This window comes from Dipodomys merriami, unplaced genomic scaffold, assembly GCF_024711535.1.
Source record: "Dipodomys merriami isolate MVZ:Mamm:240054 unplaced genomic scaffold, mDipMer1.0.p SCAF_2, whole genome shotgun sequence".
In the NCBI taxonomy this organism is placed as follows: domain Eukaryota; kingdom Metazoa; phylum Chordata; class Mammalia; order Rodentia; family Heteromyidae; genus Dipodomys; species Dipodomys merriami.
In genome coordinates this window covers 67,405,529-67,466,476 of record NW_027203381.1, presented here as the reverse complement: position 1 = coordinate 67,466,476, position 60,948 = coordinate 67,405,529, and the positions used below count along the sequence as shown (strand labels likewise).

The 60,948-nt window shown below is 47.4% G+C and overlaps 1 protein-coding gene across 5 annotated transcripts; it reads left to right on the top strand.

Moving 5' to 3' along the window:
* The first annotated feature begins 757 nt into the window (after window positions 1–757).
* Tmem44 (transmembrane protein 44) lies at window positions 758–43,591 on the top strand. Of its 5 annotated transcripts, none has more exons than XM_070029869.1 (11): window positions 758–1,067; window positions 3,934–4,060; window positions 4,845–4,932; window positions 6,233–6,396; window positions 6,521–6,607; window positions 9,558–9,728; window positions 12,416–12,562; window positions 13,362–13,466; window positions 29,018–29,176; window positions 36,300–36,332; window positions 42,586–43,591. In XM_070029869.1, the coding sequence occupies exons 1-11, from the start codon at window positions 925–927 to the stop codon at window positions 42,730–42,732; spliced, it is 1,371 nt and encodes a 456-aa protein (XP_069885970.1). In that variant the 5' UTR covers window positions 758–924; the 3' UTR covers window positions 42,733–43,591. The 5 variants fall into 5 exon arrangements, with proteins under 5 accessions (XP_069885970.1, XP_069885968.1, XP_069885971.1 ...); XM_070029867.1 differs by having other exon boundaries at window positions 13,326–13,466; XM_070029870.1 differs by lacking the exon at window positions 36,300–36,332.
* The last annotated feature ends 17,357 nt before the right edge of the window (window positions 43,592–60,948 follow it).

Here is a 60,948-nt window from a genome sequence, read left to right as displayed (position 1 = left end):
TTTTTAATGTTTATTTATTAATTTGTGATGCTGAGGGTCGAGTCCTGGGCCTCCTGCTTACTGGCCAAGTGCTCTACCCAACAGCTATTTCCTCAGACCATGAAGCTGATAGACAGCCAGCCAGCCAGCCAGACAGACAGACAGACAGACAGACAGACAGATAATAGATTTGTTAAAGCAAAATGATATCCATGCCCTATTTTAAGCACACTTAATTCAATACGGAAAAATTTAAATATATGGTAACAGTTTTTGAGAACACCGGCTTTGTGTGCTGAATTGGTGGCAATGTGGCTGGCTGGGAGTGGGTGCGTTCCAAAACCCGCTCCTGGGCGGGGATGACGTCCCTCCGGGTAGCAGCTTCAGAACAGAGCGAGAAGGACGACCCGCTCCCCGGCCCCTCCGCGCCCTTTCCTGGTCTCTCATTCTCGTTGTGCACCGCGCACCCCTGGGCGCCCAACGCCCCAGCCCTCGGCCGCGCCGGTGTGCGCGCTGTCTGGCTCTGGAAGTGTGGTGACTTTGGTGCCGGGACACCGTGCCTTCCTTACAGGGACCGGCGAGGCGCGTGTCCTCGGGGGAGCCCGGCGGCTGCCCGCTCCCAGGGACCGCCAAGGGTCTCGCGGACTCCCCCGCGCCGCATCGGCCCCGCGGGCCGCGGGGCGGGGGCGCAGCCTTTGTGCGCCGGCGGCTCCGGGCTCCGCCGCTGGGGGGCGGCCTGCGCCCCACCGACCCCCGACAATAGCGTGAGGGTGGGGAGCCGTGCGGTCCCGGAAACTTTTCCCGAGGATCGCCGCCGCCCCCAGAGCCTGGGAAGCGGAGGGGGCGCGCCACCCCTGCGGTGGAGACCCGGGGCGCTGTGCCCGGACCAGGGGCGCCGTGCGGGAGGCCCCGGCTCGCGCCGGGCTGGGCGCGCCGAGCGGTGCCATGGAGGAGGCGCCCAGCCCCGCGCCTGGCCCCGCGCTCGGGGACTGGGACTACCTGGATCGCTGCTTCGCCCGCCACCGGGTCTGCATCTCCTTCGGCCTGTGGATCTGCGCCTCCTGCTGCTGGATCGCCGCCCATGCGCTGTAATGGACCCGGGGCGCGGGGCGCGGGGCGCGGGGCGGGGGGCGAGGGGCGCGGGGCGGGGGGCGCGGGGCGGGAGGGACGGGGGACAGGTCGGGCAGGGGCTGGCCCAGGAGGAAACGAGAGGAGGACATAGAGGAGCCCTGCGGTGCGCAAGCCTCGCGTTAAATCTAGCGTTTCTCTGTAGACCGAAGTCGGATCCGTCTTTCCGGATTCCACGCACGGGAGAGCCGGGCCCGGAGCCAGCAGCGCCAGGCTGGGTGGTGCAGTGAATGAGGCCGGGACTGGGCTCTGTTGTCAGCCCTGCTCTATTGGCTGGTGGCGTGAGCTGGGCAAGTGATTAGCCTTTGCTCCTCGCTTGAATGAGGATAATATTTCGTAAGAGGGAGGGGAGTGTTACAGGAGGCATATTGCCAAAGTAAGTGCCCATTGAACATAACCATGGCTCTAGCTCTGCCCCCTACCCTTGAAGACGTCAAGTCTTTCCATTCTTCTGGCCTCGATTTACCCAAAGACCTCCTAGCTGGGACTCTGGTGGCCAAAACCCTGGTCTCTGTAACCTGGGTTCCAAGAGTGAAGCCTCCAGGTTTTGGGCAATCCTTTCCCAGGAACAGAAATTCAGCGGCAATGCCCAAGATGGTGCCACCAAGGTATTCCCAGGCAGGGGAGACAGTACGATTCCCCTCTTCTTACACATTGACTATTCCCCTCAGATTTGACATAGTGCAGTCTGCAGCACTAATACCCAGGAACTGGAATACATTAAAATGATACTTCGGACAAGTAGTGTATTTATTCACTTACCCAGATCCCTGCCACAGGCCTGTGAGGTCTTCACATGTATAGGGAAGGAGCCTCCAGTTATTGAGAGGTTAAATAAACTCCCGAAGTGACATGGCCAGAAGGAAACTCTAGGCCCTGTTATGCAGGGGCAGAACTTCAGGGCTGAAAGCTCTCCAGGTCAGAAGTTGGAAACTAAAAGAGCACTGTGCACATTTGTTTTTTTGTTTTTGTGGTCGTGGGACCTGAACTCTGGGCCTGGGCGCTGTCCCTCAGCTCTTCAGCTCAAGACTAGTGCTCTACCACTTGAGCCACAGTGCCACTTCTGGCTTTTTCTGCTTATGTGGTGCTGAGAAATCGAACCCAGGGCCTCATGCATGCAAGGCAAGCGCTCTATCACTGAGCCACCTTCCCAGCCCCCACTGTGCACATTATCACCTCTGTTTTTCAACCACAGTCTGATAGGTATGTCAGCCACCTGGAAACCAAAACATGGAGAGGTCAGGGGACTCCTAAGGGTGCCAGGCTGGCTGGTCTAAGAGCAGAGCCTCTGCTGGACTGCCTGAATATCCATCTATCACTCTTCCAAGCGGTGGCTACCTGGGTGGGCTAAGGTAAGCCAGGATCTCTGTCCTCTGAGATCTGGGAAGTTTATTGAGAGCACGAAGGCCCAGAACAAAGCCTTCAGTGTGAAGCCAGAAGACCTGCTTTCAACTCACCTTACCAGTCTAAGACTCAGTTTTCTCCTTGCCCATATGGGAGGGCTGACATAAAGTATTGCTTATTTGGGTCTAAGTCTGATGGTCTCTAAGTTAAAGTTGTCATTCTTTTGGTTTTGGATTGGTTTTAGGAGCCCAGAACTTTGATTAATGGTTAATGATCCCACTGTGAGCTTTGAAGGCCTAGACTGAGCAGGTCAGAAAATGCTTAGGAACCCAACAGCCTTCTATTACCAAACCTTTTCCCAAGGGGTGACATTGAGAATCTAATGATATGGAGTGAGTACCACCTTCTGGTTAATGGAAATGAAACCGCAACTGCTGTCCTGCCTCAGTGTTTCTGAAGAAACACAGCAAGGAGCTGTGAGAAACTCAGCAAGGCGCTGTGTATAAGAGTATAAGGTCAGGAGTGTAAGATCAGAGGACCATGGTTTGAAGCCAGCCTAGGCAGAAAGGTCTGTGAGTCTTCATCTCCAATTAACCAGCAAAAATCTGAGCTGCAAGTGTGGTTTACGTGGTAGAATGCTATCAGAGCAAGCAAGCTGAGTGCAGGGACCTGTGTTCAAATGCTGGTACTGAGTGGGTAGTTACAATCATTACATTCAATGAACATATGTGAAAATGGAGCCACTTGAGGGTACAAGTGGGCTTAGGAGAGATGGGGAAGAATGATGGAAGGGGTGACATTGATCAAGATGCATTGTACTCCAAAACTGACATGATGAGTTGAAACTCCTTTGTACAACTACTTAAAGATAATTTTAAAAAATTATAAGGAAATGGTACTGACAGTTTTGCCTGGGGTTGACACTGAGATCCTTCTACCTACATCCTCCCATGTAGCTGAGATGACAGATGCATGCCACGTGTTATTGTTGAGATGGGGGCCTAGACTGGCCCCCAGTCTCAATCTTACCAATCTCCTCCTCCCAAGAAATAACATTACAGGTATGAGCCTGGCACAATTGACCTTTTTAACGTTGGCTGCTGGCTCTGCCATTGGCTGAAGTGCTACTGTTGGAACCCTCATGATTGTCTTTTAGACAACCAAGCCTGATGACTAGTGAGTCAAATAGAGAGGTCAGTCATTGCACTGATTGATTTGGGGAGAGTCAGTCATCAGTAGAGGATGCTGCTGCTTCCACATGCATGATTCTGGCCTCTGCCAGGGGCTTCTAGGCCAGTGGCTTGGGATTCTTCTGATCATTTCTTCTCTATCTATAAAATAAGCTGGGAGACACCTGCTCCAGGCTTGGGGAAGAAAGTGCTTCCTTGGAACACAAAGCCACAGTGCCTTTTTAAAGGTATCTGTTTTGGTGTGTCCCCAGATTCACAGCTTCTGTGTTATATCCATGCCTCTATCACCCAGGCTTCTTTACCTGAGATGTGCAAAGAAATCTGGACAAAGCCAGTCAGCACTGTGTTCTGCATGCTGTCTCCTGAGTAGTCTGTGTGATACCATCGGGGCGATTCTGGCCAGACAGCTCACGATCCAGGTTTGTGTGACCCTTGGGCCCAGTCCAACATGGGTGTGACTGTCCTTTCTCTGCTGCAGCTACAGTGGCTTCTCTTGTTTCATCATTATGTAAGGCATAGTTTACCCTCAGAGTGTCTGTTCTGTCATTTCTGTTCCCCTCTCCCCAATATTCTTGCTCCCTATACCACACGACTCATTGTTCACTTTCTGTAAAGCGTATTCAAAGTCACCTTCAATAATAAGACCTCTCAGGAGGCTGAGGTCTGAAGATCTCTGCTTAAAGCCAGCCCAGGCTACATAGCAAAACTCTGCCTCAAAACACCCAAACAGGAGGAGGGCATCCCATTTCTTGGTACCTGATGAGATAGAACGAGAATACACTCAAGTCCAAAAGTAATAGGTAGTGTTTATTGAATACCTGCCTACATCCTTGACACTAAAGACCCATTGTAGACCTGTTTTACAGATGAGGAAACTGAGGCCCAGATTCAGTGGCTGAGCCATATTTACACAGCGAAGACTACCCATGCAGTAGAAAGAATGTGAAATAAGAAGCAAAGGGCTGGATTCCTGCCTCCATCTATTCTGACAGGCATCTTTGCAAATGGGATGAGCCATTTGGGCATTCCATCCCCTCTTCAAAGAGACCTTTCTCAGGGCAGGGGGCAGGTGGGAGGTGTGGCTTACAGATGGCAGTACTAAACCAGTGTTGCTCATGTGGCAGAGGGGATCCTGAAGGTGAGGTGCTGAGGTTCTAGAAAACGATGCTTGAATGTCAAAACTCTATTTCTATTTGTTCCCAGGTTTTCACTGGTGCCTACCTGGCAGCTGTTGACTTGGTGAGCTTTCTGTTCATTCTCTTCCCAGTCTGCAGATCCAAATCTAACTCGGGTGAGTATGTGGCCATCCATTCCTGTTCTCATTTATCCATGCATTCGTCGGGGTGCTAAGTGTCAGCTCTTGTCACACCCTGAGCTGGGTCCCTTCCAGGCACAGGCAAACTGATAAAAGACCCCAACTCCAGCCACATGAGAAAGTCAAGACCCTAAATAGTTACTAGAGCTTTGGGCATGCGTGGTCTGAAGCCATGGACTTCAGATATCAGGAAAGTACTGGGTCTGGGTGCAGAGCAGGCATTCCAGATGAGCAGAATAGCACAGGCTCATGCCAGAGGAGCAATGGTACATGATCTGGAGATGAGTGGAGAGATCTCAGCATGCAAATCTGAGTGGCCAAGCAAGGATGCCATCCACAGGTGTGGACCATCCATAACAGAACAGGAGCAGGAAGTGACAGGAGGGGTGAGGAGCTCTGAGTATGTGGGACTGGAGGCCCCTGAAAACAAGTGTGCTTGGACCCTTGTCCAAAAGGGGGAATGCTTGTGTCAATGGTACTGTAACATGTTGTCAGTGGGCGCTCCTAGAAAATGGTCCTAGATCTGCACAAAAAAAAAAAGTGTGTGTGTGTGTGTGTGTGTGTGTGTGTGTGTGTGTGTGTGTGTGTGTGTTTTACTGGAGCTTGAACTCATGGCCTCATGCTCTTGCTTAGTTTTTTCAGTCAAGGCTGATACTCTACCACTTAAGCCACACGTCTACTTTCAGCTTTTTACTGTTTATTGGAGGTAAGAGTCCCTTGGACTTTTCTGCCCCAGCTGGGGGTGGAGAGGGGTAGGGGGGTGGTAAGGGGGGCTTCAAACTGGGATCCTCAGATCTCAGCCTACTGAATAGCTAGGATTATAGGCATGAGCCACTAGCACCCAAGGCAACATGAAAAACTACTGCTCACTGCTGTTTGTCCTGCTCACAGGAGAGGTGGTGTGACACAGACATATCACTGGCCCATGTGGCTCCTGAGGCCTAGAACTGGAAAGACACCTGTCTGCAAAGAGCTGGTGCTAACCCTACCCCTGGGCCCAGATGGTTGTGCTGTAGCTTCCCTGCCCTCTGCAAGCCCTTGAGTTATTCTCTTCTTCCAGAGGCTTTGCCTCCCCATCTACCCACAGTTGGCTCTGTTTGTCTTCCTGGGCTGAGAGGACTTTATCTGCTATCAAAAGCCTGTGTGCTGACACTAGAGCTTCTCCTAGATTAGGACTCTCAAGGACAGGCCCCATTCCCTGGCCACACAGAGCAGAACCATGACAAGCTAGGTGAACACATGGGCCAGTGATATGTCTGTTTGGTGTCTCTTGCAGGGCAGGACACCCGGGAGAGAAAGAGGAGGCGGCTCAGGGCCACTGTGTTTGTCCTGACTCTGCCGCTGAGCCTGGGCTCAAGCTGGGCTCTCTGGGCTTCTGTGCCCAAGATTTCAACCCCTGTTCGAGGCTCACAACGGAGGCTGTTGGGGAAATTGCTGCAGGTGAGGCTGAGCCATCCCAGGGAGGGTGTGGGTTGGTCCTGGGCAGTGACCTGGGTGGACTGGGGGAGGGGGACAGGGATTTCTGGCCCTCAGAATGCTGACAGTGTGTCATCTATTCTTGCAGGACAACACTGAAGTCTTTGGTTACCTGCTGGGTGGAATCGCTGCCCTCGGTTCCTGGGCATCCCGCATCCCCCCACTCTCCAGAATTGTGAGGCTGGGGGAGGGGGTGCGGGGTGGAGCAAAGGGAGCTGGGACGGTGGCAGGTCTTAGGGCACCAGGAATATTCTAGAGGCTCTGTATACTATGTATACATGCATATGTGGACTTCGATTTTTCTGAGGAGCCACAGTGACCAGGGCAGGGGGTGCATGTGGAGAGCCCGTGGCTCAGCCAGTGGGACCTGAGGCCTGTGCATTCTTCCCTATTTCCTACCAGGAAAAGCACTGGGAGTGGGGGTGGGGAAGAAGGGGACAAACAAGGGTGCCACTAGAGATCGAGAAGGGTGTAGAGACCAGACACAGTCAGCTACTGGGCTCTGATTGGCATGTCTGGATGAGGAAAGCCCTGTTGGCCAATCCTGTTGGGCTAGAGAGGTGAGTTGCCCCTTGGGGGAGCTCACAGCATCATGGATTATGCAGATGTGTCATCAAGATGTCAATGATGTAAGAAAGGGAGAAGTAGGTGTTTGAGATTTCAGAAGAGGGAGAGAAGGGATTTGAGCTCCATATGCTATTCAAGGGATAGAGAGGAGAAATCACACTGCTAGACTGCAGGTGGTGGCAGCTGTCCTGGAGGCTCAAAAGGGAAGGTGGGGCAGGTGAGGGAAGGGCAGTCTGGGCTCTTAAGGGGGCACAGGACAGTGCCTGAACAACAGCAACCATAGTGGCTGTGCTGCCAGGTAATCTCTGTAGATGACTCCACCACCTTAGCCCTGTCTCACTGACAGGAGCAGCACCAGCCCTGACAGCAAGAGATGAAATGGCCCACTGTTTAGCATAAAAAGAACCCCTGGACTAGGAACATCATGGCTGAGTACGAGGCCCAGGGAAGGCAAGTGGCTAGTGATGACTTGTGTGAACACAGAAAGGGCCCAAACCTGGGCCTTAGCCATAGGAGTCCTGTCTCCAGACTAAGCAAGGGATCAGAGAACCCTGAACCTGTGTGTCCAAGGAGGGATTTGGGTAGGGAAGCCTTTGAGGGAGCCAGAACAGTGCCTGGCCACCAATGTTAGTTCCCTAAGGCTGGTTGTAGTCAGTCAAGCTGGAGTTCTGGATCTCTGGCCAAACTGAGCTGTGTCCTGTGCTGGGTAGAAAGGGCCCAGGGGAGAGAGGTTCATCTCTACTCTCAGCCTCTGGGACGGGGCCCAGGGCCCAGGGCCCACCTCTGGTGGCTGAGCCATGGGCTCTCCACATGTACCTGGCTCTGCACATAAACCCAGACTGTGATTGTCTCTGTTCACTGACTTTAAGCAGATAGTGGCCACCTGCCATCTGCTTGGGAATAAAAGTAGCCATATCTGAGATGTCAAAACCAAGGTTCAAAGCCAATCCAGGTAGGCAAATCCTGAAGCTTGTTATGTACAGTTAACCAACAAAAAGACAGTGTGGCTATACAGTGGTAGAGCACCAGCCATGAGAGAAAAAGCTGAGCACAAGCATGAAAACCTGAGTTTAAGTCCCAATGCTGGCGCGCGCGCGCACACACACACACACACACACACACACACACACACACACACACACATGCACACGCATATACACACACGCGCGCACACACACACGCACATGCACACGCATATACGCACACGCACACACACACACATGCACACACGCGCACACACACGCACATGCGCGCGCACACGCATATGCACGCACACGCACACACGCGCGCGCACACACATGCACACGCATATACACACACGCACACGCACACACATGCACACACACACGCACACGCGCACACACACGCACACATGCACACACACACACACACACACACAGAAGTTCAGATGCAGAACATAATGTTACATTCCTGAGGATTCTTTGAGCTAAAAAAAAAAATAGGAGAAAATCACACATCACTTGCCTTTTTTTTTGTTTTTTTCTCCATTCCTTAGCCAAGGTCTGACTATTTTTAAATATAATTAGCTAAGGAACAATCTAAAATATACATATTTTATATTTGTATATATAAATTATGTGACTTCATGTAATTAATGTATAGTTTTGTGTAGACACATATAAATGCATATATAATGACTTTGTACCTCTAAAAGCTACTTATAGATAAGTATTGCATGTGTTTCTATTTTTAAACCCATTCCTTGTTCTCCAGAAGTGTCACCTTGGCTTCACAATTGCCAGAATATTCTGTCATTTTCCTGATCTTTCCTTTTTGACCTGGTGTAGAATTATTGGTCCCAGCAAGAGAAGGGCTGGGCATAATTCAGATCCCCTCACTACTTTTCCCAGCTAGTGTCTTAGAGACCCTGCCTTGTATCAGAAGTTGGGCACTGAGATGCCAGGGTCTGCCTGTTCTCAGGAGCTCTCTGAATATGTAGAGAGCAAGGGGTGTTTTTTTTTGTTGTTGTCCTTTGTTCTGTTTTCTTGGTGTAGTTATTGGAGTATGAACTCAGAGTCTCTGCTTGGCTTTTTCACTCAAGGTTGTCCTCTGTCACTTGAGCCACACTTCCACTTCCAGCTTTTTTTGGAGGTGGTTAATTGGAGTTAAGAGTCTCCCTGATTTGTCTTCCAGCAGTCTGGCTTTGAAGTGAGATCCACAGATCTCAGCCTCCTAAGTAGCTTACGATTTATAGGTCTGAGGGCCCAGCAAAAGCAGAGTCCAGCTGAGCAAAAGGTAATGTGTTGGAGAGATGTATTAGGTATGATTGAGCCCAGATGAGAGTTAGTTGCTCTCCATCGTGGGCAAATGATAAGAATAGGCTTCTGGATCCAAGGTTTAAGGTAGATTTTTGAAAGATGAATAGGAGTTTGCCAGGCAAAGGTGCAACTTGACCAAAAGTGAGATGTGTAACAAAAGCAACACCCTTGAGGAGTGGCCCTGTATACGGGGCTTGCTACCACACATATTGTGCCACTGAGGAGCCTGGGCCCCCAAACCCACTTTCCTCCTGCCAAGCCCCTTCTCTTTCTGCCTAGTGCCAGGGGAAGTCACTCCCCTTCATCCACCTGTGGACGCGGTTCCTGTCGGCTCTGGCTGGCCTCCTCTATGCCTCAGCCATTGTAGCCCATGACCGGGAGCCCGAGTACCTGCTACGGGCCACGCCCTGGTTCCTGACTTCCCTTGGAAGGGCTTCGCTGGACCTCACTGTATCCACCCCAGGCTGGAGGCTGGGGGAGGCCGGACTGCCTGGGTCCCAGCCCCACCCTGCCATGTCCTTTGTCGCTCTGTATAGGCAGCATCTGGCCCAGCACTTAGGGATGGTGTGAAGCCTGTGGCAGGCAGCTACCAATACCATTCTTTACAATGATTATTCTTTAGGCTGGAGCTCTCTGAAACAACAAAGAAGAGTGGGAAGGTTCCAGGCCTTGGAGTCAGAGACCTGGGTCAGTTCTCTCCCTGTCTCTCTGCCTTAGCTTTCTCTCAGGGCTGGAAGAGGTATCTGCATGCTGACCTGCCATGCAGGGTTGTTCCTGCCTTCCTCCTCTGCTTTCTGGCACTGGATCCTGTGGTGGAGAAACAGAGGTGAAAGCTGACCAGTGCTGCTGATGGTCAGTGGCTGCCTCATGGCTCCTTGCTGCTTCCTGAGGTGCCACACGGATGACCTTGGCAAGGGCAACCAAGCCTTGGCAGTGGACTGCAGGTGGTTATTAGAGGTGCTGGCAGTGGGAAGGGCTCTATGGTGGGTGGGTATGAATAGCCTGGAGATCTGAGATCAAGGCAGGGCACACACTAGGCTTTTGGGAAGAGTCTGTCCTCACCTTCTTCTGGCTACTGGTGGCTCCAAGTATTCCTTAACTTGTGGCCTCATAATTTGAGCTTCTGTTTCTATCTTCTGTCTTTATATGGCCTTTTTGTATATCTCTATATGGCAGTTCCTCTTTCTCTTGCTTCTACTCTTGGTGATGGTACTGGCATGGCATGAACTCAGGACCTCACACTTACTAGGTAGGTATTCATCACTTGAGCCAACACCTCCAAGCGTTTTTGTTGTTGTTAGTGGTAGAGCTTGAACTCAGGGCCAAGGTTCTGTCCCTGAGCTTTTCTGCTCAAGGCTAACATTCTTTGAACCACAGCTCCACTTCCAGTTTTCTGGTGGTTAATTGGAGATAAGAGTCTCATGGACTTTCCTATCTGGTGTGACCTACCTGGCCTGGCCTTGATCCGTGATCCTCAGATATCATCCTCCTGAGTAGCTAGGATTACAGGTGTGAGCCACCAGCACCCAGCCCAAGCTTTGTGTGTGTGTGTGTGTGTGTGTGTGTGTGTGTGTGTGTGTGTGTGTGTGTGTGATGGGGCTTGAACTTGGAGTCTGGGTGCTGTCCCTAAGCTTTTTTTTTTTTTTTAATCAGTCATGGGGGCTGAACTCTGGGCCTGGGCGCTGTCCCTTGGCTCTTTAGCTCAAGGCTAGTGCTCTACCACTTGAGCCACAGCACCACTTCTGGCTTTTTTCTGCTTATGTGGTGCTGAGGAATCGAACCCAGAGCCTCATGCATGCAAGGCAAGCGCTCTACCACTGAGCCACCTTCCCAGCCCTATCCCTAAGCTTTTTTTTTTTTACTAAAGGCTACTGCTCTACCACTTGAGCCCCAGCTCTACTTCCCCTAAGCTTTTTCTTTTTTTTTTTTTTGGTCCACTCATGGGCCTGAACTCTGGGCCTGGCCGCTGTCCCTCAGCTCTTCAACTCAAGGCTAGCACTCTACCACTTGAGCCACAGTGCCACTTCTGGCTTTTTTTCTTTTTGCTTATGTGGTGCTGAGGAATTGAACCCAGGGCCTCATGCATGCAAGGCAAGCGCTCTACCACTGAGCCACCTTCCCAGCCCCCGCTAAGCTTTTTGCTTGAGCTGTTTTTCATCATCTCAGACCTTGATCTTCCTACCTCCACCACCAAGTTATATGAAATTACAAGTATATACCTATACATCTGACCCTGGCTGCTGCTACTACTGCTGCTGCTCCTCTTTCTCCTCCCCATCTCCCCTCCCTTCCTCCTCCTTTCCACCTCCCCCCCCTTATCCTCCTCCTCTTCCTCCTCCTCCTCCTCCCCCCCCCTTATCCTCCTCCTCCTCCTCCTCCTCCTCCTCCTCCTCCTCTTCCTCCTCCTCCTCCTCCTCCTCCTCCTCCTCCTCCTCCTCCTCCTCCTCCTCCTCCTCCTCCTCCTCCTCCTCCTCCTCCTCCTCCTCTCCTCTTCCTTCTCCTCCTTCTCCTTCTTTTTCTTGTGCTAGTACTGGGTCTTAAACTCAGGCCTGGGAGCTGTCTCTTAGTTTTTTCAACTCTACCATTGAGCCAGCTCCACTACCAGCTTTTTAGTGGTTAACTGGAGATGGAAGATTCACATAGAATACTGCCCAAAGTGTCTTTGAACCTCATCCCTCAGATCTCAGACTCCTGAGTAGCTAGGATTAGTAGCTAACTTGAGCCATGGGACCAAGTCTGGATCCTCTTATAAGTACTGGAATCATTAGATACAGGGCTTATTCTGTTCCTCAATGGCTACTTACATCAACAAAGACTCTACTTCCAAATAAGGTCACATTCTGAGGTTCCAGGTAGGTATGAATTTGGGAGGACACTATCCCACAAGTGCTGTAAGCCACATCCTTCAGTAGGATGTTTACAACAAGTATTTCCAAGAGACAGGAATGCAGTCAGGCCTGGCCTTGTCCTCAGATAAGCTGAGTCTATCTGGGGTAGACCAAGGCAGGATAAGCCCGTGGAGGTGTGAGAGCCTAGATGGTCAGGACACCAGGGGTTCTAGGGAGGGGAGAGTGGGAAGGGTAGCAGCAGGCCACTGGCAGGTCTCTACTTTCTATACCTTAACTTCCATGTCTCAGATTATTTTCCTTTCATGTGTGATGAAGAGCAAGATGAGAAGGGCCTTTGGATTTACCACAGAAACCAGAGAGGACCCCGACACCCAAGCCCTCCTGACCTGTGCAGAGAAAGAGGACGACCACCAAGAGGCCAGCAGTGAGGACAAGGTCTTTCCAGTGTTTCCTGGGTGGGGTGGACAGAGGCAGGGGCCCTGCACCAAGTCTGGGACTTGAGAACCTTGAAAGTCCTTCCATGCTGTGTGTGTGTGTGTGTGTGTGTGTGTGTGTGTGTGTGTGTGTGTGTGTGTGTGTGTGTGTGTGTGTGTGTGTGTGTGTGTGTGCAGTACTAGTGCTTGAACTCAGGGTCTGGGCTCTTCCAGTTGAGTCACAGCTTCACTTCCTGCTCTTTGCTGGCTAATTAGAGATAAAAGTCTCATCCCAAGCTATCTGGGAAGCCAAGATTGGGAGGATTGTGGTTCCAGGCCAGCTCAGGCAGAAAGATCCATGAGACTCCAGCTCAGTGGAAAAAAAGCTGTTCATAGTGGTGAATGCCTGTCATCTCAGCTATCATAGGAAGCCTAAAGGAGGCTTAGCAGGAAGCAAGTCTTTACCTTAAAAATAACCAGTGCAAAAAAGGCTGGGGGCATAGCTCAGCAGTAAAGTACCTACTTAGCCCTCATGAGGCATGAGACTCGGAATTCAAACCCCAGTACCACCAAACTTAAAAAAAAAAAGTTCCCAGCTGGTTCTCTTGGGCTGCAGAGTTTGGGGACCATTGGCTTTAAAAGGAGAGCGCTAAGACACTCCTTATAAGAAGCAGAATGTGAGGTATGCCTTAAAAATAGCAAGAAAAAAAAAAAACTAAAATGCCCTAAGGGTTCTTTCGAATAAAATGGGAGCTTGTTTTTAGAACATGTCTCTTGACTTTCAGATGTCTCCTTTCTGTCTTCCTGTCTCCTCTCAAAAGAATTCAGATTGGGTGCCACTCACCACCCTGTCCCACTGCAAGTCTCTGAGGACAATGACAGCAATCAGCCGTTACATGGAGCTCACCATCGAACCCGTACAGCAGGTGAGGGTCCATGGGCCACAATTAGGTGTCCAGAAGGGTGGGCCACAGTCCTGGAAGGCTTCCTGAAGGAGGTGATACTATTGTGATGTGAGGGATCGTGTAAAGAGCTGTGTGGGCCTGTCATGGAGGGCACGTAGGAGAGGAAAATGGTTTCCCTTCACCCTCTTTGCTACAGCGGTTGAGGATCGTGAATCAACTTGATAAGAATTACAAGAATAAACAACAACTTAGTTGCTTATGCATGAAAGTTCACAAAGAAAACAGTAGCCACAGGGCTGGGAAGGTGGCTCAGTGGTAGAGCGCTTGCCTTGCATGCATGAGGCCCTGGGTTCGATTCCTTAGCACCACATAAGCAAAAAGAAAAAAGCCGGAAGTGGCTCTGTGACTCAAGTGGTAGAGCGCTAGCCTTGAGCTGAAGAGCTGAGGGACAGCGCCCAGGTCCAGAGTTCAGGCCCCACGACCAGACCAAAAAATAAAAAAAATAAAAATATAACAGTAGCCAGATGAGGGAGGTCTCTCTGTCCTAGGCTAAACACAAGAGAAAGGATTAGAACTTGTGGGGACAGGCATCTTACAGAAGAGGAGCAGAGGGAAAGTAGGGGTGCACATGTTGTCACTGGAAGTAGCTCTCTTCCTGCTGGACACTAGAAATTTCCTGCATAAAATTGAGTTTTCCTTACACGAGAGAAAATTTATGTAACTTGGCCCTAAAATTCATGGACTCTGCAGAAGTTTGCTTATGTACTGAAAATATCCAGAATTTTTGTCGTTATCCTTTAAAAATACATAATATATAATTAGAACAATTTACACAGTGTGTATTCTGAATTAGGCATTATAAAAATCTAGCATTGATTCAAAGCATAGCTATATGCAAATTCTATACCTTTTTTTCTTGTGCCAATATGGAGGTTTGAACTCAGGGCCTAGGAACTGTCCCTGAGCTTGTTTGCTCAAGTGGAACCACAGCTCCACTTCTGACTTTTGGATGGTTAACTGGAGATCAGAGTCTCACAAACTTCCTTCCCTAGACTGACTTTGAACTACTATGCTCAGTCCCAGCCTCCTGAGTAGCTAGGATTACAGGTATGAGCCATCAGCACCTGGGCCTACACCATTTTATACAAGGGGCTTGAGCTTCTGAGGATTTGGGTGACTATGAGGCTCTGAAAGCCAAAGGATGATTTTGCTCTATGTTTAGGCAGTTGAGGTAGGAACAGCTTCTCCTGCTTCTGCTGCATTTCACTTGCCTGTAGTCGAAATGACCCATATGCCTAAGAGACATTCTTGAGGCTGCGCATCCTGGTTCTCTCCCAGAGTGTGGGAGGAGAGAGGGTGCAGTCAGATTACTTAGATGGGCCAAAGGACCTAGCATTCCCCAAGGGCAGTGGATCCTGGAGGCTTCAGTGCTAGACTCAAGACCAGGTGTGAATTCCATCATCGGTGCATCATTGGTGCACAGGAGAGGAGAGTGGACTAGGGTCAGTGAGGAGTAGCGGTCTGTCTGTGTGCCGATAGGGCCTAAAGCCCGGAAGTGGAGGGGCCGGGCCCACAGGACTCCTGGGGCTTGGCCCACTCTGGCTCTTCAGGAAGGAAAGGACAGGGAAATGGGCACAACAAGTTCACGCCTCAGCCCACTTCCCCAGAGATTATTCTCTTCTTTTTCTTTCTTTCCTTTTTTTGTTTTGTTGTGTTGTATTATTTTTATTTTTATTTTTTTGCCAATCCTGGGGCTTGAACTCAGGCCTGGACACTGTCCCTGAGCTTCTTTTGCTTAGGGCTAGCACTCTACCACTTGGGTCACATTCCCAGCCAGAGATTGTTCTTGTCAGATTGCTGTACCCACAGTCATTTCTGCTCTGATTGAGGCTTGCTCATTTGGCCATTGACTTCTAACCTCTGTCCCCAAGCTCCTGGTGCTTCTGCCATCCTCAGAAGTGTCCAGGAGTATCCCCTTCTCTTGTGTGTTCTTGGGGACCCCCAGTCCCATGGCTCTACGTGCTGGTGCATGAAGGTCCCCAGTGTATAGCTGCACCAGTTCCAGTCTCAGCTCTCTGGCTGCCTATTCCATGGTATCTTATGGTACCTCATACTTACCACATCCAACACAGACCTCTGAGTTTCCCTGCCCAGTCCCACTTCTCACCCATCTTCCTTGCTATGGTTCACAATGCCCTGTCCACACATCAATTCAACCCAGATTTCTCCTTCCTGTCTCCTCTCCTGCTGCATTCCCATGCCATCCAGCCCACATGTGGGTCCTATAAATGCTCCCCTAAAATATGTGTCAAGATGTATTGTTATCCTTATAAATTGTTGCACTTATAAATTGATATACACCCCTTTGTGTAACTAAATGAATTTTTAAAAAAAACATATGAAGGCCAGTAGCCATGTGGCTTATCTTCTCTGCCACCCTTGTCCCACCTCTCCACCTGCACTAACAGCTAGAAGGTGTTTTGACAAATGAAAATAATATCTGGGCTGGGAAGGTGGCTCAGTGATAGAGTGCTTGCCTTGCATGCCTGAGGCCCTGGGTTCGATTCCTCAGCACCATATAAGCAGAAAAAGCCAGAAGTGGCGCTGTAGCTCAAGTGGTAGAGCACTAGCCTTGAGCTGAAGAGCTGAGGGACAGCGCCCAGGCCCAGAGTTCAGGCCCCACGACTGGACCCCCCCCCAAAAAAAAACCTCTAAAAGACAATGTCCAGGATCTGAGTTCAAGTCCCAGTACCAGTATCAATAAATAAATAAATAGACTTCTGGCTAATCTTACAGAGACTCCAACACCCTTAGTCCCAGCCCCAATCCCTTCCTGCTGTGCCCACATTGTGTGCTGTGTACCGACCCCCCCCCCATTCTCTGCCCTTCCTGCTGCACAGGGGTTCTCTACCCCTCTGCCTACGGATCGGAGCTCTCAAACTGCAACAGGTGTTACCCACCCCAAAGGCCCCCAGGGAGAAATAGCTTCCTTGCTGGGCTCCCACCCCCTCCCTCATTGCTGAGGAACAATGTCTTAAAGCACTTAGTACAGTCATATTTCTGTGTGCTGTCCATCTTGTGTGTGTGTGTGTACATGTGTGCATACACACATATATGCACATGCCAGCACTGGGGCTTGAACTCAGGGCCTCATGCTCTTAGGTTTTTCTTTTCTTTTCTGTTCTTTCTTTTCTTTTCTCCCAAGGCTAGTGCTCTACCATGTGAGCTGCAGCTTCCACTTCTGTCTTTTTGGTGGTCAACTGGGGATGAGAGTCTTACAGACTTTCCTGCCTGGGCTGGCTTTGAGCCACTATCCACAGATCTGAGTAGCTAGGATTACAGGTGTGAACCCCGTGCTGTCCATCTTGGAGCCTTGTGCCCTTTGTCTCCTGTCTGAATTCTTCTGGGAGTCACAGGCCCTCTGTAGAGGTACAATCTGAGCATGTTGCTCACTGAGGTGGTCCCTGTCCAGCTGCCCAGGGGACGCTCAGAGGAGCTGGGGCCTTCCTCTTTGCTGTTGATGTTTCCTTGGATGTTGGGCATGACTTCTCTGGGAAGTTCCCAGAGAGGGCATGCCTTTACTGTGAGGAGCCCACTGTGCCCATGGAACTTGCGGGGTGGAGGGAGCTGGAGGAAACAGAATTTTAGTAGCAGATTCCTGAAGGGTGGCAATAGGCCATTTTCCATCTTGGAACTATTGAAAAAGAACTTTCAGAAGCTTCTAGGATGGGATGCTGGGGTGAAACTTAATGGGAGAGTGCTTACCTAGCATGTATGAGGCCTTGGGTTGGATCTTTAGTACAGCTAGGGAGGGAAAAAGGAAGGGAGGGAAAGGGGGAAGGATGGAAGAGGAAGTAAAGAGAGGAAAGAAGGGCTGGGGAGGAGATGGAAGAAAGGGAGGGCAAGTAGGGTTGGTTATGGTTACTTTCACAGCAATTGTACATCACTGTTCGGTGGGCTTTGGGTGGGCTTTTGCTGGGGAACAGACCTGAAGAAAGTTCTACCTCATTCTCTCAAGAGCCCCAAATCTCACCAAGTCTGAGCTTCTACCCATGCTCTTCCTTTTGTGTCCACCAGGGGGCAAGAGTTATCTGGCAGACAGGGAGCCTGGAGCCTACTGCCTTCCCACCCTGGACGGTAGCCACCTTCCTCAGCTCTAGCGACAGCACTCTGTGGCAGCCTGCTTTCTGAGGGCTACTTGCCAGACTAAACAGACCTAATAGTGCTGGCTCTGAGCAACAGCCAATGCTTTCTTGGTGCTTATTATAATGGGCTGGAGTACCAGTCTAAGTTCTGTATACAGATTTGTTTTTATATGTATATTTGTGTGTGTGTGTGCGTGCGTGTGTGTGTGTGTGTGTGTGTGTGTGTGTGTGTGCGTGTGTGCGCGTGCAGGTACTGGGGCTTGAACTCAGGGCCTGAGTGCTTTTGCTGAGCTTTTTTTGCTCAAGGCTGGCACTCTTCCACTTGAGGCACAGCTCTACTTCCTGCTTTTTGCCGGTTAATTGGAGATAAGAGCCTCATGAACTTGCCTGCTAGACTGGCTAAGCAGGTGGTGTAGACTTGAGCCACACTCCAGCTCTAATAATTGTCATTTTAACTTAAGGCACAATACCAAGAGTGGTAGTATATGCCATAGTCCCAGAGATCCTTGCCTCAGGAGTCTGGGGCAGGAAGATTGCTTGAACCCAGGAGTTTGGGACTGGCCTGGACACGGTACCAAGAACCTGTCTCAAAACAAACACAAACAAGAGGGGCTGGGAATGTCGTTTTAATAGTAGAGTGCTTGCTTGTCACATGCAAGATACTGAATTTGATCCCCAGCACTAAAAAACAAACAACAGCTGGGTGCCGGTGGCTCACGCCTGTCATCCTAGCTACCCAGGAGGCTAGATCTGAGGATCTCAGTTCAAAGCCCACCTGGGCAAGAAAGTCCGTGAGACTCTTATCTCCAATAAACCACTAGAAAACCAGAAGTGGTGCTGTGGCTCAAGCAATAGAGTGCTCACCTTGAGCTGAAGAGCACAAGGACAGCGCCCAAGCCCAGAGTTCAAGCCCCATGACCAACAACAACAACAACAAAAAGTCTGAGGTACAGGGAAGTTAAGTAACTTGCCCAAGATCCCACAGCAATAGGCTTCAAACTATGCCTGTCTAGGACCTGACCCAACACCACTAATCCTAGCTACTCAGGAGAAGGCTGGGATTGAAATTGTAGTTCAAAGTCTAGGCAGAAAACTTAGACTGGTATGCGTGTGTGTGTGTGTGTGTGTGTGTGTGTGTGTGTGTGTGTGTGTGTGTGTGTGTGTGTGTTGGTCCTGGGGCTTGTGTGTGTGTGTGTGTGTGTGTGTGTGTGTGTGTGTGTGTGTGTTGGTCCTGGGGCTTGAACTTCGGGTCTAAATGCTGTTTCTGAGCTTTTTGCTCAAGGCTAGCACTCTACCACTTGATCAAAAGCTCCATTTTTGGGTTTTTGGTAGATAATTGGAGATATAGAGTGTTGTGTGCTTTCCTACCTGGGCTGGCTTTGAACCACAATTCTCAGATCTGAGCCTTCTGCGTAACTAGGAGTTCAAGCTGAATGACTAACAAGAAAGGAAAGGGAAAGGGAAAAGGAAAGGGAAAAGAAAGGAGAGGAGGAAGACCCTGATTTCAAGCCCCAGTAATAGCACAGAAAGAAAAAAAATAGGGGCTGGGAAGGTGGCTCAGTGGTAGAGCGCTTGCCTTGCATGCATGAGGCCCTGGGTTCGATTCCTCAGCACCACATAAGCAAAACACCGGAAGTGGTGCTGTGGCTCAAGTGGTAGAGTGCTAGCCTTGAGCTGAAGAGCTGAGGGACAGCGCCCAGGCCCAGAGTTCAGGCCCCACGACCGGACCCCGCCCCCCCCCAAAAAAAGAAAAAAATAGAACAGTGCCTTCTGCTCCACTGTACCTGCTCCCTTAGCTATTATTATCTATCTATTTTCCTTCTTTAATGGGCATGTTTGACCACTGGTGACTCATTGGCCATTCTGTTTGGTGAGGAGAGCACAAAGGCACCTGCTGCCATTGCTGGTCCTAAGGAGACTCCAAAAGGAGCAGGGGAGCATCTGCTAGTGAAGCAGGATCCCAGGGAGGCGTCATCCTTGCTAGGGACATTGAAAAGTCCACTCAGCTGTTGACTGGAGTGTGGCAGGCCCCCAGGGAGACTGTAGGATTGTCTCTTCGCTGTTATAATAGCACCTGCCTCCCTACCCACAGAACCTTCTGCAGAGGGCATCAGGGCCACATTTGTGCTTCTAGGTTGCTTCTGGAAGCTGCCTTGTTCCGTTGTAGTCTTCCTCCAGACTCACATGGACTGGACAGAGCACTGAGTATGCTGAGGACCGGGCCTGCGCGATTGAGACCCAGCACATGTAGCCACTCTTCCTGTGTGTCCACGTCACAGCCCCATGACACCTCGTAGAAGGGCGAGGCCACCCCTTTTGATAGGTTAGGAGATGGAAATTCAGAAAGGACAAATTTCCTTCTGAGACTGCAGAGCGCTTTAGTGGAAGAATCCCATCCAGAAAGCAGAGAGACACCTGTATGGCAGGTCGGTGGAAAACCTACCGTCTTGCAAAAGTCCAGTTGGTGGAGCATCACTGATCTTTGAGGAAGCACCTGTGAGTGCTGTGGGAAGCAAGACAGACAGACAGACAGACAGGTGCTCCATGTTCATTGTCCTCCCATACTGCCCAACATCCGTGTGCTGGCATGAGCTGGCAAAGCCTCAATGGGACATGTGTTTTCCACATTACAAATGCACATCACCTTGGATCCTTCAGTTCTGCCTGTACTCTGAGACCTCCGGGTGTTTGCTGTACTGTAGTGTGGTCAGTACTGCTTGCAGTAAGGAAGGTGGGAAACACCCCAAGCATCCATCAGAAGGCTATAATGGTTAAATAGACTATGCTAACCCACGCCTCCCAAACTTCTAACATAGAACCCTTCTAAGGCAATATTGTTAGGTGAAAATAGGGGTGTAAGAGACTAGGTGCCAGTGGCTCGCACCTGTAATCCTGGCTGGTTCAAGAGGCTCAGATCTGAGGATCAAGGCTCAAAGCCACAGAACAATTTTTTTGGGGGGGGGGTCCGGTCGTGGGGCCTGAACTCTGGGCCTGGGTGCTGTCCCTCAGCTCTTCAGCTCAAGGCTAGCGCTCTAACACTTGAGCCACAGCGCCACTTCCAGATTGTTTTTGTTGTTGTTGCTTATGTGGTGCTGAGGAATCGAACCCAGGGCCTCATGCTTGCAAGGCAAGCGCTCTACCACTGAGCCACCTTCCCAGCCCCCATTTTTTTTTTTTTTTTAATTTTTTTATTGTAAAGATTCTATACAGAGGGTTACAGTTACATGAGTGGGGTAATGAGTACACTTCCTCTTGAACATTGTTACCCCCTCCATTGTTTTCTCCCTACCATCCCCTCCCTCCCTCCCTTCCCCAAGGTTCTTTTTTTTTTTTTTTTTTTTGATTGTGATTAAGTGATTACTTAATTTCCGGAAATTCACAGTATTGTGGAATAATGATGCTCATTTAAAGTCACACGTTCATTCTAACTTTCCTGGAGCAAATTGTCTATCACAGTCTGTAATATATAACGGTGTTCATATGTTATATACCATACACGTGATCAGCAGCATGGGGATATTTAGTAGTGGTTCAACCAGATGAGTGGGAGTTCTTTGTTTCTTAAGTCCTGTTAGTTTTGTCATATCACCTAACACTTTGGATTTATCATCCGCTTATCAGGGAGACCATGTACTGTTTGTCTCTTCGTTCTTGGCTTACCTCGCTCAACATGATTCCTTCTAGCTCCATCCATTTCCCTGCAAATGCCATTATTTTGTCATTTCTAATGGCTGCATAATATTCCATTGTGTATAGATACCACAATTTTTGGATCCATTCATCTGTGGTGGGGCATCTAGGTTGTTTCCATATCCTAGCTATTGTGAACAGTGCTGCAATAAACATGGAGGTGCACGTGTCCTTGTATATTGGTTCCTGTTGTTCAGGGTAGATGCCTAGAAGTGGTATGACTGGGTCGTAAGGGAGGTCAATCTTTAGCTTTCTAAGGACCCTCCAGACTGCTTTCCAAAGTGGTTGTATGAGTGTACATTCCCACCAGCAGTGTAATAGCGTTCCTCGTTCTCCACATCCCCTCCAGCATTTGTCGTTGGCTGATTTGTGGATGTGGGACATTCTGACTGGGGTAAGGTGGTATCTCAGGGTTGTCTTTATTTGCATTTCCTTCACCACCAGGGATGATGAACATTTCCTCATGTGTTTCTTTGCCATTTTTATTTCTTCATTTGAGAAGTCCCTCTTTAGTTCCCTTGCCCATTTAGTAATTGGTTTGTTAGGTTTGGGAGGGATTAGTTTCTTGAGTTCCCTGTATATACAGGATGTTAACCCCTTGTCTGATATATTGCTGGTAAATATTTTTTCCCAATTAGTTGGTTGTCTTTCTAGCTTGGTTGCGATAGCTTTATCTGTGCAGAAGCTTTTTATTTTAAGGTAGTCCCATTTGTCGAGTCTCTCTCCAATTTGTTGTGACCCTGGGACTCTGTTCAGGAAGTTCCTTCCTGTGCCTATTAGTTCAAGTGTCTCTCCTACTCTGTCCTGCAGTAGTTTCAGAGATTCAGGTTTAATGTTAAGGTCTTTAATCCATTTTGAGTTGATGTTGGTGCATGGTGATAGGCTGGGGTCCACTTTTAGTTTTCTGCATGTGGCTGCCCAGTTTTCCCAGCACCAGCGGTTGAAGAGGCTGTGTTTCTTCCATTGTATGTCTTTGGCTCCTTTGTCGAATATCAGCTGGCTGTAGGCCTGTGGATTTATTTCTGGATCTTCTATTCTGTTCCATTGGTCTTCGGGTCTGTTTTTGTGCCAGTACCATGCTGTCTTTGTTATTATAGCTCTGTAGTAGAGTTTGAAGTTCGGCATGGATAGCCCTCCCATATTGTCTTTATCCCCTAGAATTGTTTTGGCTATTCTAGGTCTTTTGTTGTTCCATATGAATTTTTGGACTGTTTTCTGTATTTCAGAGATGTACGTCATTGGGATTTTAATAGGAATTGCGTTGAATTTGTATATTAGTTTTGGAAGTATTACCATCTTTACTATATTAAGTCGGCCTATCCAGGAGCATGGGAGGTCTTTCCATTTCCTAGTGTCTTCTGCAATTTCTTTCTTTAACTTTTTATAGTTCTCATTAAATAGTTCTTTTACATCTTTGGTTAGGTTAATTCCTAAATATTTTATTTTTCGGGAGGTTATTGTGAATGGGGTTGCTCCCTTTATTTCCCTCTCTTCCTGTACATTATCAGTGTATAGGAAGGCAACTGATTTTTGTGGGTTTATTTTGTATCCTGCTATTTTGCCAAAGTGATTTATGATTTCTAAGAGTTTGGGGATGGAGTTTTTGGGATCTTGGAGGTATAGTATCATGTCGTCTGCAAAAAGGGATAGTTTAACTTCTTCTTTTCCTATGCGGATCCCTTTAATGTCTTTTTCTTGCCTTATTGCCCTGGCTAAGGGTTCTAGGACTATATTGAAGAGGAGTGGAGACAGTGGGCATCCTTGCCTTGTTCCTGATTTTAGGAGAATTGGTTGTAGCTTTTCCCCACTAAGTATAATATTGGCTATTGGTCTGTCATAAATGGCTTTTATTGTTTTTAGAAATGTTCCTTCTATTCCTATTTTCTCCAGAGCTTTTAGCATGAATGAATGTTGAATTTTGTCAAAGGCCTTTTCTGCATCTGTAGCGATAATCATGTGATTCTTGACCTTGGCTCTGTTGATATGTTGGATTACATTTATTGACTTACGTATGTTAAACCATCCCTGTGTCTCTGGGATGAAGCCTACCTGGTCATAGTGAATTATTTTTTTTATGTGTTTCTGGATTCTGTTAGCTAGAATCTTGTTAAGGATCTTTGCATCTGTGTTCATCAAGGAGATTGGCCTGTAATTCTCCTTTTTGGTTGGGTCTTTGCCTGGTTTGGGGATGAGTGTGATATTGGCTTCGTAGAATGAGTTTGGGATAGCTCCTTCCTTCTCTGTTTCTCTGAAGAGCTTGAGGAGTATGGGTATTAGTTCTTGTTTGAAGGTCTTATAGAATTCTGCTGTGAATCCATCTGGTCCTGGGCTTTTTTTTGTTGGAAGACTTTTGATAGCTTCCTGTATCTCATTATAGGATATTGGCTTATTTAATTGGTTAACTTCTTCTTTGCTCAGTTTGGGCAACTTGTATTTCTCTAAAAATGCATCCATTTCTGCCCGATTTTCTTCCTTTAGAGAGTATAGCTTTTGAAAGTAGTCTGTTAGAATTGTTTGGATATCTTGGGTACGTGTGGTGATGTTTCCCGTGGCATCCCTAATCCTATTAATATGGGTTTCCTCTCTTCTTTTTTTAATTAATCTAGCCAATGGGCCATCAATTTTGTTTATTTTTTCAAAGAACCAGCTTTTTGTTTGGTTTATTTTGGTTATGGTTTTCTGATTTTCTAATTGGTTAATCTCTGCTTTTAATTTGGTTATCTGGCTTCTTCTAGTAGCTTTAGGTCCCATTTTTTCCTGTTTTTCTAGCTGTTTTAATTGCAACATGAGATTATTTACTTGGTCTGTCTCCATTCTCTTGATGTGGGCACTGAGGGCAATAAATTTGCCCCTCAGGACTGCTTTTGCTGTGTCCCACAAGTTTCTTTGTGAGGTGTTTTCATTTTCATTGAGTTGTAGGAAATGCTTTATTTCTTCTCTGATCTCTTCTGTTATCCAGGCATTGTTAAGGAGTGTGCTGTTCAATTTCCATGTATTGGAGAAATTTCTGCGGTATGCTTTGTTATTGAGAGCTAGCTTGATTCCACTGTGGTCAGATAGGATACAGGGGATTATGTCGATCCCTTTGTATTTGCTTAAGTTCCTTGCATGAACTATGATATGGTCTATTTTGGAGAAAGTTCCATGAGCTGCTGAGAAGAATGTGTACTGTGTTGTTTTAGGGTGAAATACTCGGTAGATGTCAGTTAATTCCGCTTGCAGTATGGCCTCTCTTAATTCGGTAGCTTCTTTGCCAATCCTCTGGTTGGTAGACCTGTCCTTTGGTGAGAGTGGTGTGTTAAAGTCTCCTAGTATTATCGTATTGGGATCTATTTTATTCTGTAAGTTTGAGAGCATTTGTTTGACATATCTGGGTGCACCAATATTTGGGGCATATAAGTTGATGATGGTTATATCCTCCTCTTGGATTGTTCCCTTTATTAATATGTAGTGTCCGTCCTTGTCTTTCTGTACTGATTTTAATGAAAAGTTTATTTTGTCAGATATCAGGATAGCTACACCTGCTTTCTTACTGGGGGCGTTTGATTGGTAGATCCTTTTCCACCCCTTCACTCTGAGTTTGTTTGTATGTTTGGCTGAGAGGTGGGTCTCCTGAAGGCAACAGATGGATGGGTCTTGTTTTCTTATCCAGTCCTCAGTTCGTTTTCTTTTAATTGGTGAATTCAGCCCATTTATATTAAGAGAAAGTATAGAGAGATGCATTGTTGTCCCTGCCATTCCGTTTTCCTAAGTTTTTCTTTTTTCCTTTCCTCCTGTGCTTGCTCAGTTAGACTTTGAGTAACGCCTGTTTGGGGCAGGCCCCAGTTCCTGGCTGCTTTCTTCAGGTTGTGTCCCCCCTCTTAGAATTCTTTGTAATGCTGGCTTAATGTTTATGTATTCATTTAGTTTTTCTTTGCTATTAAAAGTTTTCAGTTCTCCATCAAATGTGAATGCTAGCTTTGCCGGGTAGATCAGTCTGGGTTGGCAGTTATTGGCTCTCAGGGCTCGTATGGTGCTTTCCCAGGCTTTTCTTGCATTCATTGTTTGTGTGGAGAGATCTGCAGTAATTCTTATTTTTTTCCCATTGTAGTATAGCTCCTTCTTCATTTTTGCTGCATGCAGGATTGTTTCCTTATTATTCAGATCTATCATTTTTACTATAATGTGTCTAGAAGTGTTTCTCCTGGGGTCTTGCTTGTTGGGTGTTCGATAAGCTTTTGTGATGTAGTTAAGATGGTCGTTTTTGAGGTGGGGAAAATTTTCATTGATTATATTGTTAAATAGGTGGTGCATTCCCTTGCTCTGGAATTCCTCACCTTCGTCCACTCCAATTATGCGAAGGTTAAATTTTTTAGCATTATCTGCTTGCTCTTGAATATCCCTTTGGTTTAATTTGAGTAATTTTTCCATATCTGTCACTTTTTGGTCCAGTTGGTGTATTCTGTCTTCTGTATCTGACACTCGACCTTCCATTTCATTTACTCTGTTGACAGTGGCTTCTATTGTGGTTTGCATGGAGGAAATGGATCCCTTTATGGATTCAATGTTGGTTCTCAGAGTACTGATCTCACCTCTCAATGAGGTATGCATTACCTCTAATTTGGCGTTTATCTCACTTCTTACTGAGGTTTGTGCAGCTTCTATTTTTGCATGCATCTCTTGTTTGATACCCTGTATCTCTTTGGATAGATCATCCTTGTGCTCTTTCAATTTCTGATCAATTTCTCGCTTTATTTCTTGAGTCATTGCCTCCAGCAACCCTTGGAAGTAGCCTTTGTCTTCCATTCCTGCTTTGCTCCCACTGGGGCTCTCCCCTGTGTGGCTGCTGGCTTTTGAGGTGAGCTTGCTGTCCTGGGTGGTAGTAAACCTTGTGATTTTTCTCTGTGATTTTCGCATGGAGGTTCAGGAGACTGCTCTTCAATTTTGTTTTGGTGTGTCTGTCTTTGCTTGGTTGCTGATTCTGTATTGGTAGAGAGAGTCTGTGCCTGATCTGGGTTCTGTTGGGAGCCTATTTCCAGCTGCTATTCTGTCTTACTTAGGATTCTCAGCTCTCTGCTGTAGATTGCTGGCAGTTCCCGCCTTTGGAAGGGTTGAGCAGCCTAGACTGCTTGTGTTTGCTCCTACGGGTGCTCTTGTGAAGAACAGATGCTCTGCATGCACTCTCCCAAATGCTGGAGTCTGCTATGGGCTCCTGATGTGTTTTTGTTTGTTTGTTTTGGGCTGGTTGTGGGCTTGAACTCTAGGTTTGGGTGCTGTCCCTCAGCTTTTCAGCTCAAGGCTGGCACCCTACCGTTTGAGCCACAGCACCACTTCTGACCCTTTTTGCTTTTGTGATGCTGAGGAATCAGATCCAGGGCCTCATACATCCAAGACTATCACTCTATTGCTGAGCCGCCTTAACAGTCTGAGCTCCTGCTTACTATCAGGTGCTGGCAGCCTGTGTTGTCCAATTCCCAGTCTAGGGTATATGGGTGGAGTTTTGGTGGGGTTTGGGCTTCTCTTGTCCTGGGCCTCCAGGTCTTTTGTTGTCACAGGCGTGCTTCCCGGGGGAGTGTTGTTTCCTGGTTTTCTCCCCTCTGTTGAGGCGTATGCTCAGCTTTTTACTTCAATTGGGAGGAGTTGGTTGTGTTGTTCAGGCGCCGGATCCCCGGGCCTGGTTCCGGCCCCAGCCTGGAGCGCGCTTGTTAGGCCTGTGCTGATGTGTATACCACCTAGGTTATGCAGCCTGGAGCGCACTCGTTAGGCCTGTGCTGATGTGTATACCACCTAGGTTATACAGCCTGGGGGACACAGTTCAAATTTCTTCTACTGTTGGTAGTCTTGACCCAGGGGCGCTGTTCCTGGCTTGGGCATTTAAGCTCCCTTCCAGGGGTGCTCTTGCTCTAGCCTGGCCAGCTGAGTGTGCTCCACGGGCTGGTGGAGCTCTCAAACAGTTCCCAGTTTTAGTGGGTCCTGTGGTCCGGGTGTTGGGGTAGGGAGTCTAGGTCAGGGTCTGGGGATTCCCTCCAGCTCTGGTCTCCCTTGAGGGATACACTTCCCCTGTGGGGTACTCACCCTGGAGCTGGTTGTTTCTGTGTGGTGTAGGTCGTCAGTTGTTGTTGCAATCCGGGCTGGGTTGGGCGGTGGTGGCTCTGTGTGATTCTTTTCTGTCTCTGCCTCTGTCGAAGCTGTCGGGTCAAGAGTGTCCCCGCTCAGACAGCTTCTTCACGGTACCTCTGGGGCCCGAGTGGCCCCGCCGGGTCGTTGCGATCGTGATCGGGCGGGCGGGTGGGTGGTCTGCAGACAGTTCCCTTTGCGCGCTGCTGGCGGTTTTGGCGGGATGGAACCTCTCTGCTCGGGTGGAGAGTGCCGGGTCGTTGCGATCGCGATTGGGCGGGCGCACTGCTGGTGCCGAGCGGCTTTGGCGGGATGGAGCCTCTCTGCTCAGGTGGAGAGTGAGGGGTGGGGGTGGGATCCTCGTGGAGACTCCCGGCTGGTAGGCTTCTCTGTTCCTGGCGATCCGCTGTTCTGTAAACCAGTACCTGGTGATCTGAAAGCGGCCCCCTGTGTCTCTGCTGTGTCTCTTGGGGCTCCCGCAGCCCCCGCCGGGCCGGCTGGCCGGCGGCTTGGCGCACTGCCGCGCGGCCAGTAAAGGTTGGGGGAGGGGTCTTCGCTTTTCTTCTGAAATTCTTCTTTTCCTCTGTTTCTTTTTTGTTATTCTCCGCCTCTGGTTTTTCTCTGAGTGTTCGTCTTTTTGTTGTTGTCGGTCTCTTGGGGAGATTAAGCGTTGGAGCTCGAACTCTCTTTTTGGTTGGAGAGAGCTGTGGCGTTTCCCTACTGCCCCGTCGCCATCTTGGTCCCCCCTCCCCAGCCCCCATTTTTATTTATTTATTTTTAATTTCTTTTATCATGGGGTTTGAACTCTGGGCCTAGGTGCTGTCCCTAAGGTCTTCAGCTCAAGACTGGTACTCTTATCACTTTGAGTCACATAACCACTTCCAGTTTTCTGGTGGTTAATTGGAGAGAAGAATCTCATGGACTTTCCTGCCTAGGCTGGAAACCACAATCCTCAGATCTTGGCCTCCTGAGTGGTTAGGGTTATATGCATAAGCCACTGGCCCCCAGCTTAGACAATTCTTATGGCTCTTATTTCCAGTTAACCAGCAAAAAGCTGAAAGTGGAGGCAAGAGTCATGACCAAAAAGCCAAAAGAACAAGAGGCCATGAACTCAAGCCTCAGTACAACACATACACACACACATATGCACACATACACACACACAGAGTGTAAAATAATGAAGACTATACCATTATTCCTAGAAATAGAGGCAAATACCTGTATGTGCACTTAAGAAAGTGTGTAGAGGGCTGGGAACGTAGCTCAGCGGTAGAGTGCATGCCTTGCAAGCATGAGGTCCTGGGTTCGATTCCTCAGCACCACATAAACAGAAAAAGCCGGAAGTGGCGCTGTGGCTCCAGTGGTAGAGCGCTAGCCTGGAGCTGAAGAGCTGAGGGACAGTGTCCAGACCCAGAGTTCAGGCCCCATGACTGGCAAAAAAAAAAAGAAAGAAAGTGTGTAGAATGTCTGGAAGGGTACATGGGAACCAAGGCACTGGCCACTCCGGAGAACAAGGGACAGGACACCAGCCAGGCCCTGCCCTGCCCACCTCTTGTTCCCTTGGATCCTGAAGCGAGAGAATGCTTTGGCTCTTCAGAAGCACCAAGTGTCCCTGTTTTCTCTTTTCCACACCCCCTGCAGGCAAGCTGCAGTGCCACCAGGCTGCCAGGTGATGGACAGATGAGTGCAGGTGATGCGTCCCTGCAGGAGCCTCCTTCATACCCTCCCGTCCAGGTCATCCGGGCCCGAGTGTCCTCCAGCAGCTCCTCTGAGGTCTCCTCCATCAGCTCCGACCTGGAGGTACACCACCCCCCTGGCGAGCGGGTGCATGGCTGTGTTATTCACCAACACTGGGGGGGGGGGGGGGGAGTGTCCTGGCCTTGTATGGCACCTCTGTCATCCTGCCTTGCTTGCCTCATGCCTGCTCTATCATGAATGAACCTGTAGGTGGGTCCCACCCTTTGCTCAAGGACCTCCCAAACTAGGGCAGGACTAAGCGCTGGCATGGTCAGTCTGGTGAGGAGAAGATGTGTTGCAGGGTCCAGCCATCATGGGCCACTTGCTCATTCAAGTCCTAGAGAAGTAAATGCATGAGAAATAAAGTTTAAGATTTCCAGATCCTCCAACCCATTTGACCATGGGAGCACTTCTTCATCCTAAGGACTCCCCCAGCTCTGCCCTGTGGTGCCAGTGGTGGCCTGTGCTAGTCACCATAGATTGGCAGGTGGCATCTTGGAGGCACAGCAGGCGTCACTCAAGTATGACTGTCCTGTGGCTCTCCATCCCAGCTCCCATTTGATGAGAATGTTTCTACTTGTCTGAGGAAAATGGAGAATGATGAAGTAGTCGAGTGTGTTTTGGCAGGAGGGTGCCAGTTTTAGTGTGCGTGTGTGTGTGTGTGTGTGTGTGTGTGTGTGTCCTTCTAACTTTTTTTTGCATGTATTAAATGCTCTTTTATGAAACGAAATGACAGTAATAAGTAGTGGAGTTGACTGGGTGCTGATGGCTCATGCCTATAATCCTAGCTACTCAGGAGGCTCAAATACAGAAGGTGGAGGTTCAAAGCCAGCCTGAGCTGACAAATCCTGAGACTCATTTTACCTCCAACTAACCAGCAAAAGGCTAGGGTAAGGGAATGATTCAAGTGGTAGAGTCCTAGTTGAGCAAGCCAGCTGAACAAGCTTGAGTCCCTGAGTTTGAATCCTGGTATTGGCAACAACAACAACAAAAAGTGGTGTTGAGATTTTGGTTTAGGTTTGGTTGTTTTTGTAATGGCCTTATTTAGCAAAAATATCAGTTACTTATTGTGTGTCCCCAAATTTGTCAAACTTGTTCTAGGCCCTGAAATAAACTCAGAGCCACTTATGGTGGGATAAAGTCCATAGACCTTAGAGTGATGTTCCAGATGCTTACCAGCCTGCCAGTCTCACCTGGCACTATGGTTTGACTGTGGGCTCTTCCTTGTCCCTAGGCCTCTGGGCCTTTCCTCCCAGAGTTCACTTTGCTCACATTTGCATGGCCAGATCCTCCCCCTTATGGCACTTGCTATGTGAGGTCACCCATAACCCCCCAGGGTCAGTGGCTCCCTTCTTCTGGAGTGCCAGAGCACCCTGCTTCATCTGCCCTCCACTGTTGGCCTCTGGTCTGGGGAGGGAAGGGTGTGGCAGTGTTGGCTTTGTCCCTGAATCATTGACATAGTTGAGAACACTATCCTGGAGATTGTATTCCTGGGTCATTCGTGTTATGTGTAGAAATGTAGGCCTCACTAGCTGCTCTGGAGGCCGATATCTGAGGATAAGGGCTAGAAGCCAGCCATGGTAGAAAAACCTATGAGACTCTTATCTTCATTTAACCACCAAAAAGCTGGAAGTGTGGAGCTGTGGCTCAAGTAGTATTGTGCTAGTGTTGCTCAAACAAAGCTCAGACAGGGCCCAGGCTCTGAGTTCAAGTGCCAGGACTGGCAGAGAGAAAGGAAGAAAGAAAGAAAGAAAGAAAGAAAGAAAGAAAGAAAGAAAGAAAGAAAGAAAGAAAGAAAGAAAGAAAGAAAGAAAGAAAGAAAGAAAGAAAGAAAGAGAGAGAGAGAAAGAAAGAGAGAGAGAAAGAAAGAGAGAGAGAGAAAGAGGGAGAAAGGAAGGAAGGAAGGAAGGAAGGAAGGAAGGAAGGAAGGAAGGAAGGAAGGAAGGAAGGAAGGAAAAGAGGGAGGAAAGGAGGGAGGGAGGGAGGGAAAGAAGGAAGGAAGGAAGGAGGGAGGGAGGGAGGGAAGAAAAGGAAAGAGAAAAAGGAAAGACAAGATCCAGTTTTAGAACATGCACTAAAGCCTATGCTGGGCAGCCTGAAGCCACAGTCATGGCTAAGCACCAAGGCCATGGGGGAAAGGAATGAACACTGGGGAAAGGACCTCACCACACAGGGTACGCTCAGTGAGTAGAGGGGAGTAGAGTGGCATGGGTGAGACTGGCAGGGAAAGGGGAGGAACATTTGCGCAGTGGAAACAAGAGTGTCTGGCTATACATCCACTCTCTCTTGCGCTCTCTCTTGCTCTCTCTCCCCACCCCCCTCTCCTTCCATCTCTCTCCATCCCCAGATTAGGTCATGACTGCACAGCAGCCTAGAAAACATCAGGAACCTGCCTCATGGTTTGAGATCTTTCTCAGTTTTGCAGACATTGTGCACTGGTGCTTCCCTGACTGTCCATTCTCTCCTCTTTTAGTCTTTTGTATAAAATTTGTTAACTCTCGGGACCCAAGATCACCTTTTTAAATTAAGCAAGTGGAAATGAATACTTTGGCACACATTAAAAGGGAACGGGGGCTGGGAAGGTGGCTCAGTGGTAGCGCGCTTGCCTTGCATGCATGAGGCCCAGGGTTCATTTCCTCAACACCACATAAGCAGAAAAAATCGGAAGTGGCGCTGTGGCTCAAGTGGTAGAGCGCTAGCCTTGAGCTGAAGAGCTGAGGGACAGCGCCAGGCCCAGAGTTCAGGTCCTACTTCTGACAAAAATAAAAAGTAAAAGGGAATAGCTTTCAGAAGCTCAGCTTCCTTAGCCCCACTCTCCCCTGGCACAGACTTTCTACTCACACCATAAACCACACTCACTGGGGACAACACAGGTTACCAGGGCCTTGTAGAGATAACCTCTCATTATGGACTCATGCCCACAGGCCAAGGAGAATTGTGAAGCTTAATATTGATTATTTAGTTTATGAGCAGGAGATCCTGTAGCTTTTTTCTCTCTTCAGTTTTTAACAGTAATACAGGGGGCTAGGCAACATACTTGCAATTCCAGCTACTGGAGAGGCAAGAATTGAGAAGATTAGGCTGAGAATCAGCTCAGGCAAAAAGTTAACAAGACTTTCATCCCAAACTATAAGCTGGGAATGGTAGTTTACCATTAGTTTGTATTACAGAATACAAACCAAGAGGGAGGGGCTGGCAAAAGTAGCTGTAAACTTTTTACAATGGGTAAAGAGAGAATTAAAAGGCAGGCCTGGCAAAGGAAGTCCTAAAAGCACCTATTGTCCCTGTGTTTTGAGTGGGCCTAGACCACTTCTCCACCCATCTTACCCACCCAGAACCATTATGTAAGATGAAGGTGTTTTCTACAAGCCCCCAGGGTATAAAGGCTACAGATAGAAACTATTTTGCGTTTTGAACTTCCATTTCCTACATAGGAAGCAGGAAGTGTTTCTGTTTTTCCATTTCTCCCTACTTTATCCTTTATTGTACAATCCTAGATAAAATTTTAAAAACAAAGAAAACAAGAGTAACTTGAAAAAATTTAAAAACAAAACAAGAGTAACTTGTTGACTACTTTCTCCACCAGAGGGCACTCTTCTTTCATTTGAGGCTGCCTGTGCTGCTACAGAATTGGAAAGTTTATTTCAAGGGTTCAGTTCAGCTGGGGCACACTTTAGCCTACTTGTTTGTTGGTTTGTTTGCTTAGCTTTAAATAAACTTTTGACTTGGAGAATAATGTTCCATGTGTAGAAAGTTTTCATGGGTAATTCTGAATTCCTGCCTCTTTGCCCAGCTTTCCTGTGCTCACACCTTATATAACATGTTACATTTATCAAAACATTAGCATTGGCACATTGCTATCAACTAAATGGCAGGATTTATTTGAACTTATTCCTTTTTTAAAAATCCATGTTCTTTCTCTTTTCTATGATGCAATCCAGGACACCATATCACAATTGGTAACATTGTTTAAAGAAACAAATGTATACTAGCCATAAATTTCCATTTCCATTTTGATGAATATCTATTACCTTTCAAGAAAAGTGAAGGGCTGACAGGTGCCAGTGGCTCACGCCTATAATCCCAGCTACTCAGGAGGCTGAGATTTGAGGATTGAACTTCAAAGCTAATGTAAGCAGAAAAGTCTGTGCGATGATGATTTCCAATTAATGAGGAAACGCTGGAAGTGAAGTTGTGGATCAGCTGGTAAAGTACCAGCTTTAAGAGGAAAAAGCTAAGCAAGTGCACAAAGTCCTGAGTTCAAGCCCCAGTACCAGTACACACATGCGATGATGATGATGATGATGATGATGATGATGATGATGATGATGATGATGATGATGATGAAAGAAAAATGAAGACTAGCATTTATTAAACTTTTTATTTCCTTTACATTTGTAATGGAAATCTAACCCCTGCTTTAATAATGTGCATTTCCATTTTTTTTTGCAATGTGTGTGGAATCACTATTTTAGTAACTTGTATCTCCCCCAATTAATCTTTTTTTTTCCTCTAACTTATTTTCCTCCATTGAGACGGCACTCCAAGACAAATGCTAGCTGGGGGTATAGTTCAGTGACAGAACTCATGCTTAGCATGGATGAGGCTCTGGGCTCTATCCTTCGCACACCCATGCATATACATAGACACACATACACAGGATGAATGTTAAAGAATTAGCACTGATTTTTGTTAGATTTAACATGGCACTATGCTTGGGCCTTTTTGAAGAGTTCTTTTTTTTTTTTTTTTGTCGGCCGTGGGGCTTGAACTCTGGGCCTGGGCACTGTCTCTCAGCTCTTCAGCTCAAGGCGAGCGCTCTACCACTTGAGCTACAGCGCCACTTCCGGTTTTCTGGTGGTTTATTGGAGATAGGAGTCTCACGGTCTCTCCTGCTCCGGCTGGCTTTGAACCGCAATCCTCAGGTCTCAGCCTCCTGAGTAGCTAGGATTATAGGCGTGAGCCACCAGCGCCCGGCTTGAAGAGTTCTTATCTAAGAGGTGCATTCTGAAATAGTTCTAAATGAAATTATTTACTTTAAAATACTATACCAAATAAAAAGATTGGGAAGCCAAATGAAATAAACAGGATAGAGCTGTCAGTTATCATTCTATTATTGTTTTATTGTTTGTGTGCAATTGAAGATTTCATAGTTTAAAAGTTGTTTAAGCCAGATGCCGGTGGCTCATGCCTGTAATCCTAGCTATGCAAGAGACTAATAACTGGAGGAGCAGAGTTTGAAACCTGCCTGGGAAGACAAATCTATGAGACTTCATCTCCATATAACCAGCAGAAAAGTAGAGCTGGTGGCATGGCCCAAGTAGTGGCACAAGCTGAATGAACTTAAGGTCCTGAGTTCAAGGAAAAAATAAAGTTGCAGTGACGGAAGCCCTCAGTTCTAGCTATTCGGAAGGCAGAGATTGGAGAATTATGATTTGAGGCCAGCCTGGGCATATAAGTTTGTGAGACCTATTCTCCACCAATGACTGAGGGTGGTAATACATGTCTATTCTCCCAAACTACAGGGGAAGCCCAATGGCTAGACACAATGGTGAGTGCACCTGAAACCCCAGCAATGCTGAGAAGCAGAAGCAGAAGGATCAAAGGCCAGGCCAGCATGGGCATAAACATTTTATGTTGAAAATAACCAACATAAAAAGGTTATAGGACTGGGAGCTGGGAGCTGGGTGCTGGTGGCTCATGCCTGTAATCCTAGCTACTCAGCAGTCTGAGATCTGAGGATCACAGTTCAAAGCCAGCCCATGCAGGAAAGGCTGTGAGACTCTTATCTCCGATAAACCACTAGAAAACAGGAAGTGGCGCTGTGGCTCAAGTGGTAGAGCGTTCACCTTGAGTTGAAGAGCACAGGGACAGCACCCAAGCCCAGAGTTCAAGCCCCACGACTGACCAAAAAAAAAAAAAAATGGTTACGGTTACAGGACTGATTCAAGAGGCAGAATGTCTGCCTAGTAAGTGTAAGGCCCAGAAGAGTTCAAACCCCAGTGTTCATTGTCTAACATGAAAATTGAGCTGAGTGCTGGTGGCTCACTCCTGTAACCCTAGCTACTCAGGAAGCTAAGATCTGAGGATCCCAGGTCAGGCAGGCAAGTCAGTGAGACTCTTATTCTCCAGTAAACTACCAAGAAGTGGCTGTGGCTCAAGTGACAGAGAGCTAGCCTTGAGCAAAAAGTTTTGAGTTCATGTTCTAGGACTGGTGAGAGAGAGAAAGAGAAAGAGAGAGAGAGAGAGAGAGAGAGAGAGAGAGAGAGAGAGAGAGAGAGAGAGAGAGAGAGAGAGAGAGAGAGAGAGAGAGAAGAGAGCAAGCAAGAAAAAAGAGGACAGAAGGAAGGAAGTAGGGAAGGAAGGAAGGGAGGGAGGAAGGAAGGAAGGAAGGAAGGAAAGAGCTGAGCAGTAGGGGCTTTGTTTCTATGTAATAAGAAGCCTGGGTCTGGAGAATATACATAGTACGTAGTTTGAACACAACAAATACTTCAATTTCAACAGCCCAGGTCCTGTGGACAGTTCATCTTGGCAGCAAGTCTGTTGAACAGACCAGGCATTCACAAACCAACCTGATAGACACCCATAGATTCCAGGCTCTTGTGTCAGAAATACATGTCTCCCAGGCACCACAGAAGCAAGCAAGCACTGGAAGAATGAGAACAGACACTGGTGTCCGCCCTCCAAGAACCTGAGTCAGGCATACTTGAGGTTTGGAGTGGAACCAAGCATGTAGCAAATGCTAAGGAAAAATGAGTCTTGGCCAGTGGCAAACACCTCATATTTCAAGTGGGGATTTTATGTGTATCTCTTTCTTGGTTTTATGGGCTCCCATGGAATCATCTCAGCTAAGTGGTTAATAATTGGGTAATTTATTATTGTTGTTATTACCATTAATAATAGTAATTTCTAATAATAGTAACTTTTAACTCTATGTAGTTATTGTTCCCTGGATCTGAAGCCCTTCATAACTATCATGGTAATTCTGTTGATCATTTAACTAAATTGTCACTGCTGATCACTGCTGCCTTACTGCTTGCTGCAATCAGCTTTCCCTTTGTCCCCAACCATATGAGGCTTTGTCTCCTGGCTCACTGAGCAGACAAGCTGGCACCGGGCACTGCCCTGTGATGGTGGCAAAAAATCTGTCCAACATTTTTTCCCTGTCTCTCTTTTTATCCTACAGCAGAAGTATTGGGAAGCCCTAAACTTGGAGCAGGTATGAACAATTGTGCTATCTCTTTTTCAGGAGGGACTTTGATGCCTTGATTTTAGTTTCTATTTTTTTTTTTATTGTTGGTGTTGTTAAAACCTCCTTTAGTGAAAATGAGGATGGAGTCCAGTGCTTGTGGCTCACAATTGTAATCCTAGCTACTCAGGAGGCTGAGATCCAGGAGACTGTGGTTGGAAGCCAACCCAGGCAGAAAAATCTGTGAGATTCCATCTCCAAAAATAACCAACAAAAAGCCAGGCTACAGGTGTGGCTCAAGTGGTAAAGTGCCAGTGGTGAGTAAGCAATCTGAGGGAGCTTAGGACTCTGAATTCTGTTATAAATTAAATAAATAGCACGCAGGCCAAAGGTGTAGCTTTGTGGTAGAGCACCTGCCTAGCATAGGTGGTAGAGCACCTGCCTAGCATACGCTGCACCACATAAAAGAAGGAAGCAAAATGGAGAAGCAATGATGAGGATGAGTGGGATTGCAGCAATCTTACTTCCAAGTTCTTTCTGCTTTGGGGATATTCATGATAAATCCAATCAAGGAGAGACTCAGGGAGGATGCATACCTAGTGAAGAAACATGATTTGGAACAGGATCTGAGAGCTGGCGGAGTAGCTGCAGGTCACCAGTGCAGTACTGGGTGTGGCTGTTAGATAAAGTCCCATATGTTGTTTTTCTTAGACCTGGGGCAGCTCCTGGGAACAAGAGAGCACGTGTTTTGACAGCCCAGTACCTGTCATCCCCTGGGACTGCTTCTGATGTCTCAGATTGATTTTATTATGCCTGCTTTCCAGCAATGTGTTCGTTATGGAGACTTTGTTGCTGTGCCTTTTTAAAAATATTTTTTATTGTTACCATAAAGGTGATGTACAGAGGGACTGTATTTACATAAGTAATGAGTACATCTCTTTTTGCTCTTTTTTTTTTTTTTTGAAATGCTGTGTTTTACTATGTAGCCCAGAGTAGCCTTGAACTGTAGGGTCTCCTGCTTTATTCTCTTGAGTGTTGACATTACAGGCAAGCATCATTGTGCCCAGGCTTGACATAAAAGTGTGTTGTTATTATTACTATTATTATTATTATTATTATTATTAATTTGCCAGTCCTGGGGCTGCAACTCAGGTCCTGGGCACTGTCCCTGAGCTTCTTTTGCTCAAGGCAAAACTCTACTTGAGCCACAGCACCACTTCCAGCCTTTTCTGTTTATGTGGTAGTGAGGAATCGAACCTATGGCTTCAAGCATTCTAGGCAAGCACTCTACCACTAAGTCACATTCTCAGCCCCTTGATATAAAGTTTTAAAATATGTTATTTGGGCTGGGGATGTGGCACAGAAGTTCAGCACTTGCCTAGCATACATAAGGCCCTGTATCAGATCCCCAATCTTGAAAATAATGTTCTGCAGATTTAGAAGCCAGAGATGAAGCATGTGCATGTGCATGGTGGCACATGTCTGTAATCCCAAGATTGCAGACAATTACAGGATTACAATCTTGCTGAGAGAGGATTATGTGTCTGGGAGCAACCTGGGCTACATAGCATAGACCCTATCTCAAAAGACAAAAAACAAGTTTAGTGTGGTGGCTTATACCTGTAGTCTCAACTACTCTGGAAGCTGAGCTCGTGAGGATTGGAGTTTAAGACCAGCCTACGCAAACCAAGACCCCATCTTAGGTGTGATGGGTTGGGTTTAGTATGTAGTCTCAGCACATGAAAAGTCATAGATAGGTAGGAGAATCATGATCCGAGGTTGGCCAGGGGTAAAAAAACTCAAAACCCAACCTGAAAAATAACTAAAGCACACAAAGTGCTAGGAATATGGCTCAGGTAATGAGTACCTACTAGCCAGCACATAGCCTTGAGTTCAAGCTCAAACCCCAGTACTATCTGGGGAGTGGGAGAGAGAGATTTTAATATTTTCTACAACTTAATCTACTTTCAAGAGTTCACCTGAGAAAAATGGCAGGTTGTTTGAGTTAGCAGGCAGTTAACTATATCAGGATTAGCACGAATACCTCTTAAGTAGCTATTGAAGGAGTTGAAATAATGGTTATCAACCATCAGAACCATCAGAAGCAGCAAGGGAGCTGCCAACAAGCCAGGACTGTGGGGACCTGAGCATCAGCCTCCATTACCAGCAAACAGGGGTCTGCTGTACTTGGTCCAGGAACATTCTGAGATCTCTGGTCTAGACTGCAGCTTCAGAAGAGCACATTGTGCAGGGCACTGGCAACTCACGCCTATCATCTTTAGGAACTACTCTGAGGATCATGATTCCAAGCCAGCCCAGGCAGGAAAGTCCATGAGACCCTTATCTCCAATTAGCTTCCAGAAAACCAGAGTAGAGCTGGGGCTCAAAGTGGTAGAATGCTAGTCTTGAGCCCCCAAAGCTCAAGGACAGTACCCAGGCCATGAGTTCAAGCCCCATACCGAGGGGGTGGGGAGAAACACCAGAAGAGCACCAGTCTAGTCAGAGAAAAGAACAAGTACCTATTGCTTTAGGCAGCTGGGTCAGAGGCTGAGGGGCCGGGGAGCTGTTTTACTTGGAATCTTGGATAATATCAGCAAAGAGTTTGGTTAAAGTACTCATCCAGGTCTGTGACCACAAGTGAGAAGTGGGCACCAGGAGGTTGGCCTAATCCCAAATAGGTACTGAGAGCTGAACTACATGAACTAAATCAGCTTGGTCCCATGGCTGCAGAGTCGCTGGAGATGCAGGGATCATTTAGTGTTTTATGTTGTTTATTTAGTTATTAATGCCAGTACTGGGGCTTGAACTCAGGACCTGGGTACTGTACTTTGAACTTTTTCACTGTAGCACTTGAGCCACAGATCCACTTCTGGCTTTTGGGTGTTTAATTGGATATTAGAGCACACAGATAACTGCCAGTGAGTGGCTCACACCTATAATCTTAGCTACTCAGGAGGGTGAGATCTGAGGGTCGTGGTAGGAAGGCAGCCCAGGCAGGAAAGTCTGTGAGACTCTTATCTCCAATAAACTACTCAGAAAAAAGCCAGAAGTAGTTCTATGGCTCAGGTGGTAGAGTGCTAGCCTTGATTAACGAGAAGTTCAGGGACAGTGCCCAGGCCCTGAGTTGAAGCCCCAGGACTGGAGGAGGAAAAAGGAGGAGGAGGAGGAGGAAGAAGAAGAAGAGGAGGAGGAGGAAAAGGGAGAAGAGGAAGAAGAGGAAGAGGAGGAGGAAGAGTCATGGTCTGATAGTCCTTTCTTTCCAGGCTGGCTTTGAACTATGAGCCTCAGATCTCAGAGCTTACTGAGTAGCTAGATTACAGGTGTGAGCCACCCATATCTGGTTTTAAGGATCTTTTTTAATACAGTAAGTTTTTAAGTCACCAAGTAGTAGAATTTGGTTCCGTTCTTAACAATAAATCACTTGAGGTTCTTTTTTCAAGCCAAACTGTTTATAGCCAACAAAACAAACATTCTCAGGGAGCCTTGAAGACCTTACCTGAGGCTCCAAGGCTCCTGGTTCAGCTTAAGTCTGGGCAGCTGGCAGAGTTCTGAGTGCATGTTCATGCCTAGGTCTGTGATCTTGCCCAAAGAGATTATCCTGCCCACGCTGACATATCCTTTATCACCATTGCTTCTTGTATCTGGGTCTCTGGACAGTGTCAAATATGACTTGACAATTCAGCATCCTCAGTCACAGAATCTCAGAAATCGAAGAGACCATAATATCTAGTTGCTGATTCAACCACACAGATAACACACAGTGAAACCAAGGCCCAGTGAAGAGAAAGCAAGCTAGTGGCTGGAGGAGGACCTGCTCCCATCCCCACTTAGCCTCTGTAGCTCGGACTTCTAAATAGCCCCAAGCACATGGTTCTCTATAGTATCATCTTAGAAGGGCACAAAGAGCCAGGTGCCAGTGATTCACTCCTGTAATCCTAGTTACTCAGGAAGTTGAGATCTGAGTTTGAGGTTCAAAGCCAGCCAGGGCAGGAAAGTCCATGAAAATTTTATCTTCAATTAACCAGCAAAAGCCAGAAGTAGAGCTGTGGCTCAAGTAGTAGAGCAGCAGCCTTGAGCAAAAAAGGTAAGGGACAGCAACGAGGCCCTGAGTTCAAGCCCCAGTACTGGTGTGTGTGCACACATGTGCATGCATACACACACACACACACACACACACACACACACACACACAAAGGAAGGGCAGGATAACTTGGCAAACAGCTGCATCAATGCTATGCATACATTTATTTTCACCCATCATACCTACCTCTGCAAATTCTACTTGCTATATTTATGGGTCAGGATGATGAAGCCACCATTGGCAGTGCCCACAACCTGGATTGGTTTTAAGTGTTTAAGTCCACGGAGCCACAATGTAAGAACACCCTCTGGGGGTTATGGACAGATCTGCACCCTGCTCTTTAGGAGTTTATCATCTTCAATAAGGCAGATGGCCAATAAAGGCCCAGAGCTGGGGCTGAGAAGGTGGCTCAGTGGTAGAGTGCTTGCCTTGCATGCATGAGGCCCTGGGTTCGATTCCTCAGCACCACATAAGTAGAAAAGGCTAGAAGTGGTGCTGTGGTTCAAGTGGTAGAGCACTAGCCTTGAGCTGAAGAGCTTAGGGACAGTACCCAGAGTTTAGGCCCCATGACCGACAAAAGAAGAAAAGAAAAGAAAAAAAAAAAAAGAAAAGAAAAAGGGCCAGGGCTGTTGGTGTGTAGGTGGAAACAGAAAGAGGAGGGGAACTCACTGGGCTGCAGGATCAAGATAGGACTCCTTCCCTGGGCCACAGAGTAGACATAATCTCACCCAGGACTGAATTAGTCATTAGGAATTTGGAGGATGATGGGAATGTGAGTCAGCCTGACCGGATAAGGGTTTGCTGAAAGCAGGGGACAGTGGAAAAGGGGCGGGAAGCAGAGTGGGAAGGGGAAGTGGGGCTATTCTGTTGAGGATGACTGTTTATTAATTCCCTGCCTTAGAGCTATACTTACCTCAGGTACTAGGAAATCTGGCCAGGACTGGAGATGTGGCTCAAGTGGTAGAGTGCCAGCCAGGCAAGCTGAGCAAAAGCTCCACCCTTGTGTTCAAGCTCTGGTTCTGCCCACCCCTGGCCCCCTACCTCCCTCTCCCCCTCCCCCACATGCACACAAAAGAAGACTACAATATCAAGGTCTGTTGTAGTGGGGCATACCTAAAATTCCCTCACTCATTCCAGCTACAGAGTAAAACTCTGAAGTCCAAAAAAAAAACAAAAAAAAACAAAACATGTGCTGGTGGTGCATGCCTATAATCCTAGCTACTCAGGAGGCTGAGAGCTGAGGATCGCAGTTCAAAGCCAGCTCAGGCAGGAAAATCTGTGACTCTTATCTCCAATTAATCACAGAAAAAGCTGGACATGGTGCTATGATTCAACTGGTAGTGGGCTAGCCTTCAGTAAAAAGGAGCTCAGAGACAGCGTCCAGGCACATGGTTCAAGCTCCAGGAATATCAAAAACAAAAATAGGGTTGGGAATATGGCTTGGTGGTAATGCTTGCCTAGCATGCACAAGGGTTCAATTCCTCAGTACCACATAAACAGAAAATGCCGGAAGTGGCATGTGAATCAAGTGGTAGAGCACTAGCCTTGAACACAAGAAGCTCAAGGACAGTACCCAGGCCTAGTACAAGAACCAGGATTGGCAATACAAACAAACAAACAAACAACAGGAGGCTGGGGGCTGGGAAGGTGGCTCAGTGATAGAGTGCTTGCCTTGCATGCCTAAGGCCCTGGGTTTGATTCCTCAGCACCACATAAGCAAAAAAGAAAAAAAGCCGGAAGTGGTGCTATGGCTCAAGTGGTAGAGCGCTAGTCTTGAGCTGAAGAGCTGAGGGACAGTGACCAGGCCCAGAGTTCAGGCCCCACAACCGGACCTAAAAAACAAAAAACAAAAAAAACAGGAGGCTGAGATGGAGGATTCTAATTCAAAGCCAGCCTGGGCAGCAAAGTCTGTGAAACCTTATCTCCAACTAATGACCAGAAGAGAAGTAGAACTGTGGTTCAAGTAGTAGAATGCTAGCCTTCAAAGAAAAAGCTAAAGGAGAGCAACCAGGCCCTGAGCTCAAGCCCAAGTATCGGCACACACATACACAAGAATAGAAATCCTGACCTTGTGAAGGTGAGCAGACCGGCTTCCTGTCTTGTGTGTGCTTGGATCATTGGGACCAGGACTGGGATTTGGGGCTTGTGATAGATGGGAAGGGTCTGTTTCATGATGGTATCCTTTGTGCCTTTTCTCAACAGTGGGACCCTGAAGATGTGAATCTTGAAATGAACAGAGACAATATGGAGACCCTCAGATCCCAGGTGCACAGGGGCTCTGTGAGGCCCGTGGACTTGACCCCTGATGATTTCTATCTTCAGCAGTCAGTGCGTCAGCTCAGAGCCTAAGGTCAGGCACTTATCAGGATTGAGCAAGATCAAACTACAGTGACATCTGTGGCTGGAGCTGAAGCTGTTGAGATAACTGAGAGCTGTCACTGAGCTTGCCTGGTCAGGATGGAACTATGACTCTGGGTCCTATAGATTGACCTAAACATGCACGGTTTGTTCTGAAGATCAGGATTTCAAAGATGGCCCCTGCTTTGTAAATATAACACCTGTATTATTTGACTGAAGGACATTGGACTGGATGTGGTGACACATACCTGTAAGCCAAGCACTTGGGAAGTTAAGATATAAGGATCATTAGTTGGAAGCCAACCTAGGCTATTTAGCAAAACCAGACTTAAAATGGGGGTGAGAATTGTCCTCTCTTTTCCTCAGTTCAACCATCAACAGATGACATGAGTTCAACTAACAAATAGCTGTTGTGTGTGGATCTTAGCAAAGCCCCTGCTGTGAGACCTGGCTAAGCTCAGGAATGCCATGCATCTGCTGAGGACTTGTGCCACAGGCACATGACCAGCCAACACCTGCCTTCCACTCTGCAGCCACTCACTGCAGCTATGCAGTGGCCTGCTGGGTGAGCCAGGTGGCTGGGAGATAACTGGTTTTGCAAGAACAAACAAAGCTCCAGGTAACAGGACTCCCTGCAGCCTGGCAAAGTGTGTGCTGAAGCAGAGTTTGCATATGAAAGAGCCAGTGTGCGTTGGGAGAAACTAAGAAGCCTGCAAAGCAAGAGGACACACTGGGAAGTGTCAAATTCAAGCACAACATTACTTTGGTACGGTGATCATAAGCGCTGGGGTGAAAGGGAATGGGACCAGGTGGGAGCAAACGCTGACATGAATAAATGGTGTCTGAATGCGTTGAAGGATCTCACTGTGGAGCACAGTGGGAAGGCTGTGTTCCAGCATGGTCACAGCAGTCTGACACAAGGGCAACTGGAAAAACGCCATGAGACACAGCTCCATTCCTGGCAGAACCACAATGACCTGTGTGACTCAGCAGCCGCTGCCCGTTCTTCTGAGGGGTGGCACGAGCCCTGGCTGTGGGAAGAGTTACATACAGAAGCAAGGCCGGGGTGGGGGGAGGTGAAGAGGAGTCCTGCAGGCCTCTCCATAGAGCTTAATCCCAAATCATGCTAAACTAGAACCAAATTTAAAGCCACATTATCATCCCCAATATCTATTTGGGGTCCCTGGTTGTCTTGTAAGGGAAAGTATACTATATCAGCTTTGCTTTGTGGTCTTAACCACTGAGGTCATACTTTGAGGGAAGAGGAAAATTTGAATGGAGGCCTAGGATGTAAGAGAGCAGACATTCCAGCAGACAAAATGGTAGAGAACCAGATGCAGTGGTTCACATGTGTGATTTCAGCTATATAGGACATATAAACAGGATAAACAGGACGGTGGTCCAGGCCAGCCTCACTGTGTGTGCACAAGATCCTATCTCATCCAATAAAAAGCTGGTCAGTGTAACACTTGTCTGTCACCCTAGCTATGGGAGAAGTATAAATAGGAGGATAGCAGTCCAGGCCCACTAGGGGAGGGAGAAGGAACTAAAGCAATAATGGCTGGAATGGCTCAAGTAGTAAAGCATTTGCCTAGCAAATACAAGCCCTGAATTCAAACCCAAGTACTGAACAGAAAAAAGTAGAGAGGGTTGGAGAGGGGAAAGGGTAGACACTAGTCAAGGAAATAGAATTGTGATGTGGCTAAAACAGATGGTGCAGTATGGGTTATAGGTGGTCACAAAGTGTTGAAAGGTAAATCATCCCAGAAGCCACATTTTAAAATATAGAATATTGATGTCTTTATTATACAGTTAACAGGCTGCAGGCCGTCAGTTGTTACAAAGGCCTGCAGCATGCAAATACACATAACCCAGCTAGGAAACATGCTAAAGAGGAAAGAAATAACAAAAGCAATACCAAGAAGCCAATTCAACTTCAATGGAGAGCTGAATTGGGATGCCATCCATGATGACTGGAGACGAGACAGGACACAGGACACGATCATGGAGACACACGTGGCATGGAGTCCAACGGCTAGACTGGTCCGTGCCTAAATAGGTCAGCGCAGGAGGCAGATCCTCAGGAAATTCCTAGTCCCTGGCACTAGACTGACAGATTCAGTTATCTATCATTAAGTGCCTGCCCCTGCCTCTAGGGGTCCAGGCATGGCCGTTACCTGGGAGGCAGGTGATTGGGGGTGGTTGAGGGAGGGGCTGGTTTCCTTCTCCCAGCATGAAGACAAGATGCCAGACCCTACCATCCACCATGTGGCCAATATGGCTCTGGCCAGACCTGACCTCCTTACTTCAAAAGAACCTAGAAAAGAGTCAAACTGTGTCATCTGGCTAGTTGGTCCTTGATCCTATGCCTGTGAAAGCTCCTAGAATAGGAAGGTGACTGACTTGGTCAGGTAGGCTAAGAGTGGGTAGTAACTTCCTCATCTTCATGGACTTTTCAGGAAGCAGGAATGTACTCATGGTACAGTGAATGTGGGCAGCAGATTGGATCTCAAGTATTAAGAAGGAAAGCAAACGAAAGGAGGATAGGATGACATTTCCCAAGTTTGCCTTTATCTCATTTCTCCAGCGAAGGCCACATCATGATCCCTGAGGTACCAGTAGCTGGCTGGGTCTGAGGGAAGTGGATATTACTCAAGAACATCAAATGATCTTGCTGTCGCACAAACATCTCCCTTGATCTTATCATCCTGCCTCCACTCCTCACAAACCAGTTCCTGTAATCATGGTCCCAGCTGGTCTCCAACCTCTCGCCTCTTCATCCACAGTGAACCATCAAACTGAGGATTTTGGAAGTGAAGTCTGGCTTTATATGCAAAGCTGCTTATATGCAAAGCTCTAGAACCCTAGAGCCTTGGTGCAGAGATGCCAACTAACATGTCTTCCACCCAGTAAGAGTGGGCCTCTGTCCCAACTGAGAAAGCCATCAGGCAGCTTAGGAGGCCAAGAGAACAACTGAGCCCCTTTCTCTGATGACCCGCTGAGTGCAAAATATTATCTGCTTATACTGCAGAGAGGCTAGGGAACAAACTGTGCAGTCACCTTCCCCTGCCCATCCACCTGCAGAAGGTGTAACAAGAGTCTTTGTAGCTGTAGCTGGATGACAGTGGCTCATGCCTGCAATCCTAGCTACCCAGGAAGCTGAGATCAGAGGATCACAGCTTGAAGCCAGTCCAGGCAGGAAAGTCTGAGACATTGTTATTTCCAGTTAACCACCAAAAGACAGAAATAGAGCTGTGGCCCCAGTGGTAGAGTACCAACCTTGAGCAAATAAGCTAAGGGACACTACCCAAGCCTTGAGTTCAATTCATAGTACGGAAACACACAGACACAGACACACAGACACAGACACACACACACAAGTGTTAGTTGAGCTGCCTGTTATCTGCATGGCTCACAGCATATTACCTAACTTTATGAATCTCTAAGGTATACTGAGAATAGTGCCCACCCAGAAAGCTTGCAGTAAAGACTAAGTGAATTAATACATATCAAAGTGTATCAGATGTGACTAAAAGTGTGTGTGTGTGTGTGTGTGTGTGTGTGTGTGTGTGTGTGTGTCTTGGGACTTGAACTCAGGGTCTGGGCACTGTCACTGAGCTTTTATTACTCAAGGCTAGTACTCTACTCTTAAACCACAGCTCCACTAACTGCTTTTGCTAGTTAATTGGAGATGAGTCTCATGGACTTCCTTGCCTGGGCTGTCTTTGAGCCATCATCCTCAGATTTAAGCCTCCTGAGTAGCTAAGATTACAGGCATGAACCACCTGCACCTGGCCTAAAACTGTTTTTGTTTGTTTGTTTGTTTGTTTTTTGTTGTTTGTGGGGCTTGAACTCTGGGCCTGGGCACTGTCCCTGCATTCTTCAGCTCAAGGCCAGTGCTCTATCACTTGAGCCACAGCTGGTGGTTTATTGGAGATAAGAGTCTCACAGGCTTTCCTGACCGGGCTGGCTTTGAATGTAGACCCTCAGATCTCAGCCTCCTGAGTAGCTAGGATTACAGACCTGAGCCACCAATGCCTGGCTTAAAAGTGGATTTTGAAGAGAGTTAATTTCCATTCCTCCATACTCCCCAATACACATGCTGAAAGACAGTAACCACAGAATGAGAGCCAAGATGAAAGATATTGGAGATCTGGATCCCTTTAACAATCACCATAATCAATGATTATCCAGCCCTTACTAAGCTCTAGGAGAGGGGAGGATTTTACCTACTTCATCTGTCAAAGAAATATGCATATTTTAGGGAGAGCAATGATTACTAAGATTTTCTTAAAGCCTGTTTAAATCCTGAACAAGTTATCAAACTCAATATGATGAAAGGACCTTTGAGCACCATGTGGGCTTATACTCACATCATGCCTGTTACACTGAGCCAAGGGGCATGAATGGGCTCGGGCTTCCACCTTGGATTCAATATGCTATTTGTCATTTCCCTTTCTGGTTCACAGTTTCCTCATCTGTAAAATGAGAGGTTAAATTTCTTTCCTTTTATAGGCATGTGACTCAAGCCATAGAGCACTTGCCTAGCAAGTACAAAGCTCTGAATTCAGTCTCCAGTACCCCACCCACCAAAGAAGTTCCTTTCCTTTTTTTCTTTTATGAGCATGCTAGTCAATACATTTCCCACAAAAAGACTGATACCTTTCTAAACACTCAGGAAAGAGATGTTGTCATTCTCAGTGAGTGCCAAGATTCTGGGCACTCCTTGCGCTGCCCTGTTACGTTTTCCAATGGTGCAAGCACTCATCTGTGCACTTCGACCTGAATTTTTTTCCCCTAAAGTTAAAGTTGAGATGCTGCAGGGCGCTGGTGGCATTGACTCCAGGCGGCTCCCAGTTCTGCCGGAAGCTGTCCATTGGCTGCAGGTGCTGGGACGAAGGCTCAGCCGCCCAGGGTACTGGGGAACTCAGTCCCTTCCCGCAGGGCGCTAGTCCCTTTTTTCACCGTCCAGGGGCTCAGCCACGACCGTCCCAGCGGGAGAGTCAATGGGCTCCTGGAGAGGTCTGGGCTGGGAGGTCCGGATCGGATTGAACAGAGACGCCGCCGCGCCCAGACACCTCGCGGCCGGGCATTTCCGGGAGGGACGGAAGCGCGGGTCTGGGCATGGGGCGCATGCGCAGTCCGCAGCCGCGGGAAGCGCCGGCCCCGCCCCGCCCGTGGAACGTGGGGTGCTGGCGGGTGTTGGGAAAAAGGGTTTTTGCGGGGCATCGGTGTCTCGCTCCGGTAACCGGAAAGTCCGTGAGACAGTAATCTCCAGTGAACCACCCAAAAGCCGAAGTGGAGCTGTGCCTCGGGTGGTAGAGCGCTCGCCTTGAGCACGAAGAGGCTCAGGGACAGCACCCAGGCCCTGAGTTCAAGCCCCAAGACCAGCACACACACACACACACACACACACACACACACACACACACACACACACACACACACACACACACTAGCGGGGGGCAGTCTTGTCTACTCAGTTTTTAGAGAGGTGCTTACAGAGTTATTTTATGACACCTAGCATATTTGTAACAATAGCATTTCATTCCCGTAAGTACATTAAAAACTTTTTTTTCCCTGGTCCTGGGGCTCGAACTCAAGGCCTGGGTGCTGTCCCTGAGTCTCTTAATGCTCAAGGCTAGTGCTCTACCACTCAAACCGCAGCCCCACTTCCCGCTTTTTCTGGGTAGTTTATTGTAGCTAAGAGTTCCACTAACTTTACTGCCTGAGCTGGTTTTGAACCTCTTTCCTCACATCTCAGCCTCCTGAGTAGCAAGGATTACAGGCATGAGCTAAAAACTTTAAAAAAAAAAAAAAGTCAGGTGCATGATTTTAAAACAAGAAAATCAGACGGTATCTAAAGAAGAAAGAATAAAAGTGTAACTGAAGGGCTTAGGAGGCTGCAGTAGAAATATCATAGACTCAACTGAGACTGGGCTATGAAGCAGGTTAGAAGCTAGAGGAGGGTATTTTACAGCAAGACCCTGTCTCAAGAGAAAAGAAAAAAACAAAGCCAAGCTTAGGTGGCTCACACCTGTAATCTTAAGCTACTCAGGAGGCTGAGATGTGAGTTCAAAGCCAGCCTGAATAGGAAAATCTGTGATGTCCTTATCTCCAATTGACTACCAAAAGGCTGGAAGTGGCACAATGGCTAAGGTTGCCAAGGGTTATAGTTTCTTAGGTAGGTTACCTGGAAGGACAGCGCTAGGACAGTGCTGAGGATTGCTTTGGAGATGTGCAGGCCTTCCCGAGCTAGAAGGCAGCTTCCAGGTCCCAGGTTCCAGGTCACATGGACTTGAACCCCCGCCAGCTGACATGTGCCTTTGGAACAGGCTGACAGTTCCACTCTTCTGGTCTGGAGTTGGCCCTTCTTCCTGTAGGTGTCTTAGCACTTGGAATCTCAAGGGCAGTGAAATCCTAAAATCTACAACTGGCATAAAGGTCCTCAGAGACGGTTGTCACAATCTTTCCCAAGGAAACCCTGACCACATGTGAAAAGTACTATTCCATAGGTCTAGTGTTCTACCTAGCCATCACATACTGTGGAGTCCGAGAACTCTGATATTAAATATAGGCTCTTAAGCTCTACCCTAGATGGTTTTCTATGTGTGAACCAGACTGGGGAATGTTAGTTCCAAGTGATTATTTTGCTCACATCTGTAATACTAGCTACTAAGGAAGCTGAGATCTGAGGATTCTGTTTGGAAGCCCAGGCCAGGCAGGAAAGCATGTGAGACTTTTTTCCCCCAATTAACCAACCAAAAGCTTGAAGTGGAGCTGTGGTTCAAGTGATAGAGCACCAACCTTGATTGAAAAAGCCAAGCAAGAACACCAAGCCCTGGGACAAGTCTCATATATGTACAAAAGAAAGAAAGGAAGGAAGGGTGAAGGGATGGAGGGAAGAAAGGAGGGAAGGAGGGAAGGAAGGAAGGAAAGAGGAAGGAAGGAAGGAAGGAAGGAAGGAAGGAAAGAGGAAGGAAGGAAGGAAGGAAAGAGGAAGGAAGGAAGGAAGGGAGGGAGGGAGGGAGGGAGGGAGGGAGGGAGGGAGGGGGAGGAAGCCAGGCATAGCAGAATGTATCTACAGTCCTAGTTACTCAGGATATGGGAGCACTGCTCAGGCCCCGGATGTTTGGACCAGCCTGGGTAACATAATGAACCCCATCCTCAAAAACGAAGATGAACAGATACAGGGATATAAATAGGACAGAATGGGAACAAACTGTGACTCTCAATGAATGGTATAAGAATGATCATCACATGATTCCCATAGGTTTGAAGTTTACTTTTGTGAGTATGCCAGTCAGGGCCTGGGCACTATCCCAGATCCTTTTTGCTCAAAGCTAGCAATCTACCACTTAAGCCACAACATTACTTCCAGCTTTTTGGTGACAAATTGGAGATAAGAGTCCCACAGACTTTCCTGACTAAATTGGCATGAGCCACCAGTGCCTGGCCAGTTTTGAAGTTTTTCAAAGAAAGGTATTAGAGAAAATAAAGACTCTCACAATTGGACCTATCATGAGATGACTGTCTACAGTGGCATTCATTTGCAGTGAAGATTGCTCAGATTCTAGGGTTTTGTGAAGGAAAGAATTGGAGTATTAAGGACTGCTTTCCCAGCGGCTTCCCAACTGTGGCTAGCTTCTGAGTGGACTAATTGTAAGATGTCAGGCCACAAAGGGTAGACAGACTCTAGTTTGTCTGGCACTGGGGAAAAAAATAGGCCCTGTATCTTAGACAAGTCCTGATAAAGCACCTCCATGGATAAGAGTAATGTCCTGGCCCAGGGGATGAACCCAGCTAAGAAAGCTGGACAAAGGGAAGCCTGGAGCACTGTGACAAGGAAATTCTTCTCCTGAATTGCCTTTTCCTATTGAGATAAGATAGCACACAATAAAGCACTGGGCTAGGAAGTGCTGTCACCAACCCCAACTGAAGCAGCCTGCACTCAGGCCTAGCTGAGGCACGTGACTGCCTGCAGGTCAGCCCCTGGTGGTCTCCAGAAAGCTGACTCTGGCCTGATACACGTGGGGCTGTCCTTGGCTTTAGATCCAGAAGGCCTAGGATTGGTGGGGCAGGTCCTGACTACCATCTTTCTTACCAGTTGTGGAACTCTGAGACTCTCATCGTCATCATCATCATCATCATCAAGACAAGGTCTCACTTTGTAACCAGGCTGGCTTTCCAGTCCTAGAGTTACAGATGTACCCTTTATGACTAGGTCTTTTTTTTTTTTCAGTTGCTGAGGTTTGAACTTAAGAAACTTGTACTTGCTTGGCAGCTTGCTTGGCTGGTGCTATACCACTTGAGCCACACCATCAGCCTGCCATTTTGCTCAAGGTGATAGAGTACCGGGTCTTTTCTGCTTGGGACTAGCTTCAAACCGGAATCCTCTATATGTCAGCCTTCTGAATAAAAAGGGTTACAAGCATAAGCCACCAGTGCCTAGCTCTGGCTGCTATTATGTTTTTATTTTGTGGTGCAGGTCCTGGGGCTTGAAGTCAGGACCTTGGGCACTGTTCCTGAGCTTTCTTTGCTTGGGGTTAATAATTTACCACTTTAGCCACAGCTCCACTTCTAGACTTTTTTTTTTTTTTTGTCAGTTGTGGGGCTTGAACTCACTCTGGGCCTGGGCACTGTCCAACTGTCCATCAGCTCTTAAGTTCAAGGCAAGAACTCTTATCTCTTGAGCCACTGTTGATTAATTGGAGATAAGAATCTCACAGGATTTTCCTGCCCAGGCTGGCTTTGAACCCCAATTCTCAGATCTGAGCCTCCTGAGTAGCTAGGATTACAAGCATGAGCCACTGGCATCTAGCTCACTTCTAGACTTTTTTGGCAATTAATTGGAGATAAGAATCTCATTAAGTTTTCTGCCTGGACTAGCTTTGAACCACGAGCCTCAGATCTGAGCCTCCTGAGTAGCTAGGATTACAAGTGTGAGTCACTGGTGCCTACTAGTCTCCGATTATTAATTATTAAAATACACACATCTATTCCTCTTCTTCTTGCTTTACTGAGAAGCTATCAAATCAGATAACAAACTATGAAAGGCCTTTTTAAAAATTTATTTTCAGGAAGATATCAGTTGTTAACATTATCTCTTCAGCAAGAAGTAGTTTAATAGATTTCCAATTTTTAGGTCCAGTTGCAGATTTCTTTAAAACTCCCCTGAATGTCTTTGAGGGCCTGTATGCATAACGATGATGATGATGATGATGATGATGATGATGATGATGATGATGTGTGAGCTGCTGAGCAGCAGGAATTGAGATGCTGAAATATTGGCTCTGAGCAGAGCCAGCCAAGAATGTTCCCCCTTTCTAGTATCTTAACCAAGAATCAGATCCATCCCTGTAGGCAGGCAGTGACTCACTCTTCGCATCCCCTTTTCCCTCCTGCACCCCCCACCCCGCCCAGTCCCAATGAATCAGTGTCCTAGAGGAGCAAGCACTGGCCTCCTTCTGCAGCAAGAGATGGAAAACAGGGCCTGGACTCTGTCTGTGAAATCGACCTTGATGGCTGGATCTGGAAGGCCGAGCAGAACCCACAGAGTGGAAAGGAAGCCACACCTTGGAAAGGCTGCATGCCCAGTAAACACTCTTGCCACTAAGCTACATCCCCAGCCCTAAGCCTTCAAAGGAAAAGAGGACCAGGCAGTGGACATATGAATCAAAGAAAGGCTTAAATTCAGTCTAAGGGAGAGCTTCGGTCTGGCCCTGACCAAGCTGCAATGGTTATATTCCTGGAATCATTCCAACACACCCCCTAGTCCTTCCTCTAAGAGGTTTGAGGAAGATGTACCATGGACCAGAACTGCACATTCTATTCTTTTCCTCAATGAGAACCATCTTCCTCTACCTTTATAACAGAGGGGCCTGCTTGGGTCTCACAGGCTGTTTCTATCTAAGCAAGAGGATTTGAAAACTGGAAACAGTGCTTGGAAACACCAGTGTCTCCTCATTGGGAGCTGTGAACATGACCATGAACTATGGCAGTAATTCCTAGGCACAAGAATCACTGCAGTCTGTGCCTGGTGTGATTTATTTTAGACTTCCTGGCCTCACTCTTCATAGATTCCAGTGAAGCTAGGGCTAAAACTACCATAATTAGTGTGCTCTGTTTTCAAATTTAGAGCCAGAGTTATTGTCACCCTATCTTTGTTTTGCTAGTTCCACACTAAAGAGTGCCCACAATGTTTTCTTTGTTTGTTGTGTGTGTGTATGTGCTAGTACTCGGGCTTCAACTAAGAGCCTTGGTGTTGTTCTTTAGTTTTTTCCACTCAAAGCTAGTGCTCTACCACTTGAGCCACACCTCTACTTCCAGCTTTTTGCTGGTTAATTGGATATAACAGTCTTTCATGTCCCAGCAGGGTTTTTTGTTTTTGTTTTTGTTTTTGTTTTTGTCAGTGGTGGGGCCTGAACTCTGGGCCTGGGCACTGTCCCTCAGCTCTTCAGCTCAAGGCTACCACTTGAGCCACAGTGCTACTTCTTGCTTTTTCTGCTTATGTGATACTGAGGAATCGAACCCAGGACCTCATGACTTCAAGGCAAACACTCTACCACTGAGCCACCTTCCCAGCCTCCCGTCCCCGCCCCCGCCCCCCTCGCCCCCCCCCCCCCCATCCTTGCCAAGCAGTTTTAAACCATGTTCCTCAGGATCTCAGTCTTCTGAGTAACTAGGATCATAGGTGTGAACCACTGGTGGCTGGTGGAGTGCCCATGTTTTATTGCAGAATTTCTAGTGATCCCTCCCCTTAGGGAAGCTTCTCACCTAGCTTAAGTTTTCTGAGAACTCCTAAAGTTCATGACCTTCCAAAAAATAAAGGTGCTGCCATGGTTAAGCCTAACTTCTTCCATCCCCAGAAGGAGGAGAATGACAGTGAACTGTCCATTGCCTTCTTCCCAGTACCTCACAATCCCCAGCTGTTATGAGGAAATACAAACATTTCCTACCTTCTAAGATTGTGGTGAAGCTGAAAGGAGAAAAAGAGAGAGAGAGAGACAGACAGACAGACAGACAGACAGAGAATAAACACTAGACCAATAGCTGCTAGGAATGCTGGGAATTTCCAGATGTCTCTCCCATCCTTCCTGTTGGGCTAGTAATGTATGGCCCGGTCTCAAAACTAGCCTTGCTTGATAAATAGCCACATAGGCGAGTGGAATAACTGATCAATGTCTTCAGCCATATAAAACAGGTTGCTGTACAAAATGTGGAAATGGAGTGGGGTGTTCCTCATTACTCAGGAGGCTAATGTCTGGGAGACTTCATCTCCAAAATAACCACCAAGCCAGGTGCTGGTGGCTCACACCTGTAATCCTAGCTACTCAGGAGTCTGAGAATCACAGTTCAAAGCCAGCCCGGGCAGAAAAGTCCATGAGACTCTGTTTTCCAATAAACCACTAGAAATCCGGAAGTGGAGTAGAGTGCTCGCTTTGAGCTGAAGAATGCAGGGACAGTGCCCAGGCCCAGAGTTCAAGCTCCACGACTAACAAAAACAACAACAACTCAGCAAAAAGCAGGGCTGGAGGTGTGGCTCAAGTGGTAGAGCACCAGACAAGCAAACAAGGTTGAGAAAGTATGTAGTTCTGAGTTCAAATCCCAGGACCAAAAAGAATTTTTTTTTTTTGGTCGGTCGTGGGGCTTGAACTCTGGGCCTGGGCACTGTCCCTCAGCTCTTCAGCTCAAAGCGAGCACTCTACCACTTGAGCTACAGCTCCACTTCTGGTTTTCTGGTGGTTTATTGTAGATAGGAGTCTCACTGTCTCTCCTGCCCGGGCTGGCTTTGAACCGAGATCCTCAGATCTCAGCCTCCTGAGTAGCTAGGATTACAGGCGTGAGCCACCAGCGCCCGGCTTCAAAAAGAATTTTTAAAAGATATTGTTTATATGCATATTTGGCTCCATCTACATGCCGTGGCTGCCTCACTATATACAGTATTCATGTATAAAAATACAACTACAAAAAAATCATGTATTTAGGGCTGTGGGTATAGCACAATGGCAAAATGGTTGCCTAGCATGTGGGAGGCCCTTGATTCAATCCCAAGCACAATAACAAATGAATAAATAAATAAATATATACATACATAAAGGTATATATCTAGTAAATCAGTATCTAAACTGTATCAAAATACATTTTGGGGGAGAGGGGAAAATATATCTATTTAAGCCAGGTACCAGTGGTTCACACTTGTAATCTACTCAGGAGGCTGAGATCTGAGGATCATGGTTCAAAGCCAGCCCAGGCTAGAAAGTCTGTGAGACTCTTATCTTCAATTAACCACCAAAAAGCCAGAAATTAAACTGTGGCTCAAGGGGTAGAATGCTGACCTAGAGCAAAAAAGCTCAGGGACAGTGCTCATGCCCTGAGTTTCAAGCCTAGTACCAGCATAAAGAAAAAAAAATATATGCACACACACACACACACACATATGAATGCTTCCAAACAAAAGCATTAATAAACACATGTGAATAACAAAAAATTAAAAATCAAGAACAGAAAACAGGGTCTGGGAAGGTGGCTCAGTGGTAGAGTGCTTGCCTTGCATGCCTGAGGCCCTGGGTTCGATTCCTCAGCACCACATAAGCAAAAAGAAAAAAGCTGGAGTGGCGCTGTGGCTCAAGTGGTAGAGCGCTAGCCTTGAGCTGAAGAGCTGAGGGACAGCGCCCAGGCCCAGAGTTCAGGCCCCACGTCCGGACCAAAAAAAAAAAGAACAGAAAACATAATACACAGTAAGTATGCACTAGGTGCTGACTACACTGTGAAGTCAGTATCATAGTGCTCATCACAACCACAGAGCTGTGGTTAGGGCTGTGCCCTGACAAGCTGGATTGCCTGAGTTCACAGCTACAAACTGCTTTCTAATTGTGCAATCTGCATGCCTCAGGTTCCTTTCCTGTACAACAGGAATGCTAAAGACTCCCTTAGAGAACTGTTAGTCCCCATTATGAAATGAGTCAATCAGAAGAAGGCCCAGGGACCAATGCTAGAGGAGCAACCACAGAGATATTAGCAGTTATGCTTGCTTCTGCTCTGACTTCTCAGTGGTGTCACTGCCATACCCCACCCTTCTCTGTCTTCAGCTGTAGCACTTAGAAAAGAGAACAACCCCTCCCCTTTGCTGACCTGAACTAAGGGAACCCCCACATGGGCTCTTTTAATAAAACAGCCTCTTTCCAAAATGCTAGCTGGCCCCAGAATGCCAGGTTAGACCAGGTTCTAGCCCAACCAGGTTCTAGCCCCACCAGCTCACAGAGCCAGTCTCCATTCTCCAGCCTTCTCCCCAGAGAGAGGTCCATGCTTTTCCTTTGCTCACTCTGGAGTCTAGAGTCCAAACTCACTCTGGAGTCTAGAGTCCAAGCCATCCCATTCCCCACATAGTGCGGGCATTCTTTTAAAGGAATTGACCACTGAGGTCCTGGGATCCCCACATGGCTCAGAAGGTCAGCCCCTGTGGCTCCCTGTGATTTTACCCCTAAAGGGAAAGTCCTCAAGCTATTACCAGGTGCCCACTTCTGGTGGAACCACTTCTTGAAATTCCAAGGCACAGTTTTGCATCCTTTAAAGAAAAACTCCAGCCAGGCGCCAGTGGCTCATGCCTATAATCCTAGCTACTCAGGAGGCTGAGATCTGAGGATTACTGTTCAAAGCCAGCCCAGGCAGGAAAGTCCATGAGACTCTCATCTCCAATAAACCATCAGAAAACCTGAAGTGGCACTGTGGCTCAAGAGGTAGAGTGCTAGCCTTGAGCTGAAGAGCTGAGGGACAGTGCCCAGGCCTAGAGTACAAGGAAGGAAGAATGGAAGGAAAGATGGAAAGAAGGAAGGAAGGAAGGAAGGAAGGAAGAAAGAAAGAAAGAAAGAAAGAAAGAAAGAAAGAAAGAAAGAAAGAAAGAAAGAAAGAAAGAAAGAAAGAAAAAGAAAACTTCACATGCATAATCTCTTCTTGGATACTATATCATATGTGATTTTAAACCTCAGGCATGGTTCTCCTTGGCAGCCAAGGGAGAGTATAAGAAAGCTAGGAAGGGGACTGGGAAGGTGGCTCAGTGGTAGAGCGCTTGCCTTGCATGCTTGAGGCCCTGGGTTCGATTCCTCAGCACCACATAAGCAAAAAGAAAAAAGCCGGAAGTGGCACTGTGGCTCAAGTGGTAGAGTGCTAGCCTTGAGCTGAAGAGCTGAAGGACAGCGCCCAGGCCCAGAGTTCAGGCCCCACGACCGGACCCAAAAAAAAAAAAAGAAAGCTAGGAAGCTGGGCACCGGTGGCTCACACCTGTAATCCTAGCTACTCAGGAGGCTGAGATGTGAGGATCACGGTTCAAAGCCAGCCTGGGGAGGAAAGACCATGAGACTCTTATCTCCAATAAACCTCCAAAAAATTGGAAGTGGCGCTGTGGCTCAAGTGGTAGAGTGCTAGCCTTGAGCTGAAGAGCTCAGGGACAGTGCCTAGGCCCAGAGTTCAAACCCCAGGACTGACAAAAGAAAGAAAGAAAGAAAGAAAGAAAGAAAGAAAGAAAGAAAGAAAGAAAGAAAGAAAGAAAGAAAGAAAGAAAGAAAGAAAGAAAAAAGAAAGAAAGAAACCTAGGAAAACAGACTTCATCATTGTAGGGTTGTTGTTGCTGTTGTTTTAATACATTTTTTTTAAGTTGAAGTGATGTACAGAGGAGTGACAGTTACACAAGTCACATGGTGATGATGTTTTTAGGGACAGTGTCACTCCTTCCCTGCCCTCTCCCAGTTTTTCCCTCCCATCCCCACCCACGAGTTATATAGTTCACTTTCAACATAGTGTCTAGTGAGTACCACTGCTCATTTGTCCATCCTTTGTCCTTCCATTTCTGTGTGATTTCATTGTTTTTAACACTCACTTGAATGCTGGCAGGCTGCGTGCCTGTATATTTGGGGCTGCAACCTTCCTAACGCTGCAATCCTGGAATATTGAAGCGAAATAGGTTCCTAGCCATCAGCAGCTCAGTGGTTCTCAAAATCAGTGGCTGGCACTCCCCAGGTGTCTGGCTTATAACACAGATTTTCAGGTCAAAGTTCGCCACCAATGACACTAATTTGGCAGAGCTTGAGGGAGAGGAGGAGAAGTGTGGCAGAACCCCAGATCCTAGCAGGGTGCCCTATTATGGGACCAGGGGAGGAGAAGGTGTGGCCAAGGTGGGTGGAGGTCTAAGAGCACAGCTAAGTCTAGGCTGGTTGCTGAAAGACCAGGGTAGGGTCAGGGGACAGCATCAGATAAGATCCCAGTCAATGGAGATGCTATCAAGAAAATACTTGCTACTGGGTCCCAGTGGCTCACACCTGTAATCCTAGCTGAGATCTGAGGATTGTGGTTCAAAGCCAGCCTGGGCAGAAAAGTCCTTGTGAGACTTTTATTTCCAATTTACCACCCCCCCCCAAACTGGAAGGGAGCTGTAACTCAAAGTGATAGAGCACTAAACTTAAGCAAGAAGAGCTTAGGGACAGCACCCAGGTCTTGAGTTCAAGCCCCATGACTGACAAAAAAGCAAAGAAAGGGAAAGAAAAGGCTTGCTGTTCTGAAACTTCTATCACTGTCTATCAGGATCTGTTTTCAGATAGATGAAAAAATACATAAAACAGAAATCCCAATATCAGAAAGGTCCGTGGGAGTGAAGGCAAGCCCCTGAGAATGCAAGCCAAGAAGACAAATGCTACCAGTGGTCAGTGAGGAAAGCCTTGTGCTCTGATGACCTCATGGCTCTTTTCTGTTGCTGGTGCCCGGACACTCCCTTCCCTTCTACCCACCTCCACCCATAATGCATATCAGACAGATGACCACATGCGTGCAGGGGAAAAATGTTCCCTATTGATAAACACACATTCTCACGTGCTGCAGCAGCCCCCCACCCCTTGTTCCCCAAATATCCCATGACTAAGCCAGGCTGAATGAGGTCAGCCCAAAGCCCAAACTCTCTCAGGAATTCTTGAAGAGCTTCATAAGGGCAAATGCCTGGTCATGCCTTGAATTCTCTGTGTGAAACCTTTTTAGCCCCAGCAGCTCAGTCACATTTGTCCCCTGGCTCAGTGTGCCTGGTTTTGTTTTTCAGATTACTTTTCTTCGACATAAGAATATTTCTGTATCTCCCCAGGGAGGCCAACAAGGGACTCTGGCCAGCTGTGAAATAGGGAAGAACAGAAGCAATCTGCTTAACTGCCAGGGCCACCAGAGCCCACACCTCAGATAGACCGTACCACCTCTTGAGCATGAAGGTGGTCAATGTCCCCAACCATCTCCTGTCCTCAGGGTCTTCTCAGTCCTTCAAAGTGAGTGTTGGCATTAGTGGGCTCATTCCTCTTATCCTAGCTACTCAGGAGGCTGAGATCTGAGCCTACTGGTTCCAAGCCAGCCCAGGCAGAAAAGCCTATCAGATTCATCTCCAATTAACCAGCAAAAAGCTGGAAGTGGAGGAATGTCTCAAGTGGTAGAGTGCTAAGCTTGAGCAAAAAAGCTCAGGGACCTTGTCTAGGCCTTGAGTTCAAGCCCCAGGATTGGCACCAATAATAATAATTAGTATTATTATGATAGAGATTGAGAATGCCAAAGTCAGAAACCAGACCCTTCAGGGTCTTCACTATTTCCAACAAAATGCGAAGAGACCACCCAGGGTACCCTTCTCCCTCCCACTCCCCTTGGGCCCAACCCACCACCCCTCCACACCCCCAGTTCATGAAACCTCTAACCACTCCCAGGCCTCCTCTGGTCTCCTATTTGGCCAAATATCTGGGAGCTGAAACAATAGCTTTACTAAAACTGTGATGGGCAATTACTGGAAAGTCATGTGATTGTCTGAATTGAACCAATTTGTCAAAGACCATTTTCCTTTCACTCCTGGCCTCCTCCACCCCCCACGATAAGATAGAGTCCCCAGAGCACAATAATCCTTTCCTGAGATACAATTTAGAGGCTCATGAGAAAAAGAAACAACAGGGAGGCTAATTTTGGCTTCCCAGAACCTAAAGAAAAGCACATAAGCAGGCCCTGTGCAGCCTAAGGAAGCCAGGGTGGGCCTTATTTCATCCCTCCAGGGTATCTGCTCCATCACCAGGGGTTTGGAGAACAATGTGTTGGGGGGGGGGACGGGGACGGGGGGGGGGGGGGGCAGTTGAGAACTGCGTCCAGACCTAAGTCATGCCAGCACCCTGGAGAGATGTCTAAAACAACTGCTTGTGGCTTTTCAGACTTAAAATTTTAACTACCAACTCCTTACTATATCTCCTCAACTAAACTATTAATGAATTGAGAGTTGGAAAGACTCTGAGATCTGGAAGATTGCAGTTCAAACCCAGCCTGGTCAGGAAAGCCCATGAGATTTTTTGTTGTTGTTGTTGGTCGTGGGGCTTTGAACTCTGGGCCTGGGCACTGTCCCTTAGCTCTTTAGCTCAAGGCTAGTGTTCTACCTCTTGAGTCACAGTGCCACTTCGGTTTTCTGAGTGGTTAATTGGAGATAAGGATCTCATGGACTTTCCTGCCGGGGCTGGCTTTGAACAGTGATTCTCATATCTCAGCCTCCTTAGTAGCTAGGATTAGAGGCAAGAGCCACCTCTGCTACCCATGAGATTCTTATCTCCAATTAACCACTAAAAAGTAAGAAGTGGAGCTGTGGCTCAAGTGGTAAGAGTGTCAGCCTTGAACATAAAAGCTAAGAGTGCCTTGGCTCTAAATTCAAGTCCCAGTACCAGCACACACACTCTAACACTAACACAAAATTGGAGATTCCTTCTAGACCTAGAAGTGGACCTGATGTTTTTCAGAGCTCGATGCATTCCCTAGAGTTTTGGGCCCACATTGTGGCTGAGACATTCTTGGCTTGGCTTTCCTCTGATTTTCAAAGGGATCACCATAGGGCGATGGGAAAACCTCCACCAGCCCCAATCCACGGCCCCTCCAGCAATCCCCTTCTGCCTATTGAGTGATGGCTGAGGCAGAATTAGTGAATTTGCAAGAGGCAACCTAGAAGATGCTTTTAGTTGGGCCATGTGAATTAACCAAAAGTCCCCCAACTTTGATCTGAGCTATTCTCTGCTGCAGTTACTTTACCATCATTTTGGGCTCTAAGAAAGAGAAGATTCACTGATAAGTATCCCACGTACAAAACAAACTATGCCTCAAACAGGCAATGCTTTTTTCTTTCTTATCATCTTAAATTAAAAAGCTAAAATATATATATAAAAA

Coding starts and splice junctions, on each gene's coding strand:
- Tmem44 (XM_070029867.1), top strand. CDS start 925: ATGGAGGAGGCGCCCAGCCCCGCGCCTGGCCCCGCGCTCGGGGACTGG. Junction 6,397..6,520: donor TGTTGGGGAAATTGCTGCAG/GTGAGGCTGAGC, acceptor CTATTCTTGCAG/GACAACACTGAAGTCTTTGG. Junction 13,467..29,017: donor CCATCGAACCCGTACAGCAG/GTGAGGGTCCAT, acceptor CACCCCCTGCAG/GCAAGCTGCAGTGCCACCAG.